Source organism: Thamnophis sirtalis, unplaced genomic scaffold (genome assembly GCF_051295495.1).
Source record: "Thamnophis sirtalis isolate CommonGarterSnake01/CBP01778 unplaced genomic scaffold, rThaSir2_p1.2 scaffold_6, whole genome shotgun sequence".
Classification (NCBI taxonomy): domain Eukaryota; kingdom Metazoa; phylum Chordata; class Lepidosauria; order Squamata; family Natricidae; genus Thamnophis; species Thamnophis sirtalis.
This window is the reverse complement of record NW_028261386.1, coordinates 71,817,176-71,889,264: the sequence shown is the minus strand read 5'-3', so window position 1 is coordinate 71,889,264 and position 72,089 is coordinate 71,817,176. Positions and strand designations below refer to the sequence as shown.

Below are 72,089 nucleotides of genomic sequence, written 5' to 3'. Positions count from 1 at the left end.
GTATGCTGGTCTTGTTGTATTCAGGTCTTTTCCCATGTAAGATTGAGATTGTCTTGGCAATGTTTTGGCCATCTTCAGGCTGGGTTTTGGGCTTAAAGTGTGGCGGAGCTGCCATCTTTCTAAAAATCTTGGTGGGGGGATGGGGAGTGCTGGCTTTGTTCCACACACCCCCACCAAGATATATAGAAAGACGGCAGCTCTACCCACGCTTTAAGTCCAAAACCCAGCCTGAAGATAGCGAGTGAGACCTCACCAAAACGTTGCCAAGACAATCTCAATCTTACATGGGAAAAGACCTGACTACAACAAGACCAGTATCCTATAAATGTTTTTGAGTCCACTCTTCCAATGTTTCATTATCCAAATATGAAAACCACAAAATCTATCTGACTCTTCTCAGCAGGAAAGTCATAATTGCAACATGTCATAATTGACTTGAAACATTCAAGATCTGCTAAAGCTGACAACCTCACCTACTAAAGTGACAGGAAAATCTTCCAGAGACATCAAGAATTCATTTAGATCCATCAATCTCATAGGTTAGATTTTCTGAATTGCACTGCCTATTCTACCTCCAGACCCCCCCCCCCCCACAAAAGGGCTTCCAAGCAATGATTCATTCATGAATTAAATGATACAAATATACTTCATATCCAGACCATCACCATTTTACTCAAGAAAAAACGCTGGTTCTACATGAATCAGGCTGACATGGAGCCATGATATTTAAAACCAATCCCAATAAGGCAGATTCAAAAGAGGAAACTGGAATATACCAATATTGTGCTAAGTGTCACCAAACAAAATATGACCAATGGTTTGTGCTATGTCAGTATAAGGGACGCGATGGGTCAGTGGCTCAAGTTATATGCTATATACTGTAGAAAATCTAAGATGTTTACATTTATGAACCATTTTCTCCTCTGGTTGAAAATAACATTGTGTCCTCTTACATAACATTTTTTTTCCTTTTCACCTACAGATTATTACTAAGTATTTCTCTACATATGTATCCATATCCATCTGCCCAACCACTTCCTAAGGGACCTGCAGAGAGAAAATGAGAGGAAAAACACTTTTGTAAACGTCTGTGCAAGTTGTTCCACATCTACTTTTCTTTGTTCACAATGAAACTAAAAACCTATTAATTTAAATCTTGTAGTAAGTATTCAAATCTGTGTTCGGTAAGCATGTCCCTTTCCCAATTGCTGACCACATGCCTGCTGGAGCTCAGAAGCTAAAGCATCAACCATCAGCATTTGGGCTTATTTCCTCCCTTCATTTAGGTTCCCTGCATATTTGGGTTCATGCGGTAAGCTCTGCAGTTTTGACAGGGATGTTTGTGGTAGACCTTCATAGCTTAGAGGTGACAACATGACTAAACATTACATTTGTTCACAAGGGTTTTTAAGGAAACTGTGAAATAATCTTTTTCCATTATTTTATTTTATTTTCTTCGAAGATTTTTTTTTTCTGGAGAAAGCTAAATTTATCTTGAGAAACCGCTTTCCCTTTTTTCCATTTTTTTGTCAAGTGGTTAACCATGCAGGCCGTTGAAGATTTTCAAGTGACTGAATTGCTTGGGTAAGTAAACATGGCTGCCTTCAATAAATTAGATTACATTAGACAGTTTTGGGGGGTGAAAACAGAGAATAAGGCTCTAAGGCTGAAGGAACACCACTTCCCTCTCAGAATGCCAGCAGCCAAGATAACTGGAACAGTTTAACTGGTGCCTTTCAGATGTGTAAAAATTGCAGCTTCCAGAATATGCTACATTTTCAAATAATTCTTAGGTATTCCTGGGCACCAATTGGAGAGGAAGATTCAAAACATGTCAGAAAGCAGCCTTTCTACATTTGGGGCAGGGCAGTGGGAGCCAGCCAATGATACCATATCAGGGGATGTGAAAACTCATCCCCAGGACAAGGGCCAAGCATTGTTGACCATACATTCCTATATTATTTCAATATCTGTTTCATAAGGAATATAGTAGAAGAGCTTGGTTGATCCAAATCTCAACTGTCTGAATTTCCTCACTTCTTAATTTTGGTTTATAGTACCTGATTTTACAAGTCCAACTTCAATGCCAGCAGTATTAATATCTGTTATTCTAAGTAGTTGACTCTTATTCCAGGCCATTCCAATAAATGAAATTGTAACACATATGCTTATAACATGGGATCAATTGCAGAGATGGGTTGCTAATCTTTTTACTACCAGTTCAGGCACACTCCTGCACACGTGCAACGCTTCTGAATACTACTGCATCCCACCAGTACTACTACTGTTTCGGCTGATCCTGGCTGAACCAGCAGCAACCTACCTATGATCAGTTGTGACACCAGTGAGATGAACAGTTGTTTTCATTTTGTTAACTAGAGCCCGCTAATAATTCTAAAAAGTCAGTGCATCCAAAACTCATTAAAAGAACTGTTTTAAGGACCAATGGGGGTCTTCCACATATATGTCTACATGCACAAGAAAACACTTTCTAGTGAAGCAGTTAGATGAAGCTGCCTATTCCAGTCTTTTGACCAGGCCTCACTCTTTTAAGCTGAGACAAATAATATTGCTCAGATTGAGTTGTTTCTTCAGTTTTACTTAAAGCAGCTCTGTGAGGTTAAGTGATTTTACATTGCACAGACCTTTTAGGAATATATGAGAAAAATGAACTATCTACCTACATCCAAAGCTTCTCTCTTTTTTACTATATAATAATAATAATAATAATAATAATAATAATAATTATTATTATTATTATTATTATTATTATTATTATTATTATTATTATTATTATTATTATTATTATTATTATCCGCCGTTGCCGGTCCCAAGCCCGGATGAGAAAGGAGGAAGGTTGGGATCAGGTTGGCATCTGGTCCCGTAAAAAAAACCCGCCAACCCATACAATATGGTGAAAAAAACAAATAAGAATTCCATACCGCATCGGTCGTCGCGCGGGTTAACAAGGGCCGCGGTGGATGTTGGGGTCCCTAGACATCCGTCGACAAGTGGGCTACAAGTGGACCAGCCAACAAAACGACAAAAATATAGTGCAGATGAAAACCGTGCCATAATGGCCTGTTACTACAACTCAGAGCCAGAAAAAAGAGGCTATTTAAAGAGAATGTATGAATTATGGAAACAACAATATCCACATTCAAATGTTAGTGAACAACGACTAGCAGATCAAAGACGATTTATTATACGGAATAAAGTGTTTAGTGAAGTTGAACATGAGGAAATTCAGGCAAATTGCAAAACCCCAAAAACAATATCACAAGCGGAAATAACTGATATTCAAGACACAACTAAAGACATTATAGTAGAACTCCCAGAAGAAGCTCTCGGGGAGGAAATAACATCACCACCACTAGAACCAGTTATCACTGAACCAACTGATGAACTAACTCAAAAACAAAAAGAATTGAAGGATAAGATCATGGAGCATTTTCTGCTTAATGAGGAAAGGCAACGTTTACCATCACTAAAAACTGTGCCTAAGAAAATTTTGGCCCCTATCATGAAAATGGTTAATGCAGTGTTTTCAACAATTGAATCGGGATCCATCTTGGAAACAAACCAGTTAATGTACAGCGCAGCTGTAATAGTCACTAATGAACTAGGCATTAAAATTAAAGTACCTAGTCACACAACAGAAAAAGCATCAAAGCCAAAGTGGAAAATCCGTTTAGAACAAAAAATCAAAAAATTAAGGGCAGATGCTAGTAACTTAAAGAACATGCATGAGCAACGGCTTAAAAACAACAAAATCATAGATCGGCTAATCAGGAGATATAGATTGGATACAAGAAACATCAATGAAGCTGTAGAGATTGTAAAACAGCAGATAACAGCAACAGCTAGAAAAATTGAAAGATATGAGGCACGAATCATCCAATATAAACAAAATCAGCAATTTCGATCAGACCAACGGCGTTTTTACCAAAGTCTTAATGTGAATCGTGACACCAAAAGTGAAAAACCAGAAAAGCAGCCACAGTTGAATTCTGGAAAGAATTGTGGGAAAATGCAAAGGACTACAACAAGGAAGCAAAGTGGATACATGACTTTGAGAAAAGCATTGGCAACAAACAAATGCAAGTATTAGAAATAACAACTGAGATGATCAAAAATCGAGTTAAAAAGGTAAAGAATTGGACATCACCTGGAAAGGACCAATTACATGGTTTCTGGCTCAAATATCTGACCAGTTTACATGCAATATTAGCCAGGCAACTGAATGAAATTTTACAAAAGGGCCAAATTGATGAATGGTTGACAACTGGAAAAACATACTTGATTCAGAAAGATCCAACTAAAGGAACAACACCTGAAAACTATAGACCAATAACATGCTTGCCAACAACCTTCAAATTACTCACAGGCATTATTGCAGATAACATGATGGATTATTTGGAAACAAACAACATCTTGCCAGTAGAGCAAAAAGGCAACAAAAGAAGGCGCAGGGGCACAAAAGATCAGCTTCTAATTGATAAAATGATATTAGAAAATTGTAAGAACAGAAAAACGAACTTGAATATGGTCTGGATTGATTACAAAAAGGCATTTGACTCACTGCCACATAGTTGGATCATAAAATGCTTAGAAACAACTGGCATTAGCAAAAATATTACATCCTTTACTGAAAAGGCAATGAAACAATGGAGAACTGAGTTGGCAGTAGGGAATGAGAGCTACGGAATGGTTAATATCAAGCGAGGAATTTTCCAGGGTGATTCACTTTCACCTCTTCTCTTCATCATCGCAATGATCCCACTATCAGTAATCTTAAAAAAAATGAAATTAGGCTACCAAACAGCCAAAAAAGCTGAAAAAATTTCGCATTTACTATATATGGATGATTTGAAACTCTATGGAAAGTCAGAAATAGAAATCCAATCATTGACAAATACAGTCCGAGTATTCAGCACCGATATTTCAATGCAGTTTGGCATGGAAAAATGCGCCACTGTATCCATAAAAAGGGGCAAAATCACTGCATCTGAGGGAATTGAAATGCCCAATGGCCAACTAATTAAATGCAAAGAAAATGAAGCCTACAAATACTTAGGCATTCTGCAGTTGGATAACATCAAGCATGGAGAAGTAAAAACTATTTTACTGTTGATCACATACTCAGCTGCTGTAAAAAAATCGCGCAGACTGATTATAAATTGCGGCACAATTCAGTAGCACAAATGATCCATTGGAATTTGTGCAAAAATTATAATATTAAAATAGCAACAAACTGGTGGGAACATCAGCCTGAAAAAGTCACTGAAAATCAGATGGTCAAGATCTTGTGGGATTTCCGTATACAAACCGACAAAATACTGGCGCATAATACACCAGACATCACACAGGTTGAGAAAAATAAGGTCACAATCATAGACATCGCAATACCAGGTGATAGCAGGGTTGCCGAGAAGGAACATGAAAAAATCGCAAGATACCAGGACTTAAAAATCGAAATTCAACGACTATGGCACAAACCAGCAGTGGTAATTCCAGTGGTAATTGGCACACTGGGTGCTATTCCAAAAGCACTGGAATTACATTTAAAACAGTTAAAAATTGACAAAATCACCATCAGTCAAATGCAAAAAGCCGCACTGCTTGGATCTGCACGCATATTACGAAAATACGTTACGACGTCCTAGGCCCCTGGGTGGGGCCCGACTAGTAACCAATGCCAAATCCGGCGAAACAACTGGCCGCTGTGATACAATTGTATAATAATAATAATAATAATAATAATAATAATAATAATAATAATAATAATAATAATAATAATAATAATAATAATAATAATTAAATAAATAAAATAAATAATTAATAATTAACAGTTAAAGCACTGGAATTACATTTAAAACAGTTAAAAATTGACAAAATCACCATCAGTCAAATGCAAAAAGCTGCACTGCTTGGATCTGCACGCATATTACGAAAATATGTTACGACGTCCTAGGCCCCTGGGTGGGGCCCGACTAGTAACCAATGCCAAATCCGGCGAAACAACTGGCCGCTGTGATACAATTGTATAATAATAATCCTCTGATGATGCCAAATGCAGACTTTGCAAAGAAGCTGATGAAACTGTTGATCACATACTCAGCTGCTGTAAAAAAATCACGCAGACTGATTATAAATTGCGGCACAATTCAGTAGCACAAATGATCCATTGGAATCTGTGCAAAAATTATAATATTAAAACAGCAACAAACTGGTGGGAACATCAGCCTGAAAAAGTCACCGAAAATCAGATGGTTAAGATCTTGTGGGATTTCTGTATACAAACCGACAAAATACTGGCGCATAATACACCAGACATCACACTGGTTGAGAAAAATAAGGTCACAATCATAGACATTGCAATACCAGGTGATAGCAGGGTCGCCGAGAAGGAACATGAAAAAATCGCAAGATACCAGGATTTAAAAATCGAAATTCAACGACTATGGCACAAACCAGCAGTGATAATTCCAGTGGTAATTGGCACACTGGGTGCTATTCCAAAAGCACTGGAATTACATTTAAAACAGTTAAAAATTGACAAAACCACCATCAGTCAAATGCAAAAAGCCGCACTGCTTGGATCTGCATGCATATTACGAAAATACGTTATGACGTCCTAGGCTCCTGGGTGGGGCCCGACTAGTAACCAATGCCAAATCCGGCGAAACAACTGGCCGCTGTGATACAATTGTATAATAATAATAATAATAATAATAATAATAATAATAATAATAATAATAATAATAATAATAATAATAATAATAATAATAATAATAATTAAATAAATAATTAATAATTAACAGTTAAAGCACTGGAATTACATTTAAAACAGTTAAAAATTGACAAAATCACCATCAGTCAAATGCAAAAAGCTGCACTGCTTGGATCTGCACGCATATTACGAAAATACGTTACGACGTCCTAGGCCCCTGGGTGGGGCCCGACTAGTAACCAATGCCAAATCCGGCGAAACAACTGGCCGCTGTGATACAATTGTATAATAATAATAATAATCCTCTGATGATGCCAAATGCAGACTTTGCAAAGAAGCTGATGAAACTGTTGATCACATACTCAGCTGCTGTAAAAAAATCACGCAGACTGATTATAAATTGCGGCACAATTCAGTAGCACAAATGATCCATTGGAATCTGTGCAAAAATTATAATATTAAAACAGCAACAAACTGGTGGGAACATCAGCCTGAAAAAGTCACCGAAAATCAGATGGTTAAGATCTTGTGGGATTTCCGTATACAAACCGACAAAATACTGGCGCATAATACATCAGACATCACACTGGTTGAGAAAAACAAGGTTACAATCATAGATATTGCAATACCAGGTGATAGCAGGGTCGCCGAGAAGGAACATGAAAAAATCGCAAAATACCAGGACTTAAAAATCGAAATTCAACGACTATGGCACAAACCAGCAGTGGTAATTCCAGTGGTAATTGGAACACTGGGTGCTATTCCAAAAGCACTGGAATTACATTTAAAACAGTTAAAAATTGACAAAATCACCATCAGTCAAATGCAAAAAGCCGCACTGCTTGGATCTGCACGCATATTACGTTACGACGTCCTAGGCCCCTGGGTGGGGCCCGACTAGTAACCAATGCCAAATCCAGCGAAACAACTGGCTGCTGTGATACAATTGTATAATAATAACAACAACAACAACAACAATAACAACAAGAAGAAGAATAATGATAATGATTTGAAAAACATTGAAGGAAAATGTGATGACAACTTGACATGGACATGGCTTAAAATGGGAACTATCAAGAAAGACATGGAAGGTTTAATATTAGCTGCTCAAGAACAAGCACTACAAACTAATGCCATGAAAGCAAAGATGCAAAAATCCACTGACAACCCAAACTGCCGACTTTGCAATAACAAAGTCGAAACTGTTTCACATTTAATATGTGAATGCAGCAAAATTGCACAAACTGATTATAAAACTAGACACGACCGAGCTACTAAATTAATCCACTGGTCATTATGTTAAAAAATATGATTTACCTGTATCCAGAAAGTCATGGGAACATAAAGTAGAAAAAGTTATCGAAAATGGGAAGGTGAAGATCTTGTGGGACTTTCGAATACAAACGGATCATCATTTGGAGCACAACATACCAGATATCACAGTTGTAGAGGACCGAAGTGCACAGTTTATTGATATCACTGTTCCTGGAGATGCCAGAGTTGAAGAAAAAGAACTAGAAAACATAATGAAATATCATAACCTGGCCATCGAAACTACATGGCTATGGATGAAGCACATAACAGTTATATCCATTGTCATTGGGGCACTTGGCACCATGTCCACGAATTTTATAAGATATATCAACAAATTACAGCTTCCTGCAATAACACCAGCGGAACTGCAAAAAACTCTGCTACTTGGAGCATCATACATCTTAAGAAGGTACTTGGTTGATTCCTAGGAATCAGGCAGCAAACCGTATCAGCCACTAGCACCAGTCAATGGTATTTGTAATCCATTTTTGAATGTTCAGTTGGCTGAGTTTCATGTTTAATGAATAAAGTATATGATAATGATAATAATAATTTTATTACCATCGTCTCTCCTTTCCATTACCAGACCCATGCTCCCTGAAAAGCTGTCATTCTGTGAAACCAGTCAAATAGTAGAAATCCACTTTTTTCAAAGCAGTTTTATTCCAGATGCCATAGAGAGTCTAATTTGGTTTACATAAGGCAGGAAGTATACATTAAACCAGGCAAGATATATATTTCTACAGTCTAATAAACTAACTGAATTTAGCTTCTTCAGAACTAAAGATCTAAGACAGAATAATTTGTGGATAATGATAATAACAGCACCATTCAGTGCCAATAGCAGATAAAATAAGCTACACAGCTACACAGAGAAAGCTTAGACACAAACAAAGAAAAATCAGGCAATGCAAGTGGAAATCTAAAATGCAAAAAAGGATTTGTAGGCCCAAGCAACAGACTTCTTTCTTTTTCAGGATAGCACATAGCTTTGGACTAATGTTACCTCAAATCTTTCCAGAACTAGAGCAGGGAGAGCAGATGAGGGGAAGGTTGAAAAAGAACAGGAGCTGTTCTGTATAAAGATATTGAATGTTGTCCAAACAACTTTATATAATTTACTGAATTAAATTCTTATGGCTTTTCTATTTTGCTTGCTAGTGCCTTTGTTCCATTTTTAGACCAGTCATTTCTTGTTGTGTATTACGCATAATGCTTCCGCCATGTTTCTTGCATTTTGGAAAATGGACATTTTCTTTTTTTTAGAATCTGATTCAAACTTTCAGACAAACATATTTTCTTTCAAAAAGTAGTTTTTATCTTTTCAACATTCATAACAAAGTAAACATAATACAGAAGAGTTCTATTCAGACATTCAACTTCTGTATTTTATTATCTCACAAGGAAGGAAGTACAAAAGCAATGCACATGTACAACACACTCACAAATGCACACCAATACTATATTAATTACCCTCTATGCAAGAGGAAAGGCACTAGAGTACTTGTTCTCACCTTCCTATTGTGTATGTTGAAGAAACTCAGACCTACAATAGAAGAACTGAATGGCAGTAGAGATTCATGTTCATATTTCTACCAATTCATGACTGGATTAATCTCTAATTTATTACTTTATATCTACAGAGTCTCTTTAGTTTATGGCAATTTATGATGATTGAAATTAATTATTCTTTTCTGTCAATCAGCTCATGTCACAAATCCTTACTGATCTTAGGGTATCACCCGGAAAGTCTTTAGGATCCGGCTGGTTTTATCAGAAAGATTCAATCACTAGCACCGTGCCACAATGTTGCATGGCAATCTCTGCTGTATGGAGCGTGTGTGTGGTGTTGCAACAGACATAGAAAAGGGTGTGGTTTGTATCATGATGAAGCAACATTGCTTACATCATTCTCACTCATCCATGACCTCCTTCCCTCCACATAGTGGGAGTAACATTAGCATTACAAAATCCATTTATTTATGTGTCTGTATTTACCACTCTATAATTCATCCAGATGATTATAGAAAATAATCATTACCTTTTCTGATTATCTAGAACACTCCCCTCTCCTATTTCATGAGTAGGTGTAGGACATGGTATAGACCCCCCCACATACACACACACTGAGGGATGCATGTATATTTCTTTAGCCTTTCATAGAAATCGGGTTTTTTTTATAAAAAAAATAAAGGCTATTTTCTTTCCTTCCTAACTTTCTCTCAATTACAGCCTGTCTACTATAAGCATGAAACAATTCTGTTTGAAGCTAGCTAAGTAATCTAACAGATTGTAAACAGCACCCAGAGAGAGGAAGAACATTCCATCAAAGAGCTGGATTGCAAATAGAAGCTTTAGATATCCAACAAGGTTTTTGTAATTGATCTCTGGAACATTTATATATATATACACTTATAGATGGATTGTGCTGGAAAGCTATGATCTTTCAAGCATTTGAAGGAATGAACTTGGTGGAGGATGGAGATGAAATGGAATGAACTTTATTGGTGCAGAGAAACTTGAAGGTAGAGAATGTAGGGATTAGGGGAATTCTAGATACTTATAGAAAGATTTCATGCCAAGACTGCTTTCTAAGATGGGAAAAGCATTGCAAATGCATGTACACTAAAATATACTGCAAATGTGGTGGGTTTCTAAGAAAAAGTTGGATTTTTATGGCCAAAAAGAAACACATAGAGATACCAGAATACTTCCTAGAATATTGACATTACCTCCTTCACGGTAGGTAAATCTTTCTTTTAAAAAATTTTTATTTTATTTTTAAACATAAAAGACAACATAAAAAAAATTCTCATCCATTACATACAGCATGTTGTTTGGTTAAAAGCGCTTGTGCATCCATATTTTCAATTACATATACATTCACAGATTTTCCGTCTAATATAACTAGATACCTCACTTTCATTGTGCAACATATATTCAATTACGATTAATATTTCTTTCTGTAGGTAAATCTTTCTGATTGGAACACATCTGAAATTTTGTGAACATACATTGGCCACTCAGAAAAATGATCACTATTGTTACTTGTCAGAAAACAGATAGTAAAATTAAAAGGTGACTTTATTTCCCTGAATGCTTTCCAGTGTTGTAACTTTAGAGAGAAAGCAAAATATAAATGAAATTATAACTGCTGCCAAGAAGATCAGAAACCACTTATTTATAACTTTTTTCTTTCTTTTCCTTTTCCATTTTTCTATTTTTTTCCCACTGTATACTATTTTCTTTATTATCTTATGATTTTTACTTTGTTAAAAATTTATTCCCATAAACATTATGGTATTTTAAAAGAAAAGAACTCCTCACACACATAAAAAGTGCTTTCCAGTGAAATATTGTGAGGCCTAAAGTCATTTCCAAAAATAAGTACAATACCCAAGGTTAATGCTGGCTAGTCAGCTTGCTAGCTTTTTTTTTTTAGTATTTTTGTTGTTGCCTTCTTTAATTTACTTAAATACAACTAGAACTAGACATTGCAGGCATCTGTGCAATAAATACAGAGAGGCCCCTTTCGTTGGTATCATAGGACAGAGGTTCTCAACCTTTTCGGCTTAGTGGCAGGGGAAGGGGGTAGAGGGAATGGTTCTGTGTAAGTGGCAGGTGCATACATGTGCATGCACACTTCCCTTGCACAACTGGAGCTGTTCTGAATGGGCCATGGCCCAATAGTGGGTTGTAGCCTGAAGGTTGGGGACCCCTGTCATAGAATGCAGGCAGGTTGTGTGGAGAGGTATACTAGTTTTAATATTGCCAGCACAAGGTTACTATCTGCTCTTCATGATTTTCTCTCAGTGCTCTAATTAATTATTATATGGAATGGTTGCAACATTTGGTGGAATTTTCTTTCCTTTTCCTTTTCCTTTTCCTTTTCCTTTTTTTTTCTTTTTCCTTTTCCTTTTCCTTTTCTTTCCATCAACACCACTCTAAATAATATAAACATTTCCTTGTTTTATTACATAGCAGAAAACCATACAGCCTCCTTTTCTCAAGACACCTACTTTCCAGACAATAGCAATAGCAATAGCAATTAGACTTATATATCGCTTCATAGGGCTTTCAGCCCTCTCTAAGCGGTTTACAGAGTCAGCATATCACCCCCACAGTCTGGGTCCTCATTTCACCCACCTCGGAAGGATGGAAGGCTGAGTCAACCTTGAGCCGGTGAGATTAGAACCGCTGACCTGCAGATAACAGTCAGCTGAAGTGGCCTGCACCCTAACCACTGCGCCACCTCGGCTCTTCAACATTCTAGCAAGCTTCTTCCTGTATCTCATTGTTCACGCTAGCTGTTGCAACTCAAGGATACCTGTAGATGCTTCACTCTGGAAGAGATGTTTTCCTTCTTATGCCATCTCCAGATGCTATTCTTGGACAATGCAGGGTAAGTTAATTAACATAGAGGAGGATATTAAGAATGACATGTTCCATGTAATTCTGACTCCAACTGATTCCTGGATGACCACCTCCTCCTAATTGATCTTGGATGTGTTCCTTTGTACTTGAATCCTCTTTTGGCAATTGGGGAAACTAAAATTCACCATTCTGCTGGTCTGGAATGGAAGGGGAACATGACACAGAAGCTGTGGACACAACCACAGATGAAGATATCTGATGCTTGTCAATGGCCATCCAGTTTAATATATGACATATAAAGCTTTATTCCTCTCTTAAAATAGTTCCTTAGTTATAAGGGGATAAACTAATGAATGGCTATATAGCCTTAACCAGCAGGAATTGCAGTAAGATTACTGAGCATGCCTCTGCACCTCTTAAAAGCTGTTCCTCCAAGATTTCCCAAGTTTAAGAGGAACAGATGGTAGGATTCTTGTGAATCCAAAATAATATAATCTACACCTTTTGCCAGAATTCTGGAATTCCATTCTAGGCACTGGACTGGAGCTTGTTTTCAGGCTGATGCAATACATTATTTTAATACTATAGCCTGAATCCATCCCATAACATATAACTTAATATCTGCCCTTATCTGCACTTCTAACAATATATGCAGAGCTTTTTTTCCCTTCAGGATATAACCCTGCACTCTTGATATTGTTGGTTTGAACTCTCCTGTTGGCCCAGATAACCTTGAGATAAAGTTGAGCAACCATTTTTGTGCTGAGGGTTATCTTCCGACCAAGTCAGTAAGTTCAGGATCAGTTGCCAAAGGTGATAAAAATGAAGCAAGTTACACTTCCTTTTTGTTGACAACTATTTTGTTTGTTTCGAACACAGTCTTTCCTTGCTTTCCACAAATTACCAAAGATGAAACAGATGTCTCTTAGCAGCGCCCTGAATTGAATACTTGGGAAAGGGAGTTGACTGCCACATGAAATTATGTCTAGGACACAAGGCAACATGTGGCCTTATAGCTTAATACATAAGGATAACTTTGTGATCAGTTGGGATTCAGAGGGTAATTCTTATGTTTTTTAGGCATATATAATTCATATGTGGAATGTATGCATATGCTCACTCTCCCAATAGATTCCTTTATAAAAATATTGGCTTTTCTGTTGAAACCGAGTTCTCTTTCTGAGAATTTTTCAGGAATGTTCCCCAGTGGTTGTATTTACTATTAAGATGGAATGTGTCCTACATTTCAGTTATATCCTGCAGTCACTTCAGTTCCTGTGGGTTTGCTTTTGAATTATGGTGTGCCTTTGAAGTTAAGCTCTGGTTTGCCACCATTTCTAAAATAAGGTTGCCATGTGTGAAGCCCATATGGTAAATGTGCAGGACTCCAGTATAGAGAAAAAGCTGAAAATAATACAAGCAGAATTGTACTGGGCTGCAGGAGAACTTTCACTGCAATGTGTGCGATTTAAGAACAAAGTTTCTGTAATTTTCCACTTATTGAAAGGGAAATGTGTGATCCTATGAGGGATGGCTATGTTTATTGGATCTAAACACCCTGCCACCTGAAATTGTGCCAGTAACTGGGGCTGTCCAGTTGCTATAGATCTTATTGCCACCTTTATCTGTGTTTACAATAAGGCCAGTACATATAACCAGATATAGCAGTGCTTTGAAACAATGCGGCTCGAATCTCGAAGACCTCAGCATCTATGATATTGCTTTTTATTTTAATCTATGCTGATTCTTAGTCATCCAGGTTATAATTGTCCCAAAGGTGCTTTTTTCAAGATGCAACTGGATTTCTGGACCAGAATATCCAGTTCCTTCTTGAAAAAAGCACCTCTGGGACAACTGTGACTTGGATATCTGAGAATCTCCATAGACATTTAGCAATACACTTTGGGATGAACACCCTTCAAATGGTGCAGGATTTCCAGAAAAAATGCAGACTACAGGAACCATTTGCACTTCAGTTTGAGATGCAGACAGGACAGACTCATCCCCAATGTTTAGTCCTTGCATCTACGACTGATAGCCAGCAACAGCCAGGCCGTACCTGATTGGCTAAGGCACGGCATGACTGAGCGCGTGCTGTCAGACGTGCGTCCATTGGCCTCCCTCCTTGACAGCTCCATATAAATAGCTGTCAAGCAGGGCGAAGTCCCGATCTACCACTAGCCTGCTACTGTTCAGATCTGTTGAAAAAAGAGCTTACCTCAGGAGCCTCCTGCCTCGTTCTTCTTCAGTCTACTTCACTGGTGCCGAGGACGGGATCCACAGACCCTGATTAACAGCCTAGGACAGAGACAGAGAATTTGTTTTTTATCTCTCTCGCACTGCCGGGAAACCTTAACCGCTTGGGCCATGGCGGCTATGCCCCCGTTCGCTCCTTTTGGAATCGCTGGCAAGTCGTGGGCCGGGTTCCTGGAGCGCTTCGAGTTTTTCCTGATAGCGAACAACAGGCAGGTTACTCACAGGCATGCAAGTACAGTTTTTTTCTTAGTGCCTGTGGTCCTGAAATGTTCGGCACGGGCTGCACTTTTGTGGCTCCAAGGCCAGTTTACGAGCTGGGCTGGGACGAGTTGATGGCCGAACCTGTGCTCAACAATGAAGGGAAACAGAGTAGCAAAACATCCTGCAGAAGGCACAGCTCCAACTCCTCAGTGAAATAATTATTTTCCAGAGAGTCCAATTGCCTCTTTAAAAAAGCACTTTTCATTTTAGGTACTTCTTCTTATGGAATCAGTGATTGTACCACATGTAGCGCTCTCAGTTTAACTCTGAACAACCAAAATCCAGAATCTATATTTATTAAGTGAGTAAATAAGAAACATGACCAAGCCTAGAATACTAGTCCTTTTCATACTGCAGGCAGCAGGCACGATTGGGCAAAAAATAAGGAAGAGAACACATTCATGTTTTCTGTATATGTTTCAATGATTTAAGACAGCCAGAGAGGAGATTAAATTGATCAGATTGGAAAATGGTAATTCACACAGAATTCTATTAGGCAAAAAATATATTTGCCTGTTTACAATAGTTCCATTCCAGAAAGTGAAATTAAGATGGTTGAACATTTGGAAGATGATGTTTGAATCAAAATATTTTCTTTAAAAAAAAGATGGTTGAACATTTATTAACAGAATAACAGACTTGAAAGGGACCTTGGAAATCTTTTAGGCTCAGGTAGAAAACCCTATACTATTTCAACAAATGGTTGTCCAATCTCTTCTTTAAAACTTCCAGTGTTGGAGAATTCACAACTTCTGGACGCAAGTCATTCTTGTTCTGATTAATTGTTCTTAGAGGTATATTCCTACAGGGTCACATTGATGTACCCACCAGATCTGCATATTCATAAACAGGCCTTGACTTTGAACAAATCTTAATCTTGCAATCTTAATTCCCTGAATATAAATTAGTGATAATACCAACCAATTTAGAAATTCGTTATTGCTGTGATACTAAAACTGGTGAGAAGAATTACTTCATTTGCTTGCTGAAGAAATTTTGTAGGCTTACTAAATTACTTTCCTTTCATACCTTGGAGTTAAATTATGAGCTGGTCTGTATTTTCCACCCACATTCCATTTGGCCTGCTGCATTACATTTCTTTTATAAATTAAAGTTTTGCACAATGAAATGAAAGCAGATGCTGTTAAAGATTTCTCTACCATTAAAATCTCTTATCAATTTCCAGTTTATAATAATAAAGAATATATTGACCAAAGTGAAATGGGCTGTGAATGGATATTCTTTTCTGTCATCAGATTTGATTTTCCTAAAAGATCTAGAATATATGTTTTCACAGTACATAATCTATGAAGCCAGGTTTGCTATCTCAAATAATCTTAATACTGTGGAAAGTAAAATAATCCATGTTCTATAATCACTGAATATGTAATCATGCTGAATATGTTATCATGCCTAACATTGATTTGATATTGAGAACAGTATGACAGCACAGAACCTGTGCAATGAAAGGTTAAAAGGTGATTCTGATCCATGGTGACACAGTGGTTAGAATGCTGTATTGCAGGATAACTCTACCTACAGCCAAGAGTTTGATACTGACCAGCTCAGTCTTTCATCCTTCTGAAATTAGTAAAATGAGTACCCAGATTGTTGGGGGCAATATGCTGACATGTTGTAAACTGCTTAGATATTGCTGTAAAGCACTATGGAACAGTATATGTAAGTCTAAGTGCTATTGTTATTGCTATTCCTTCTCTTCTGGAGTCTCTATATCCTAATGCTGACTCATATTTTGGCATATAGTTTCACTGTTCTTTAGGAAATTACCTTCCTTCCAAAGAACTACTTACCTGTTATCCTCTCCCCTAATCCAAATATATGAGAGACTGGGATCCCATACCATGTGCTACTTTCTGGCAATTTAAAAGGGGGGCGGGAAGTCAACTAAACCCTACTTTTGAATCCATCCTTTCCCAGGAAATTACATGGGAAAATCATACAGGGGGGAGGGGACACCCACTTAGGATAAGGGTTAGTGCCCATAAATTCAAAGTGGAAAACAGACATTGCCAAGAGATTTATAATGCATCTCAATGTTTAGGAAAACATTGACTTTTGGAGTCCACCATTATTATGCATCCTGGTAAAATACATGGGAAAATCCAGGGGTGGGGGGTGTTTGTCATCAAACTCACTTAAGTTAATATTAAGTCTGTATGAAGTTGGAGAGCAAAGTGGAGGTTGCCAGTGGCTTTATTGTGCATAGGTATGTGTTGTGGCCCAGCAGGAGCCGTTGGAGCTGCCACCAGACTCCGACAGCGAGGGGCCCTATGAGTCAGCTCTGGAGGATGAGGACCCTGGACAGGGTTCCGACTCCAAGTAGGGTGTGGAGAGGCTGGTTGGCCACCAGGAGGCACCTGAGCCTTGGACCAGTGGGAAGGAGACAAGGGAAAGTGAGCCGGTTACCAGTAGTGAGTTGTTCCTGGATGCACACCATCAAAGAGCTAGTAGGCGTCAGGAACAGTTGCGCAGGTATAGGAGGTAATTGTACACAGCTGATGGTCATTAGGCTCCTCTCCAGACTATAAAAAGACTCCTTGTGCACACACCCCTCTTTGCAGAAGTCAATGCAGGATTGAATGTCGGAGGACATTACTGTGAGCTTGGCAAGCTGGATTGCTGCCAAGCCTTATCTGTGTTTATTGCTGCCCAAGCTTGTCTGTGCCTGTTTGCTGCCAAGGACCTGTCTGTCTGTTAATTAAATGCCGTAACTTATATCTGGCTCAGAGTGTGTGTTGGTGTGGGATGAGGGGGGTCAGATCAGGTATGCTTAGGATGAATGTGCCTTGAGGAGACAGCCCTAACTAGTTTCCTGTTAAAATGCATGGTAAAGTCCTATTGGGGTTGGGGTTAGGTCTCCATGAATTCAGAGGGCAAAATGGAAATTACCAAGGTATGCTTAGCAGGGTTCTCACTTTTGCAGCTCATCTATACTTTTAAAATATATGGGATAATCCTATTGGGCAGCAAAACCAGTTAAGAGTTAAGGGTAGGTTTCCATGAATTCTGAGAACAAAATGGAAGTCACCTATGGATTTGTATTGCATCGGTATGCTTGAGAAAGCATTCCATTTGTACACTGCTCTATCTTTATCTTTGCTTCCTGTTAAAATACATGAGAAATTTCCAACTGGGGGCAAAGTCACATAGGGTTAAGGTTAGATGTCCAAGAAGTCATAGAGGAAAATGGAGGTTGACTATAGATTCATAGTGCATTGGTCTGCTTAGGAGGATCCTGACTTTTGAATCCTGCTCTATCTACATTTCCTAGTAAAATGCATTGGAAAACCCCATGAGGGGGGACCCACTTAGGGTTAGGGTTATGTCTCCATGAATTCAGAAAGTAAAATGGATATCTCCAACAGACTCTTGGTGCATTAATATGCTTAGGAGGATCCTGACTTTCAGAGCCGGTCCAATCTTTGTTTCCTGTGAAATTACATGGAAAAATCCCACTGGATAGCCAACCCACTTAGGGTTAGAGTTAAATGTCCATGAATTCAGACAGCAAAATGGACATTGCCAATGGATTTGTAGCACATCAGTATGTAAAGGGGAGTTCTGACTTTTGGAACCTGTCCTATCTTTGTTTCCTGAAAAAATACATGGGAATGTCACTTTGGATACCTGTTTCTGAATGGCCTACTTAGTTTAGTTGGCTGTATTATTTTCTCTTAGATTGTTCCTGACTATTGTTTTGGGTCTCCTTTATCTGTATGTTGATTACTGGTTATGTGATAAGGGACATGTGGTCTATGCCAGGGGTCTCCAACCTTAGCAACTTTAAGGAAAAGTGGCTGAGGAATTCTGGGAGTTGAAGTTCATAAGTCTTAAAGTTGCCCAGGCTGGAGACCCCTGGTCTATGCAACTATTCATGAATGCTGCCCTAAAATCTGTAAAGAAACCCAATACTTTCTATTAGTCTTGACAAGAAACAAATCTATTCTAAGCCTTGTTTAAAGGAACACAAAAAGTAGAGGCAGCCCACTATGATAATCTCTACCCCAAGTCTCATCAAAATGAGTAGAAATTACAAGAGATGACCTTGCTATATGAGCTACCCATCTAGCTTAAATAAAATATGCAAGGTCCCATTCCACTGCTAGCAATACAAATGGTACCAAACATTCAGTTTTCAACAAAATGTGAATTCCACATTCCACAAGAGGGGCCGTTTGGGACCGTTGTCATTTTTATGACTTCAGATTAAACTATGCAAAAGTAAAGAGAACACTTTCAATGAAGCCTTTGTATAGTTTATTGTCTGCTGTTAAATGTATAAAAATGAATAAATGAGGGACATTAAATGGTGAGATTATGTCTGAGCAAACAATAAATAGTTATTTACAGTTTTCAGCAAAATAAAATGTAAGTCTTATTGATCCCCTCATGCACATAGACACACACATACACACACAAACTCCCTTCCTCAGATACAAGCACACCAGACAAAAGGAAAAGACAGACCATCATAAATAATTTACATAGCATAGGCAGTTATGATACAATCAAAATATTAACATCTTAGTCCCAGCACTGATGCCTTTTTTTATTTAAAAGATACAAAAACATTATTACATTAACAAAGTTTCCCTCAATAATTCTTCTCTGGGACTTAACAGCAATACTTTCAATGCATTAAAAATATGATTTGCAAAAGACACCCTCAACAAACCTCATTAAAAACAACATTTAAATGTCTATTAATATGTCAAAACAAAGAATGTGCAATAAAACCAGAAACCCCAGATTCTTGATAAGGCATATATAAAGTCAAAATCCATTGAAAACTGTAGTCAAAGCAGAGGAATGGAATGTGGCTTACTCTATCACACTCTTCAAGCAATTCAAGAGATGATTCTTGAACAGCCATTGAGATAGGGCAGCAACAGAGACACATACCCTTCCATCCCCCAGTGGCTGCTTTACACATTTTGATAGGAAAATGTCAGATTTGCATCTACAAATTTGCTGTGACCATTCTTGGCTGCAGGCAAATTTGTGGATGATCTGAATCTTACTGTTCTTTGTTTGAAGCACTTCTCTTAGTATGCCTTTGAATGAATATCAAACTCTGAGTAATTCCCAAGCCTGATCTAGCAGGGTTGGTTAAACCTGATCTTGTAGGGTTTGGTGTGCAGAAATGAACAAGAATGTTAAACGTTTTAATTCTCAGTTAGCAGAAGTTTGTTCCTGGAGATGGCATCTGCCAGCTAAACATGCAATCCTCTAAACTCAGCACATTCACATGTCTACCAACACATTTTTGGTATACCATGATGACATTTTGGATTGAGACAGAAGTCCTTATGTTTTTCTATATGTAAACCTCATCCATGAATCAAACCATACCAATTAAGTATATCTTCCAGAGAAAGCTTGTTCAGTTTTAAAACAACAAAAAATGAGAAATATAAGAATACTAAGTCTATAGCTGAATAACTTGTATCTGGTTAGACTAAAGGGGCCGATGGGCCTTTAGTACAGTTTTCTTGAAATGATCTATATACAGCACACATACAATAAAAATTACAAGCATTGAGGGCAATGGCAAATATCAAGGTTCCATTTTCAAGGTCTCAATGGTTATTTAATTGTTTGACAGTTCAGAGCAATTAAAAATTGTACATATGAGCAAGTACATCCATATTTTCCCATTATATCATCAAAGGCATTCATTAGCCATCTTCTTTGAGATCTTTCATTGTTAATGGACTTTCCGGTGAGTTTTGAAATAAGTTATTGGAGAATGTAGCTGTACACCACAATAATAAATAACATCAGTATCCTCATAACTGGAACTAAGTTACTAGATCTTGATAATGGCTGCATTTCTATCTTATCAGCATTTTGAAATCAAAGTGCAAGCATGTAGAAGAGATGGGAAAGTGGTTTGTGAGATGTGGCCACAAACTATTTTCACAGGAGCTTCATGCACACAAGCAGTTGGCCTTCAAAAATTGCTTTCCTTCACATAAATATAGGTACGATGGCAATGCCTGCATGATGTCACTGCATGCAATTCTTGCAAAGGCATACTTACCATTTAAAGCCTAGTTGGAATATTAATGTGATCCTGTTTGCCTCCTAAAATACTGGGCTGTCTCAACTGCAACTCATGAGAACTGTGGTAAAAATTCTGAAATAACCAACATTCTTATGAATTTGTTTTGGTATAACATAAACCAAGACATTATGTGAACTATAGCTTCTTTCATGGAAACCAGCTTAAATATTAAATATTGATTATAAAAGAGGACTTGCTTTAATGCAAAACTCCAAGAAGATTGCTGATCTAAAAAGATGATAGGAAATTATTAATAATTGAATAACATCTTCATCTGTTAGATGTACCATCTTCTTTTCTTGACTTAAATTCCCATAGCTTCTCTCTGAGCAAATTTGGTAAAGATTGTCCTTCTGCTACAGTATATCTTTTGGACTTTGGGAAAGCAAAGCCTATCTCTCATCTGAACAAGTTACAAGGGTTTAAGAGGTGATCTTATATCTAGCCATTTCCTTCTGCTTGCTATATTGTCTGCTCCCCAAACCTTATTTCTGCCATATTTATATCTATATAATACATAATATAATTACACTTTTACATTTTATATGTAAACGTCATTAAAAAAAACTAAAACAAATTAACAAATATTTATGCCATGTTTTCAATCCACATGTCAATCTTTTTCTGCATCAGCAATGAGTTCAATGGTCACATTTAATCCAAACTCCTTGGAGGCACTTAGGTGTAGTGTTGGAGAGATCCCTCCTGGTAACAGGGTTGTATAAGGTCAAGGAAACATAGGGGGGAAAAAGGGATTTGAAGTACTAGGATGTATAGAGGTGTCTAGGTTGAACGGCATCTACAGTACATTGCTTTTTACAGAGCTGCAATAATTCAGGCATCTGCATCAGAAAGAAGCAATTGGTTAGTACAGTGGCCACATTTGGACTATAGTACAGATAAACTATGGGTTAAAGCTAAATTAACAGATAGGAATCTCATTTATTTCAATTGACCTAAAGTTCTACATAAATAATTGAGGGCTTAATTTCATTGAGACTATCCTAAAGAAGATAAAATTTGGGACACACATTTTAAACACAGTAGTTCAGAAATACGAAACATTTTGCAAGCTTTTTTTTGCCTCAACATCTTCCAAAGGAGACTTGGAGGACAAATAATCAGAATACAATAAAATGTGAAGAGTAAAAACAATTATATCTCAAGTATGTCAACAGATTAATATTTATCACATCTGCATCCTGACTTTGTCCAAGGCACTTAACATAGGTTTTTCCTTTCAACAATATAAATTAATCTTGTCCAAGGCTGCTTAAATAAGGTTTTCCAAATCTATTACTCTATATCAGTCTATATGACCTAATATCTTCCAGATTTGTTGGAATGCAATTTTCATAATTTTTAGGCAGCATGGTCGTCAAAACTATCACTCTTGCTGTTTATACTTTTTGAAACCTATTTCTGCAACTGATTTAGAAACACATTTGACTTTAATCAACATCTGCACAATAATGAATCACACATCTTGATGTCCTCTGAAAAACAGCCAAGCGTTATTTGCACTAGGGATAATTTTCCTGCTCTATCCATAGCCTGATACATACATCTGACCTAATCGCATTTAGTATATGGGAATACATGTTATAATACATAACTACATCTGCCAGTTATTACATGAAATCTGAGCCTAAATGTATATATTTATGTTATTCAACCATTAGAATATGTCTTTTCCAGGCCTCACAATGTACCCAGTATATACTTTATTTTCTTTCCTCTCTAAATTGTCCTTTCTAGGTGAGGTATCATTCAATTATATATCTTCACTCTAAGGTGGAGTTGAGGATCTGACTCTGCGCCTGGATATTGTAAGAGTTTGGGTGGGGAAAGACAAGCTTAAATTCAATCCAAGCAAGGCAGAGTGACTGATTGGAAGCTGACAGATTCCAATAGAATTTCATCTTTTGACTTGGATGGGGTTGTGTTACTGAATAAGTCTACAATTGGGAGGTTCTTTTGGACACTTGGTCCTCCTGTTAGAAGGAAGCATTAACAGGACAGCCTTTGCACATCTTTATGTCAGTTGCAGCCAAATCCTGGATCCATAGGTGTGATGGCCTTGTCACATCTTATTTGGATTACACCAGTTTGTTCTACCTTGGACTGATCTTTGAAGTCCATTTCAAAACTGCAGGTCATCCAGAGTGCAGCAGCCCAAATAATAACAGACTCAGAGCAGTTTGCCCATGATATACCTCTCCTATGGGAAAATCACTAGTTGCCCGTTGGTTTTCAGGTGTAACTGAAAGTGCTGGCCATCTTTTTTGTTTAGGTAAATAGGTAACTCCAAGACCTCTAAGACATAATTTAGTGAATTCTGCTTATACAGTGCGATCTAGAAAAAGAGCTTGTTGTGGCTGTCAACTCCTATGTTGTTGTGGCTGTCAACTTCTTTGTGGTGGCCTCTACTAGTTTTCCAGAAAACCTGACTCTTCACTTAAAATGGAGTTAATGGAAAGTTTTGAGGAACTGATCCCATGAAGGAGAGGGGTGGTGGTGATGCCAATTATACCCATTTTTTAAATAATTATTTAGTATAATGTCATACTGATTATTGCACTGGAGAATTCTAAGCCATTAAATAAGTTTGACTGGAATAGTATATAATACCAATTAATTAATTAATTGATGCCTACATAAATAAACCAGTCCTACGTATTTATCCCATGTAGCCTATTAAGTTCTTAGAAGGCTTTGAACAGCAAAAAAGCATCCTCTCCTCCTGCATTACTAGCAGCCAATAAGAATTAGAATCAAAATCAGAATTTATCCTCAGTTGGAAAGGTGATCCAGAAATGAATAATCATTGTTGACCACAAATTAGGCAAACGTGTCACTGCAAAAGAGTCTTGACAAATCTAGCACTAAGGAATTCACATCAACTGTGTTACTGAACATGGTGGGGACTCTCTAAATATACATTTAGAAACCAAATAATGAGGATGTATATCAGAAGCAGACAATTCAACATTCTTCCTTCATATCCCCTCTCCAAGCTGTTTTCTTTCCAGAAATTGTCTAAGGAAACCAAAATGTTTGGAAACATATAATTACGATTGCAGTAATAATCTTAAATTTCAATTTACCTTTACATTCATATTTGAGGTCAGAGAAGTATACCATCTCTTGTGAAAAGACAAAAAGACCTAATCGTCCACCAGCATAAGTTGTATCATAGATCGGTCCAGAATCTGCCATTATCTGTTTTCCTTCATAGACTACAACCCTGTAAGGAGAAAAAAACATGGTCTAAGTGAGATGCAATATTTGAGATGATAATTCATCTTTTTAGAAATGCAAAATGTTTTGAATTGAAAACATCCCATTTAAAACAGGCCCATTTCAAACTTGGAAGACTTCTAGTATGGTCAGAGTTGGAAATCCAACTTTTTCAGAAAAAGGGTGTTGAACATAGAAGACAATAATTTGAGCATGAAATATTTTGAAATCAAAATGCTTTGCACACCATTGTTATCTAGCAATTTTACTTATTTGTTTATTTAAACATTTATTTCTTCCTTGCTTTAATTATGATATCAGTTAAATTATGCAAAGATATTGTTAGTATTCTTTTATAAGAAAAAATTCTTGTGGCAAGCATTAGACACACTGTATTAATAGTTATCCAATGAATTGATTTTAATACAATGTAAGGATGACAAATGTCTTTTTTGTTTCTTTCTGGCAGATGTAATGAATGTACACTACATAATCACACATCAGACTCTATACAGTGTGTGTGCAGTATAGTATAATACACATTATAATAGATTTTGAATACTTTTTGCTTTTCAGTGGGAACAAGATTTGCAAAATTTGGGGGTGAAAAAACACAAAGCCCAGAAGGCATAGAGAAACACTAATTTACACAGGAGGTAAATTCATGTCATGATTTGCAAAGATTGAATTCTTTACATATCTGAAGACCAAAGGAATTTACACATAACTTAAACAAATACATGGGACAATAATTCCCGTGGCATAAATGTGTGAGAAATTGAATAGTGGGGACATGGGGAACAGATGGGGAAATGCAGTAACAATTCCCAAGGGAATTAGTAGTAATAATAATAAATAGAACGTTTTTATATTTATATTTTATTAAAATATTTTTTCTGAATAAATGTTCTCCAGAGGATTTGATTACTTTAAAAAGCTATCTAAGGTTTCCTTAGTTACCCTATATTCATTTTAATTTTAAGAAAAGTGGAACCATCTTTTCTTTCAATCCTTTTTTTTTACTTTTATCATTTTTTTCCTTCTTACCTTCTACCTAGAACAAGATTATTTTATGGTAAAACCATAACTTTCTAAGAGTTGGAGGAAAGTTATTTCTTTTCAACATTGTGATAATGTTTTCCTTTGTTTATATATGCCATTCAGAATAAATTGAACGTATCTGGTGAGATGGAAAAGTGAGAAAACAGGAATTCAAAATCCCCCAAAGGCTTCAACTATAAAAAGAAATAGCCTGCCCCAAATGAAGTGATAACTTTGGCATTTGCTTACAAAGGATTATAAAATGCTTTTTATGTTCAGATGGAAAAGCAATAGAATACATCAGAAGAAAATGTCATACTTTATTAATCCTGTCTTAGGTCTGTGGATCAAATGCCACCTGTAGGCAGTGTAATCTTTCCAGCCAATATTTTTGGGATCATGCCACAAGGTTTGCACCTGTAAAAAAGATAAAACACATAAAGCATACATTTGGAGAAAAAAGCTTTGCATGTATCATGCATGCTATTGTTAATTGACGACATCTTATGGTATCTAAACTTTGATTAAGATGGGTTACATCCAATAAAGAACTGCCCATGCATAAATGAAGTTGGCTTTTATCCACTCATTATTCTCTACTCATGAATAACACATTACAACTCATACCACCACACTTAAATACATGAAAGAGTTTCATGTAGAAAGTCCCCTCCTCTTTCATCCCAGAGCGCAGGATATAAAATGATTCATATAAATGATGGGAAACAGATTCCAACTGAATGTTAGAAAATAAAAAAACTTTCACAATAAGATAGTTTGGTAATAGAACCAGTCCTGCAGGAAGATGAGGGACTTCCCTACACTATATGTATTTAAGTGAAAGGTAGACAACCATTAGCTAGGGATGCTTTAATTTGAATTCCTGACCTCAGTTGGAAGTTGCATTTGATGGCCTCAATGATCCTTTCTGATTTTGTAATTCTATAGACCTATTCTATGTCTCTTGGAGTTTTTCACCTTTCTGATACTATTATAACTTAGCCAGGTGTTGCTCTGATAGAGAAAGGATGAGAGGAGGAGCTGATAGGAGGAGCTATAGGAGGAGACTAGCATAGCATATATATTCTAAAGAACTTAGTTCTATGTAGAGCAGGGGTGTCAAACTGGATTTCATTGAGGGCCACATCAGCATTGTTTTTTACCTCAGGAGATGGGGTGGAGATGGCCAGCTATATGTCACTCATGTAAGGGGTGCCTGTGGAGGCCCGAGAACTCTGCCAGCAAAAATGGGCTGTTTCCAGGGTGGCCTGCAGATCAGATCTAAGCCCCCTATGGGCCAGATTTGGCCCCCGGCCTTGAGTTTGACACCCCTGATGTAGCGCAATTGGCTGTGATTCACTGATACGAGAGGAGTAACCAGCTGTATGCAGGGACTGAGTACTGTGTAATTCTAATTGATATAAAAACTAAAACTGGGCCTAGTTTGGGTCTAGCAAACAAATACAACTTGGTTGGACAATGCATATCTTCAATACTGAATTGCCACAGCTTTAAGCGAAGCATCCCTCAGAAAGTGAAATGGAGATGTAACACTCCACTTCTGTTCAGCAGAGAAGTCACACTATTCCGACTGATAGCAAGGATTTCTTTACATGCTGTTAGCAAAACAGCTGCTCAAAGCAAATAAAGCTCACTTCAACGCTTTCTTAACTCCCCTCCCTAAAATGCCACCAATCTGCCCAGATCTAACCTCTGGAGTCCTTAATAATGAAAAATGAGCAATAAATTATAATTCAGCCTGAACCCTATTCACAGCATTTTTAGCACTTTATTGCTTAAACCTTACATGAAGAGTTAGTCTTGACATGTGTGCTACCCTGACTTTTCAGTGTGAGTTTTAAACCCTGAGGCCACTTATAATTAAAATAGACATGAGACAGGTTAGAATGATAATAAACAAGGTTAAAATAATATGGTCAATAACAGCTGCTGTAGAAGGGAAAGAAAAGTTCAATACATACCAGAATCTGTAACTCATTCTTAACATTTGTGCACTAATCATAGGATTTGAACATGGGAGGGTTCCGTTGAAATTAAATGGGGGCAGGGGAAGTACAAGATACCATAAATCCATGATAACTTTGGGCTGACAACATATTGGCAAGGGGACTTTTCAACTAGTTACCTGTCCAGGTGTATTTCCTGTGTGCCAAAGAGCATTTCTCAAATGTTCACCAGTACCAGTTGTGGAATTCACCACCTTAAGGGACACCCCTGAGTATCCATAAGCTCTGGTTGGCTTATTTTCCCAGTATGTCTGAGTGACTTGCTTCCACATCAGGACATAGAAGCGACTGCTAGACTGGTAACCAAAGACAAATCCAGCATAATCATCATCTCGGTCTGTGTTGACATAGAATGTGCCACTGAAGTCAACAGAACTGAATTCATCATAGCCTGAAGCAGGATGGAAAAGAAATTCACATTAATAACACATTATTAAATTGAATGTAAAATTTTATTTCCTAGTTCACAGAGTTTGCAATGTATATTTGCTCTAATAATAAATGACATTACTTCAGAGAAATATGTCATAAATTATGTTGGCCTATTGGGATTCTGAATTTTGATTATGTAATCAATAGTTTCCAATTCTGATGAAATAATCCAGGGGAATCTCAAAAGCGCTTCTTCTTGATATAGCAATGAGAAACAAAATCTAAAAATATCACAGGATACTTGGAAAACCTTATGAATAAATAACAGTTGCGATCAATATATTCTGAATATAGTTCACTCAGAAAGTATTCTGATACTCACCAACAGCTATGCCAGGATCTGAATTAGCGGTCTGAACCAATTCCTTGCCCTGATGGCGAATTACCCAATTTGGATCAATCTGAGCTGTTCCTTTAGGATCCAGGGGTACCATTTGAAACTTTCTGAAATCTGTTTCACTAATGGCATCATTTTCAGGACACGCATCAAAAATATCTGGGACACTATCATTGTCAAAATCATCTTTGCAGATGTCGCCTCGGCCATCACCTGAATTGTACAAATTTTTAAAAGATCACATAACAACAGCTTTTGTTTTCTATGTGTGAAGTTAGAAATGCTGATTAGTACTGAATAATACAGTGCAACAAATTCAACAGCTGTACTACTCCTAAAAAAATAAAAACAATTATTAGTGAATGTTTAACAATTACTGTTAAAATAATATCAAAATCATATTTACACTCTAATAAGTGAAAGATTGGAGTGCAGTGGCCCACAATATTAGGACACTGATTTAGAGATGTAAGAAGCCCATGTTTAAGATCTGAGAATAATTGCAATACCACAAACACATATAAACTATAATATGAGCTGGTTGGGGGTGGGGGATGAATCATTTGTACCCTAAGAAATCCTCAGTACAACAGAACTTGATATTTAAAAAGTGCTTTGAGATTTTATTTTAATTTTTTCTCTGTGTCATCAAATGCATTCAGCAATGTTTTGCTATGATTACTTAAGACTGTGGCGATGCATTTTTTGTCCCATCTGTATTAAATGAGGGAAGAAGGCAGTAAAGTAAATCATATAAAAATAGCTTTGGCCACTCTTTCTTTATGTGGGAAACTTGTTTATTTCATAAAAATAGCAGTGATAAGCTAAAAGTGAAATGGACATTCCTTAAAGCTTTGGATTATGACTATATTGAAATTGTGGTTGATGAATGGGGCATTCAAGGATAAACTCACTCAAGAGAATAGAGTCCACCACCATCCTCCCAAATCATGTATACACAAAGATTGACTAATGGCATTATGGTAAATAGTTGAAAAGCTCAGTCTCATAATGGAAAACTTGTAATGGTTTGAGTTAGTTTTTGAGGTTAAAAAACAATAAGCATTAAAATAAATGCCAAAATCCAAAACAAAAAAATATCAACAAGACTTCTGAGTTCCTGCACTGAAAAACAACTGATAAGTTGTTCATCCATTCCACAAATCTATTATTATGAATGCACACCTATAGGTAGTTTAACTTTTTGTTCCAAAGCTGTGCTAACCATGTTAGATTTATATAAAGATTCCTTAACTCTCTGACTTCTGATGTTTCACCAAGTATCTTCAATAGATTAAACGTGTTTGTTGCAATCATGGGAGCTAGTCCTCCCTGCAAGGGTGGGTTCTGGGTGCTGCTCTTGCCAGTTCGCTCAGGGACATGCTGTATGCTGCATGCACAATACTAAAAAAAATGCTTCTGCGCATATACAGAACCAAAAAACAAGATGGTAGCACCTATGGTGCCGCCGAGAGAACTGGTTCAGGGGTGTGGCAGGCTGAGTTACTACCTACTCTGCCAAACCGGGCCGAACCAGTAGGAACCCATTTCCCTCTCTCCCTCTCTACCTCTCTACCTCTCCCCCTCTCTCTAGCTATTTCTGAACTAATTATCACACATTTTTAGGAATATACATAAATATTTATCAGCAGGAACTTGGCCATGGAATATCAAAAAAGTTTTTTTTAAAGATATATATAGATAGATAGCAGGAATCAAGTTTTTCATAGTTCATTTTATGAGAAAATGGCCTCGCAGGCTGCTGTCCATGTTGAATTCCAAATACTGACCAGCTGTAAACCTGTTTATCTTAACACTTAAGGGGGTAAGTCTATGTCTCCAGTTTTATTCTCTCTGGTAACTTCAAAGAAATGACTTCTTTGTCCAAGTGAGGTTTTAATTATTTGGTTCATATGTTGCCTAAATTTTTTGCAGCACTGATTGCTGCTGACAAGACTACTAATCCTTCAGAAATTTACAAATGCATCTTATCCTGTTTTTCAACTAGGCCTGCTAGTTGAACAACAGTTCCTCGGGTGACAGAACAAACAGTTCTAACAGTAGGGGCCTTGGCAATCAAGTATTAATGATTCAGCTTACTCTGCAGGCGATCCTTGGTCATAGAACAGTTGACCACCTACCAGTTTGAATGATAGATGAAACCTGGATTTCTGGGTACTATAGCGACTTCTACGTAATGATTAGGATGGGGGTCTCCAAACTTGGCAACTTGAAGATCTGTGTGCATATCAACTTCCAGAATGGAGCTGAAGTCCACAAATCTTAAAGTGGCCAGGTTTGGAGATCCCTGGATTAAGATATCAGACTAGTATTACGGAGTACAAATTTTACCTCAGCTTCAATGGCTGGTAAATTTGAGTTGGCAAGGTAAACATTAAAAAATGTATTGTTTCTTTCTGCCTTAGTCCAGTTTGGGAACTGGCTTCATATGAATTAAAACCTTTATACAAAGATTGCCACAGTCAGAATTATCCTTCGAAAGTGAAGTATGATTCTTAGTTGCTTTTCTTTAGTGCAGACTTTGTCTCAAGATTCAGTTCTTTTCAGGTGGCAAATTCTGATTTTCTTTCTTTTTTCCCCTCAGGATAAGCAACATACGTATAAGATTCCCTATATCCACAACCCCAATAGAATACAATTATAATCTAGCAACAATAAAGCAATAATTGCAACATTATTTTTTATTGCCACTAAGTAAATGTACCAGTGTTAATGTTTTAAGCTTCAGGACATCTTTAGAAGGAGACCCCACATGAATTCTCCAAGCAGGTCAGTTGCAAAAATACTAAACAGATTCATTTCAAATATAACAACTCAACATTTGTAGAGTTTCCCTTCCTGACTAGGGGAATCTGGGAATTATAGCACAACCCATTTGGAGATCACTAGATTAAAGAAAGCCAGTGTCTAGTATTATTCAGACACCCAAAACAGAGACTCTATGTTTAAGATACTAGAAGTGACTATTATATATGTGAGGGGTGTCAAGCTCAAGGCCCGTGGGCTAGATCTGGCCTGCGGGGTGCTTAGATCTGGCCCACAAGGCTGCCCTGGAAACAACAAAGCACTGGCTCATGGTGCCTCTGCCAGCAAAAATGGAGCTCAGAAGGGCCACGTGCAACCTTCACGAGCTCCATTTTCACTGGCAAAGAGTTGCAGGAAGCCGTTGCAGCTGGCAGAGTGCTCAGGCTGCCCTGACACAAGTGACGTTGAGTTGTCCACGTTCACTCCAGCCCCCCTGAGGTCAAACACAACCCTGATGTGACCCTCAATCAAATTGAGTTTGACACCCCTGGTGTATATATATGCACATTGGTTTGTGGTGTCAGGCCTGTAGTCATATTTTCTTGTGGATCTCTGATCTCTGATTTATTTTTGGATGCTATTTGGAACCCTGATGTGTGGTTTGTTTTTTTAAATAGGTTTTGTTGCAATAATCTTACCATCAGAATCCTTCTGGTCAGGGTTGAAGGTAAGTCGACAATTGTCTCTGTCATCTGGGATACCATCATTATCATCGTCAGGATCGCAGGCATCCCCTTTGCCATCCTTGTCATGATCAGCCTGGTTAGCATTGGAAATGTAAGGGCAGTTGTCTTTATTATTCTGATGGCCATCATCATCGATGTCTTCATTGTTGTCACACTGGTCACCAACCAAATCATTGTCCACATCAGTCTAAGGAGAAAAATGGATAAGAAGTGTTTGCAATAAAAAATAAAAACAAAACAAAATCCATGGCATCAGAGAGCTAATAGCCTCCTTAAAAACATCTATTTATGGCAAGGCATACAGACAGACAGACAGACAGACATATCATGTATACATTCTAATTCGGAATACATGAGATACCACCAGATCATGAGGCAGAATGTAACAATTTGAAGTAGCTTTTCATTTACCTAATGCGGGATAGATTGATATGAACCTTCCTCATTAAAATTCTTGACCCCTGCAGAATTTGCAGAACCATAAGGTTCTTTGCTGAGAAATAACATGGATGCGTATATAACCATTAGCAATAGCACTTAAACTTATTTGCTGCTTCATGGTACTTCACCATCCTGTCTGAGGGGTTTACAGAATCAGCACATTGCTCCAGCCATCTAGGTCCTCATTTTACTGACCTTCGAAAGATGGAAGGCTGAGTCAACCTTGAGCCGGTCAGGATTGAACTCCTGGCAGTGGAAATGCAGAGTTTAGCCTGCAATACTGCATTCTAAACATTGTACCACCACATCTCCTTGACACCATTAGGAGTCAAGCTCAACTAAATATTTACCTGTAATTGTCACCCGGTCCTAATTTTGCTAGCAATGAACCTTTCTTACATCTGCTATGATTAGGTAATCATTTGACATTTCCCCAAAGTATCTACTAAGAGCACCAGGAGCTGAAAAAGCATGTCAGTGAAACTGGAAAAGACTTTGCCTTCAACCATTCTGGATCTGGGCTTCATTCCCTTTGCAAGATCTTACAAATGAGAGAAACTGTGTTGCATGCATGCTCCTGTGAACAATCTCTCTTGTCTGGGCAATGTTCTTAAGATATGAAAGGATATTGCTCTGAATAATGTTCCCTTGAAAGGAAAAATACAGGAAGCCTCGGGCAATAACTTTATACAATTAGAAATTCCAGCTCATATGCTGAAATCAAAGGTAGATATTCTGAGTCGGATCTTTGAAAACTTGAAAGCTGCTCTTTAATAATGCAGCCATTTAGCTCATCTCCAACATACCACTTGTTGATGATTATATTTGCTTTTAATATAGACCTGTGGCCTGTGATTGAAAAGAAGTTTTAATTCTATATAAAATGAGCAATTTTCCTTTCCAAATAAAATCATGAATAAGTAGAACAAAGCACCATTGAGACAAGGTGATAAAGACCATTGTGCTCTGGCACCCGTGTTACCAATTTTAAAATTCCTGGTGAGACATTTTTTTAAAAAAAAGCACATACTCACATATGGAGAAACTCTCCAGCTCCCTCCACATGCAATTCATTTCACTACTACTCATAGAAATGTCATAGTCTCCCCAGTCTTCCTTGTATTAACCCAGGTTTTGTTAAGAAGTTGCTCAAAGGAACACTGCACAGCCAAATGCTTGAGCAAATTGCCTGAACATCGTTTAAATTTGCCACCTTTTTATTTGCCACAGACATTTTATGTTCCTTGTGAACAAGCTTCTCTTCTGCCCCTAAAAGGAACAGTTGCCATCATGCAAATTAGACAGTATCACGAGCTTTCCCCACGAGTTTCTGTAGTGAGATAAAAACAGCAGATGGCAGGAGAAACTTTAGGGGTACATAAACAGAACAGGATCTGTTTAATGCTTAGGATTGTCTGGATGTCTCATATGTTGCTTCGGGGTTCACAATAGCAGAAAGAAGGCATGTACACGTATATGTGTGTGTGTGTGTGTGTGTGTGTGTAAGTATGTATGTGTGTGTGTGGTATATATGTGTGTGTGTATCAGTGGTGGGATTCAAATAATTTTACAACTGGTTCTCTGCCCTAATAGTTTCTTCCAACAACCAGTTTACCAAACTGTTCAGAAAGTTAACAACCAGTTCTTTCGAAGTGGTGTGAACTGGCTGAATCCCACCACTGGTGTGTATGTATATACATATGTCTGTGTGTGCCTGTGTATACACAAACATACTATCTATTTATCTAGATCTATCGATCTAGATCTGTCTATTGATCTAGAAATAGAGATAGAGAGATACATACATACATGTAGGGATATGGAAATACAGATAGAAATCAATATAGAGATTGAGAGATAGAGGTAAATAGATATACTGTATAGATATATTAGTGCAAGATCAGAAGATGTGGAGAGATCTGGCCCATAGAATCACCAAGATTTCGACACAACTAAATGGATAACATCATCATATAGATATATAAACAAACTTGAATTTATGATCATACCTTTATTGCCATAGAAATTAATCTCTAGTATGAAGATGGTTGTGTGGTTTTTTTTTATTACCAACAAAATTTATTAATTCCCTTCAGTTGATTATTTTTCCTATTTCCTGACAGAATTTTCTCCAGTATGTTGAAAAAGGGAAATGGGGGAATACAAGCAACTCTAAAACAACCAGCAATATTACCATGCTTTTGTCAGCAACTTGCAAATTTGGATTTAGGAAAAAATGCCAAAACAATGAAAAAGAAAGTATAATTCAAATTCCTAAAATCACGGTCACATCTTCCCTTTCTATATTGAAGAAGTACATCATTTTACCTGATCTGGATTGTGTACCAGGGGACAATTATCACAATGATCACCAACACCATCTCTATCTGTATCTCTCTGGTCTGTGTTATAGACATATGGGCAGTTATCACGATCATTGAAAACATCTGCCAGGATGAAAAAGCAATACAAATGAAGCCAGATGTTCTGATTCCAGTCAAAACAACACTTTTTTCAAGAGTTAGTACAGGAATGGAGGATTTTTTTTACCCCATTTTACCCTTTACCCTAAGTCTGAATGAAGGATGGTCAAAGGAGAGTGATTAGCCTGAGATTCTCCCATATGTTTCATAGCCCATGGGTCACTCTGGACTCAAGGCATGCAGAATATATTGAACAGATCTTGGTGCTGCATAAATAAATATGACTAGATTAAATGGTTCAGGCCAGGTCTTATCTTAGGTGTCAATTTGTTCTTCATAGTAGCCTGCAAGATGAAGATGCAGGTCCACCCTCTTGAACTGGTTTTCTGTTACAACTGGTATTTGAAGGCGTGTTGTGACTAGCCCAGATGTAACAGTGAACCTTCCAAACTTAGAGACATCTACCCCATCCAGATGTCTATGGGAGTGGTGAAATATGCACTGGGACATTGAGTTGCAAGAATGAAAAATCAGTTTTTGTCATTTTAGTCAATAGCATCTTCATATACCTCCAGTTTTAAACTCTAGTAGCCATCATCTGTCTTGTAACATTGAAATCCACAGGTCAATTCAGATTCTGAACCAAACAGTTAAATATCTATTGCAGTCTCCTTTGTCTGGCAAAGAAGATGTGTTTGCTTTGTCATGCTTTCCCTAAATTACATCCCTTTTTCAAAACAAAACATTACATTATACATATCACCTATAGGATTGTCTTTTCTGGTTCCAAGCTGATCAAATATCTTCAAGATATCACATCACTGAGTCATCTTTTGGGTTAGTCCTAAAATGTTCTATTTCTCCTACACATAATATTTGCATGTTATACTACTTAAGAACAGAGCCAAATAATTTTGTGCCAATGGCATTGATCAATTCAAGGTACCAATTTTGAAAAGACTCTCTATGTTTTCATGAGGGATCAAAACTCAGTGGTAGCAAATCATCAGGTATCTTCCCAAATTCCTACCGGGCCAGTTTTTGATGAAAACAAGATGTAAAACAGATTTGCATGACCTACATTAGGGTTTTGGGGTGGCTTTTTTGTGACAACCATCATTTGTAAACTCAGGAATCTGAACCAGAATATGAACCTGAAGATAAATCCTTTTATATACACTGTTCTATTTTTACCAGAAACATATTTTATTTCAGCAGATAATTTATAAAAGACTCATTGTAAAACTATTGAGTCTGAAATCCTTCCTGATTTACTACGAATCAGATATGCCCATTCTTGAATGTTAAAGTATTCCTTGAAAAGGGAATTATGAGATATACTTCCAGAAAAATAATGAGAGTTGATAGGTTTTTCCTGTATACTTCAATTATATTTCAATTTCTGTTTGTTTTTTCTTGCAACTCTGCCAGAACATCAACCAAGAAATAAGCCCAATCATTAAGGTAAACATTAAGCTATGGGAAGCTTTCAAATTTCTGCTGATATACATATCCAATATGCATATAAGACACGTTCACTGAATCAAATCCAAGGCTTAACAGGTTATCTCCTCTGCTCCCTAATCTTGCCCAAACTGAAAACTGAGATTCAGCTGCCAAGAAATGCTACAACAACATCCTTAGGACATTAATATTTCAGGCTGCGAGTCAGGCCAAAATGCATAAACCCGAAGGCATTGAAAAACTATCAAAGCTATTTGGGTTGGTAGATTTTTCAAGGCTGGGCTACTGTTCAGGTTATATTTGCCAGTTTAATAATGTTAAATATCACCATTGATTTTTCTCTCCCTTTCAGCCAAACATGTAATTTATGATCCTTATTATTCTAAGATTTAAAATAATTTCCTTTCTTTTCTCCAGGCATTTTGGCAAGCACTTCAGCTGAAGACATTTATTTGACTGGCACATCAAATATGGCTTTTCATGCAAGTGTATTCTGCATAAATATTTTAATTTCTTTAATTTCTTGTGAACTGCCACAGAATATTATTGGATGACCTACAAAAACATATGAAATAACTTAAAAAATAGTAATTATACTTTCTTTTCTTATTAAGTTTAGATATCAAGTGAGTGTGATAGTATTAGAAAATATACTTTTGTACATAGCTTTTGTCCACAAGGAGTTGCTTAACTGACCTATTTAGCCTATATTATTTCAGAGTATCTTGGAAAACCTGATGAAGTGTCATCAAGTATTATATAATTATTGGTCCAATAAATATCACCATTACCCATTGTTTCTGGGGATATTGCCAAAAGATCTTACCTCATCGATTCATGGAAACGTTGATCGAAAATATAGCCTTCCATAGATATACAGCCCTTCACCCCCCCATTGATAAAACCAATATGAATTTATCATGATTTTGGTTAGTTCCAGCCAAAGCATTTATTGTTGCTGGCAATATTTGTCCTTTCAGTTAGAAAAAGGATGGGCAAAAACCAAAGATAGAAGGATGTTAGCATGTGAACAGTGAATAAAATAAATGTGAATATAATTCATTTCTGGATTGCAGCCATTCATTGCACATTGACTCTACAATCAGAAATGGAGGGGTATAAGTACTTGAATTACAGATGTTTCCAGAAATATATCTTTATATGGAATGCGAGTTAATCTAGACTACTTTCTAGAAAGAAAATGGAAGAGAGTAAATAGGAGCATACCATCTCCATCAATATCTACTGCACACGCATCTCCCTCTCCATTATGATCGGTGTCAATCTGAGCAGGATTGTGCACATATGGACAGTTATCACAACGATCACCAACTTCATCCTTATCATAATCAGATTGCCGGGGATTAAACAGAAGTGGGCAATTGTCCTAAAAGAAGAAGCAAGATTATAGAATAAGCATGGGAGTTCAGATCAAGTTTGGAAGAAATATTTCATTTTTCTCTGAACCAAATAATATGCCCTAACATATTACACTCCAATGGTTTAAAAAAAAAATTGTGAAAACTCTTTTTTAGATGGCACCATCCTCCATGAAATTACAAACAGCTACTTTATTTACTTTTGTAATTAAAAGAGATACAGGACTTCTCTAAATGTCCCTGCTCCCTTCCCATCCATGAAATAGCCTTTCTTGAAAGATCTGACAATTTTTTTGCATATACCTGTTGGTTGACATGTAATACAACTTTTATACCTAGCCTTTAAGGATTTTCCACTTATAATAATTAGAAAACATTCCTAGGCCTATGTCAGTTTGGTGTATATGAAATTAATGAATGATTAATTTGCAAGAGATTTCATTCTATGCTATATTTATGACAAGAACTGTATCTATTATACTTCTTATAGAAATAAACCTATTAAATTGTCCTAGGTGACATTAGCCAACTGTCATTGTCCACCAAGAATCACTTTGATAGTGAGATAGGTGTCATATAAATTTAACAAATAAATAAATAAATTATTTTAATAGTCCCAGATGTAATATGCATGAAATAATCAAAAAATGGCAGAAATTGATTATGAATTAGGACAATTGTATTACATATGGAATATGTAAATTCATTAATATCAATAAAGAAAAAAACATCATAGAAAACTCAGAGAAACTAAACATGTATTGATAGTTTCCACATTTATTTTTCCTGAAAGAAAAATGAAGTTTAATGTAGCTTACTTTATCATCCTCTACACCATCATTGTCATCATCTTCATCACAAGCATCACCTTTTCCATCCTTGTCAAAATCTTCTTGTCCAGAATTTGGCAGGAAAGGACAATTATCCTGTATAAACAAAGATCTTGGATTAGAACATATTTTAATTTCAGAGACAGATAATAATCCCACACTGTGGACAATAAAAGACTTGGATGTTCAACCAGAAGTTCTGAACACATTTCTAAAGTTATAACAGTTAAAGAGATATAAGTATTTAGTCTTTTTGTAAACTTTCAAGCACTAAGAAAAAACAGCCATGGTTGCGTTAAATAATATTGCTAAATTGTCATATCAAATGACGTCTACCACCTGATGTTTCTGCTAGATTGTCAAAGGGAAGCCATTTAAATTTTGGTTAAATCTAGTTATGGACTGAGCTGTTCGGAAGGATATCTTCTTAAATAATTTAGACATTACATTTATGTCTTCCAAATAGACTATCCTAATTAGCTAAACTATGCTAATGAAAAGAACTGCTCCCCCAACCTGCAGCCAAGAAGGCTCCACACCCAACTGCACTATGTGACACTGATAAATCTCCAAATGTTTTAACAGCTCTCTAAGAGGATACAAATGACCAGCTGTCTGCAAGGAATATAAATCCTTCCATTCCCCACCATTCAATCAAAGAAGCTTCTTGGATGAGAAGTAAAACATCTTCAAAGAAAAAACAAGACAGTCCAGTTACCTCCTGAAAAAGCACCTTTGGGACAACCATGACCTGAATGACTGAGAGTCTCCATACACATTAGAGAAATATATCATTTATGTACTTTCTATCCATGGTGGCCTAACAAATAGTAAAAGAGTAATAATTCCAAATTCAGAACTGGAGTGAAATGATAACTGAAGCTTTAATAAAGCTTGATAAAGTCACCGTGATAAAGCCAGGTGTCTGGAAGACCAGTTAAAAATATAACATCCCATTTTCAGCTTAGACATTGAGAACCTCTCTACTTCATATGTTTTACCTTCATGCAGTGATAAGTAGCATTGGCAGCACAGACCAGGTTACTGTTGGGCCATCCATCCAAGTCAGAGTCCTCCCCACAGATGAATCCATCACCAGCATAGCCTGTCCTACATTCACACTTGTACACAGGGTCGGTGAAATGTCCCAGGTAGATGCACTCAGCTGAACTGTGGCAGCTGTGTGTCTTATCTTTGCAAGGGTTGGAGGGCTCACATACCTGAAAAGCATATCATTATGCAAATAGGTCACCCAAAGCTCCTGATTAACAGAACAGCAAAGAAACAGACGCTTTAATTTCCCACCAGTTGTTGAGCCCTGAGCACATGTTTTGTAGCTGGATCCAGATATAATCATCTTTCATTAAAAACTTGGGAAAGACCCAAGCAACATTTGATTGTGGAGTTAGTAAGCTAAGTGCTGCTGTCAATGTAGCAATTAAGAATAAGCCTTTCTTTAAGTAAAGCATAGCCTTAAGTCGAATGACATTCTTTCACAAGATTATCTCTCACATCTGCAGACTTCTGGATGTAATTAAACAATATAAAATTTACTGTGAGGCAAGAACATTCAGCCCTATCTATTTCCTTTGTAATTTCAGGAAGATAAAGAAAAAGAAAGAAATTCTGGAAGGGGGAATGGCAAGCTCTTTCCAAGCCATTGCCAAAAGCGTTGCTTAGGCATGTCCATGAAGTCACCAGAACTGATGGTGACATTCACTTTTTTTTAGCAGGCAACGAACAAATAAATTCCTTTTTAAAGATCCCATAGACACAGCTAATAGACAGCAATTTCCTTTGAATGAGTCACAGCTGCTGTTTCTACTTTGTTATTGGCTTTCAATATAACTTTGATATCATACTTTTAATTTTACTTTTACATTTAGACTCCATAAACTATATAAGTCAGAAAATGGAAAATGACTGAATAAAATCCAAGGTAACAAAAATCTTTAAAAAGTCTGGCTTTTTAGAAAATGGAGAGATCTTTCAGAAAAGTATCTGGCTATGTCAAACAGCTTCACAAAATGGGCCTTAGAAGACAGGATAATTATTGACAAAAATATATAATGTATACTCTAATGGCGAGAAACCAGAGCTTTTACTTTTTTCTTTAGTCAATTTGGCATATTGCTACTTTTGGATATGTTTGTGCAGGCACCAGGAACCAAACTCGGCCGAATGGAAACTATTTTCTTTAATTCAGTATTTCTCAACTTTAGCAAATTTAAGTTGTAATGGCTTCAACTCTCAGAATTCTTTAAAAAGTGGCTAAGGTAGAGAAACATTGCTTTAATCTACTTCTAAGAGCCAATATTTTAATCCATCCTTTCTATATGAATGCTTGTGGGAACTGGGTAAATTTAATTGAACAAAGAGAGGGACTGTGTGTGTGTGTGACATGATAGGAGCCTTCCAACATATTGGGTCTTGGGAAGGCTGTCACAAAGAAGAGAAGGTTGACTTATTCTCTAGAGGACAGGAGAAGTAACAAATGGAAGCTTATCAAAGAGAAAGCCAAACTAAAATTAAGAAGAAAGAATGGAAAAGGTGATGCTTGTCAATTAACCTGTGGGAGAGCTTGCCTCCAGAAGTGCTCCACTCTCCACCACTGGAGATTTTTAAGAACAGATTTGTCAGCCATTCTTTTAATTCTTTTCTAGAACAAGAAGACTTCTAGAATGAATACCTGTTCCCTATCTTCTAACACTTACTTGTTTTTCTGTTCTGGCAGCCTCTAGGCCCACCCCGTAGGGTTGAGTTCCTCTGTAGCGGGGAGGGCACGGTAAGCAGTGGAATCCTGGATTGGTGTTTACACATCGATGGTTCTGATTGAACTTAAAGCAAACATCTGGCACTACAGCACACTGCCCCAGGGGGAGAAAAGTGCAAAAAGAAGTGGTAAGTTTTTTTGAACAGACAAATAACAATAATGAAAATCTGTGTTTCCTAGGTGGAATCCAAGTAATTCACACACACACTGAAACTCATGTACCTCATCAAGGTCCTCACAGAATGTTCCATTTCCCAGATAACCAGCCGGACATGCACCGCAGGACCATGAGCCATCTGGATAGCTGTTGCATTCTGCTCCAGGAAAGCAAGGATTGGATAAACAGCCATCTGTCAAAAAAAACAATAAAAAGCATTGCTATGACAGAAGTAAAAGGGAATTCAAAAATAATGCTTCTGAAGAAGTAGCTTCCCCTCCTCTCTGCAATATCTGAGGTAACCTCAAAGCCTCAGAATAGCCTCTAAATCTCTTTTGCGTTCTATATTAGCCGCAGCATTGATTCCTACTGGTATGTGAAAAAAGTTTTACATTTTAAATGTTTTGAGTTCAACAAAAAGGTTGATCTGACCTTGTGAGAAGTATGTGGACATTAATAACTATATTCCAAACATTATTGAAGTCAAAACAGATGTTTTAAAGCTGGAAAATAGGCTGATTCAAGCTTAGAACATTTCTGGGGTGGTCAAGATAGTCATGGAACACTTCCACTAAAGTCAGAACAGCTGCTACAAGCTCAAATATTTTGAATCTGGAAATTGAATTAGATTAGATTCTATTCTAAATTTGCCTGGATGAAGCAGAAAAAAAATTGGGAGAAAAATAACAGTTTGGCCTTTTCTTTTATTTCCCTTTAGGTTTCATAATTACAAATAGTAGGTTGCCTTAAAAAGAAAATCAAAATACCTACTAAGTTCAAATGAATCAATGTCATTATAAATCTCAAGATTTGATTGTTTATTTAAAAACAAATTGTTCAGTCATTTAAAAATTGATATTATGTACTTGCTGTGGTCTACAAATATGCCAAACTTCAGCCAATATGATAAAATTTAAATATGCTGAAAATGTTAATATTTTTACTCTAATTTTTTTATAATTTTCCACTGATGTACTCTTACTTGTCAAAGAAAATATTTCTTTGTTAATCCAATAAAGCTATATGAACAGTTCATAGATTACTTGGTTTTTCTTTTTCTACTAAGATCCAGGGCAGCAATGCTAAACACTGCATATACTGTACAATGTAAAAGGAATCATTTAGATTCAGGTCAGGGGTGGGTTTTGGCCGGCTTTACTGCTGGTTCGCTGGATGCATGCTTCGTGTGCATGCGCAGTTCAACAAGATGGCAGCAATGATGACAGCAACCAGAATCACTTTGGAGGCATGGCAGGCCTGGGTCGCTGCCAATTCCCGTGACCCAGCCCACCATACCACTACCAGTTTGGCCGAACCGGGCCGAACTGGTAGGAATCCACCTCTGATTCACGTGCCTTCTACATTTAAATCAGCTAAGGTATCAACGAGCTACAGCTCCTCCTACACATCTCACATGGATACAGTATATTGGTTTAGAACTCATGTGACATTCCAGTGCATTCCATATTCACCTATCGGACAATCCTGTTTATTGCACATATCACGTTGAATGACATCGCCTGCGCATGACTTTCCACCATACTGAGGTTCTGGACTATTGCAGAGACGAGATCGCTCACGAATGCCTCCACCACAGGAAACTGTGCATATAGACCAAGGAGACCAAGGACCCCATCGACCATTGACTGGAAGAAGTTAGACAACAACATTTTAGCATAAGGAACCAAAATCTCAATCGATAAGTGATTGCAGTAACCACACCTATTTTAACTGGTCATTTCATTAGTGTGATTAATATAAAACTTCTTTGTTTTTGGTCTTATCAATATTCCAAAACACAATTTGCATACTCAAAGCAACTCACTAATATTATACCCTAATTCACCTATCCCAATGGATAAAGTGAGTTTGGGCTGCATTTGATGCAGGTCTCTGCAAACAATGTAGCTGTAGTTAAAACACCTACAGTTTAATGGTATGACAGAAGATAAATGTAATGAAGGAAAAAATGCACATTTTCTATTAAATTAAATGAGCCGTACTAGATGACACTGAATTGTATTCAAAATTTATCCTTAATTATTGTTGTTACTGGGATATGTTTCTATAACACTGTACACTAGGACTATGCACACTTCAATAGTGATGCAAAAATATGCTCAGCACCTCACATAAACACAGTATCGCACTGCTATTCATTAGGCAACTCTTTTTCAGACTTCCATGTGAACCTAAAAAAAGCAAGGCTGGTGCACAAGAATGAGTTTATTAGCTCTGATGCCATGGGCCACCTTAAAAAAAAGACTATTTTATCTGTGGAAGCATTCTATGCATTTTGAGACTCTGGTAAATCTATACTCTAATGCAGAGCTTCTATGATAAGAAGATGCTGTTCTGACTTAGGCTTCCCAAGAGCATGAAGCAAATTCCTTGTCCCAACAAAAAACCCTTTTATTAATTTACTGTGAATTCTGCTCATTCACATCCAGCAAATCCAGCAAAGTCTTTCAAGGGAGGATTTACAGTCAGAGACCTTATCTGGCTTGGAGAGCTGACAGACGATGTCTGCAAAACTTGGCAAGCAGTCTTGGAGAGTCACGAACCAATTAAGCAAACCAATTGTCTACTGCAAACTCCACTCTCCTTTCGCTCCTCTTTTATTTCCTCTGGGAGGGGCCATTCATCATCCACCTGTGGTCTTACTCCGAAGTCGACCCCTTTTCTTTAGCTGTTCCCGTCATCTGGCAACTCTGCACATGTGCACACTGGGAAAAGGCTCCATCTGTTCATCTGCTTCACTGATGTCTGACTGTGAAGGCAGCTGATAACTGGCATATGGCTCTGGCCCACTCTCTGCCTCCGACACAGAGCCCTCATCAGAGCCTTCCCCAGACTCCAGGACTGGCCTATGTTCCTCCCAACCTCCTCACTGTCCAAATCTGCTGCCAGCTCTGCTGGCCACTGGTGGGCCACAGCAGATGCTTTCTACTATAGAAGATGTAGACTTTGAACTCTTTCATTATACACATGGAAGGCTTTTCGTGCATATTCATATGGTCCTATTACAAGACAGAGATTCCAGTCAACAAACTCACTTGGACATGGCTCCCTTTCGCATTCTTCAGTTTCACGTCCACCTCCTTTGCAGCTTTTCCCACCCATTTGTGGCATTGGGGAATTGCAGAGTCGTATGCGAGTGATATTGCCTACTCCACATGTTACGGAACAGGAAGACCAAGGAGACCAGTGACTCCAACCACCATCTTGACGTACTGAACAAGAGAAAGAAAAAATAATGATGATTTTGCTTCTTCAGTCTCAAAGACTCTAAAGGAAATTCCAGTTTATCTCTAGGGATACTGTATAAATCTCTCTTGGATTATAATTCAAAATATAATTATATCTCTGATGGTTCCTGCTACCTCTTCATCACACCTTCAGTCATGTCAACAAATTGCACACATAGTTATATAAACACCCATCTGGGTCAGACAGAGCAGTATCTTCACCAATCAATTGTTACTTGAGCAATTCCCTCTTGGGGAAAAATAAAAGTAAAGATAAAGGTTTCCCCTGTCCAGTCATATCCAGCCTTAGGAGACAGTACTCACTTCCATTTCTTAGCTGAGTGAGCCAGCATTGTCTGCAGAGATTTCCATGGTCATGAAGCCAGCATGATTATATGCGGAGGTACATGGAACGCTGTTACCTTCCCACCAAAGTGGTATCTAATTATCTACTCGCATTTTCATGCTTTAGAACTGCTAGGTGGGCAGGAGATGGGGCAAGTAATGGGAGTTCACCCACTGCATGGAGGTCAGGTCTTGAACCCAAGCTTTCCAGCTGACAAGCACAGTGTCTTTAACAGCTGAGCTATTGTACCCCTAAAAATACTGCAAAAAATAAGATAACTATAAAGGTGTTTAGAAAAGACCATGTCTTAAAAAGCGATTAATCTCATGGTACCTCATTTTTATCCTTCTTTTAAGATTAATCCTAGATTTACTGTCCTTTTACTGGATGCAAAGTAAAATAATGTGATATAACACTCACTGCGATTGTCACATTTGCCAAGAGAGCAAGTCCTGGTCTGAATGGATGGGCCTCGGCAAGTATTGCTGGTGACATCACATGATCTTCCTCGCTGCTGGGTTCCAGCTCCACATGTGACTGAGCATTCTGTCCACTCTGACCAGGGAGACCAGCCTTCCTCCTGATCATCAGCTGCAAATCAGGAGACACAAATATTATGTGATGGTCCAGTTATTTACAAATATTAGCTTGTCATCATTTAGGAGCCAAGGTGGCGCAGTGGTTAAATGCAGCACTGCAGGCTACTGCTAGATCAGCAGGTCAGCGGTTCAAATCTCACCGGCTCAGGGTTGACTCAGCCTTCCATCCTTCCGAGGTGGGTAAAATGAGGACCCAGATTGTTGGGGGCAATATGCTGACTCTCTGTAAACCGCTTAGAGAGGCCTGAAGGCCTATGAAGCGGTATATAAGTCTACTGCTATTGCTATTTACAGATAAGTTAGGAATCAGAAGGACAGAAGATCCAAACAATCAGAAGGACAGGAGATGCAAACAAAGCTCTGTAAAGTGCTAACTTTCCAAAATGATATGCAGCTCGAAATCCAATGAATATGGTTATTTTAGTACAGCAAGTTGGGTGATTTCGTTTATCTCATCTCTATTTAGTGTTAGGTTCATAGAGAATGCTGTTATTTTTTTAATGGTGGCCTTTGTAAGTTTCCAAAACATCCCTTTGTTTTGGTTTTGAATTAGAGTATGAATCTCACATGGAGGAATTTTCAAATAAACAACACCCCTACTAAAAAGTGAAATAGAAAATCCCAGTATGAAATTCCTGTTTAAAGGGCTATACCATTTCAAATTGCAGGATTTAATTGAACCAAGAATATTAGCAAAGATCCTTGTTCTTCATATGGGAAATTGTCATTTTATTTCAATCTGTGCTCAATTTCCCTGTGCAACCACATTTTTTTCTTTGGTTACTGAATAGGTGTTTTTGGCTTACCTTAAATACAGTGGTATTTAATATGATGGGAGGCCGCATCATACAAATTGGGAAAATGTAGTATACTTACTGTGAGAACAGATAGGACAGCACTCGCCATCAATAAAAGTTGGACGGACACAATGCACGAACGGGCATGTGATTTTATTGCACACGGTTTTAGAGTTCTACATGCAAAAAAACAACAACAACCAATCCCAGGGTCAGAGTACAGAATACAGAAATGAAGTCAACTAAAGACATCTCTTAAAAAAATTAGAAACATGCAAATCACTGGAACTTAATTGGATAAGCTGATTTTCTTTTTGATAAAAAAGATATACCAAGTGATAAAAAGTAGAATTTTCTATTGCTTTTTGTGCAATAGCATCCATATCTCCAATGAGATACCACTCAAAACTCATGGGTAAATAACCTTGATCAAGAGGATAATAATATGTATAATATCTCCAATCCTGTCCTTCTGTTATACTTAATTTCTCAGTCACAATCTTGGTTGCTTGGTTTCTATATCCAGAATATCCAGGGGGTGTGAAGGTATGGGTTAATAAAAATAGCCAAGTTGGCAAGATACACCCATCATGATGCAAACCTTCTGTTCATGTATGACTAAACAACAGATGTCTAAAAGAGGTAGGACTACAATTGCATCTACCATCTTGCTTTTTTTACATTCTCCTCATTCATGTTGGATACGTTTGACAGGGAACAGAGAAAGAGATTCAGGATAGCCATACCCTGGAATCTCTCAGGATGTATATAGTAGGTTATAAGATTATAGCTTTAATTTGGCAAGATTCTGTTCATTAGGTGCAAGCAAATAAAGGGTGAAACTTGATTGGATCTCATTGTCTCATCTCTGGGCTTGGGACTGACATATATACAATCTTCTTCATATCAGCTTTCAAAGTACCATTTTCCCTAGTGGATGTTCTACAAATGAAGATCCTGTTGCACATTAGGTCATTGAAGATGGCAAACAAAAATTCACTGCCTGCCCACTAGAAGCTTAGAAGACAAAATGTTTCATTTTATCTCAACTTTGGAGCTTCTGAGCAATGGAATCTACTTCATGTCTACTACCGTAGTATGGGGACATAAAATTATAATGCTATGTAATTCCAGTGGCTAAGACTGGAATCTATTGCAATTATTCTTCAAAGAATTTCACATGGTCTGGATTATAAACTCATCACCATTTTAAAATTAAACATTTTCGTCCCTGTGACAAATTCTACTTTTTGTTTGCTGAGTTCAATTTATATGACTGATTATCTCACCGTAGTGACTCTGGATGACTAATAAATTAAAAACACAACCAACAATGAAAATAAAATACATGACCAGCAATCACAGTTTTAAAAAGACAATCAGACTATGATTTGCATAGCCATCTCATGAGTCATGACAACCGAACCTCTAAATCCATGAACACAGCTACTGTTGGGGCCAACCTGAGTTACAGGTGGATGGTGTTCCGTATGGCAGGTGCAATAAAAGGAAAGGTTCTCTATGGGCCCCATAACATGCCCCTTCTGCTTAATTTAATAAAATGGGTAGGAATAATTGGGAGAGGTATTCCCATAAATAAATTCCTATTCATGATACCTTAGTGTTTGGTTAAGGTTTGAAAGGACAATGTATCACACGATCAGCTAAATATCAAATTTAGAATTGGCTACATTTGATGCAATGGGATTTAGAGCATGGTTAACATATTTAGGATTACAGACTATCTTTACCCAATTAACAATTGTTGTTCAAAATCCAACATAGCACAGTGGAATGGTTTTTTTTTTTTTTTAAATACTCCCTTATCATTCCTTCTACATTCCTTTGCCTGTGCATGGAAATAACAGTCTAAATCAGGGGTGTCAAACTTAAAGCCCCGGAGCCAGATCCAGCCCATGGGATGCTTAGATCTGGCTGGTGGACCACTCTGGAAACAGCGAAGGATTGTCCTGCAGTGTCTCTGCCAGTGAAAACAAAGCTCAGGAAGGCTACATGTCGCCCTCCTGAGCTCCATTTCCACTGGCAGAGGGTTGCAAGAGGCCGTCACAGCCAAAAACAGAGCTTATAAGCTGACAGAGCGCTCAGACCACTAAAGATGCCCCCGACATGGATGACATTGAGCTGGCCATGCCCACCCCAGCCATACCCACCATGACCTCCTGAGGTTAAACACAACCTTGATGCTGCCCTCAATAAAATTGTTTTTGACACCCCACTCTAGACCAAAATCCAATCTTACAAGCAACAGAAACGGAAGTTTATTGTCCATTGGTGTTTTTTTCACTCATCCTGGACATCAATGCAGACTTTAAAAACATATCCTGACTGAGATAAGGAAACAGTCTATAGTATGAAGAGAGTCTTAAAAGGCTCACCTGGCAGCTACATTTTGTACAGCTGTCCACCACCCAGTGTGAATTATTTGCAAATTCACGGCCATCTTGCCAGCAAGCAGTCTGGTTCTTGAGTGTTTTGTTGGGACCAAGCAACTCTGATACAATTTTGTTATTCTCCTCTGACTGTACAATAAAGGAATGAGCCATTACAAGTGAATACATCATGAACAAATAAATATGAAACTTGATCTGCAGATAGTTTAGAAATGCAGAATACTTAGAAAGGACATTATTTGTACCCAGTTAATGTGTCAGTCAAAAAAGAAGCAAATAATTCAATTGCCATATTTTTGGGGTACAGATATCAACTCATATTGCAATTCATGTCTGTCAAGCTTATGCAGATAGCAATACATTCTGTGGAAAAACTATTCCTCCAACAGAATTTTATTTAATATTGGATTCCACTCATCTAACACACATTAGACCACTTCAGACTAAGGTGGTATTCAGCAGGTTCTGACCAGTTCTGGAGAATCAGTAGTGGAAATTTTGAGTAGTTCGGAGAACCAGTAAATACCACCTCTGACTGGCCCCACCCCTATCTATTCTCTGTCCCCTGAGTCCCAGCTGATCAGGAGGAAATGGAGATTTTTCAATAACCTTCCCTTGGAGTGGGGAGGGAATGGAGATTTTACAGTATCCTTTCCCTGCCATGCCCACAAAGCCAAGCCCATCAAGTCATGCCACTATCAAGTCTATTTCAAGTGTGTGGTGAGAGTCAGTGTGGTGTTGTTCTTCAGGTCCTGGAAGATGACTAGGGAGGTTCAAATGGAAGTCCTCTTTCAGCCACAGAAAGTAACAGGATAACCTGAGTCATTTTCTCTCAACCCCATCTACTTCAAAGAGCTACTATTAGAGGAATATGAAAAGAGAGAGCCCCATGCAAGACAGTTTCTGATATGAAAGGATAAGAAGAAAGAAGTCAATGAGCAAGGAAATAAAAAATATGCAGATTTGATTCATACTGCAGAGTTGGCTATAATCTTAACTAGAAAGATTGAAGCATTTTGGGACTGGTATACATTTGCCAGATGAAATACCTTCCTATCAACTGTTTCCAAAGTATATGCCAAATGAATAGAGAAATAGGCCAGCAGAAGAGCCAAAAAAAAAGAACAGATAAGAATCAAGGCAGAGAGGGACTAAACCACCTCTCACCAAATTCTAACTCCAATGAGAATCCCTCTTCCATTCATCTTTCTTTCTTACCCCATAACCCCATTACAGACACACACAAACTCACATTCAATTGAGCCACCCTAATGTTAGCTTGAAAGCCAATTAGGTGTAGTGGTTAAGGCATCAGGCTAGAAACTAGAAGTCTGTGAGCTCTACTTCTGCCTCGGGCATGAAAGCAGCTAGATGACCTTGGTCAATCACTTTCTCTCAGCCCTAAGAATTAAGTAAAGGCAAACCACTTCTGAAAAAATCTTGCCAAGGAAACTGCAGAGATTAGGCAAGACAGCTTCTTAGACTTGGACATGGTTGAATGAAAGACAGGGGAAAAATGGTACTTCAGTCTGGGTATTTGGGCTATTTAATTTACATGCTGCTAAACTCATAGAAAATTATGGAGTAAATTATTCTGTTGATTTCAGGGAATTGAATTCAAGTATGACCAAGTCTGGAACCAGCCTACATTGAAAAGCACGATGTATTCATTATACAATATGTTACATAGTCTACTGCTTAGAATCAGCAAAGAGCGACCTCTTAGGCATTATGCATTTTGGCTTAAGAATAGGAAAGAAACTGCTTTGGAATTCTAATCACGAATGCTAGTTGAATATCAAGCACAAAAGTCAGGATCTTCCCAGTGATCCTTATCAGTGTTTTAAATAAATAAGTGCAAATGTATGAGAGAGAAAGAGAGACAGACAGAACCAGGGGTGGGCTGCTGGGGGTTCGCAGAGTTCAGGTGATCATCTAGCTAGGATTCTGCCCAGTTCGGCGAACCCCCAAATGCCGTTGCTGGCTGGCCACAACCACCCCTCCTTATCCATCCCACCCCTCCTCACCTTTACCTTGAGTCTCCATGCAGCCCAGGTAAGTGCAAGGCCCACACGGAGGCTCGCAAAGGACAAAAAATGGGCCCACCAGAAGTTCTGGAAGTCTGGAAATGGGCCTGTTTTCAACCTCCAGAGGGCCTCCAGAACCCGGGGGAAGCAGGTTTCGCCCTCCCAGGGGCTCGAGGAAAGCCTCTGGAGCCTGGGGGGGGCAGAAAATGGGCCTACTGGAAGTTCTGGAAGGATGGAAATGGGCCCATTTCTGGCCTGCAGGGGGGCCTCCAGAGCCCGGGGGAAGAGGAGCCCTCCCAGACTCAAGGAAAGCCTCCAAAGCCTGGGGAGGATGAAAAACGCTCCCACCACTATAGTGAAGGAGGCCAACTGGGCCATGCCCACCATGGCCCCATCCACCCAGTAATAGGCAGCGAACCCATTGCTGCAATTTTTGTAGCCCACCCCTGGACAGAACCCTCATAATTACTGAAAGTTTTTAGTCATGTGAACCCAGAAGGTAGACTAGAATTTCCATCACCCATTGCTGGAAACAATGGTCAATGTAATCCAACTATATCCTGGGAACTCAAGGCTGAAAACCAGTTTAACTGTTTAACTGTTTATTAAATTTATAGGCCGCCCAATCCCGGAGGACTCCGGGCGGCTTACAGCAACAGAAATTAAAAGAAATTAAAACAGATAAAACACGACAAATTTAAAAAGACACAACATGCACCCAATCTAAGCGGGGCTGGACCTCAATCCAGAGGTCAACAGCCCCAGGCCTGCCGGAATAGCCAGGTCTTAATAGCTTTTCGGAAGGCTCCAGTTAGAGCAGGAATGACTGGAGTTACCTACCACACTTTTCAATTTGTCAGACAAGCCGTTGATAACAACTCGTAATCCATGGAGCTCAGCAAACATAGATCCAAGCTCTTCACAAGAGCGATCACAGAATTCTGCTTTCTTCTCTGTGTTTTCTCCAACATACTCTGTCATGATTGAAGGACTGAGATGCAGGATCTCTGTGTTCTCATTAATAGTGTTCACTTCAGCTGCAAAGAAAGAAAACCAAATGAGAATGCACACATACACCAAACTATGTTCCACTAGTTGTACCCTTTGATTAAAATTATACATTGACGCATTAGAATGATTTCAAAAGGATCTGTTCTGGAACAGGTTCAATTCAAATTATATGAAGGGGAGAAAAGAGGTTGGATCCCAACTCTTTTCAATTATTGCTTTCCACAGTTTAAATCCCAAATCTAAAAAAGTATCCTTATCTCAGAAGGCAATGGAAAAGTTCTTTAGAAATGCTGTAGAAAGCTGTTAAACCTGTCCAATTCAGTTACAATCATAACATGCATCCTATACAACATTGTCCTTCTGAAATAACTCCTGACGTCTTTTCAACATTCTAGTTCCTGCAGAATTTGACTTTTAAAAAGGGAGCAAAATATAATGTAGTTAAAATAAATGTTTGAGTCTTAATTATTTCCCTTCAGAAATGACTGCACAGGAGGAATGCAAAGGTACAGACATTAAAGATACCATAATCATTCTTTTTAAGGACTTTTAAAAGTCCAAACAGAGGACACAGTGGCTCAGTGGCTAAGATGTTGAGCTTGTCAATCAGAAAGGTCAGCAGTTCAGTGGTTTGAATCCCTAGCACCACATAACAGAGTGAGCTCCCAACCTAGCAGTTCGAAAGCATGTAAAAATGCAAGTAGAAAAATAAGAACCACCTTTGGTGGGAAGGTAACAGCGCTTCATGCGCCTTCGGTGTTTAGTCATGCCAGCCACATGACAATGGAGACATCTTCAGACAGCGCTGGCTCTTTGGCTTTGAAACAGTGATGAGCACCGCCCCCCTAGAGTCGGGAACGTCTAACACGTGTGTGTGAGGGGAACCTTTACCTTTACTTTAAAAGTCCAAGCAACTTGCTTGAACAAACTTAGAAATTTGTTAAATATTGGAGACACTTCTTAGCACCACTGAACAAAGATGAGCAGCGGGCATGTGGCTTTAGAAAAATAATTCTGCATTGGCCAATTGTACCCCCTTTTGTAGTGAAAAGAAAGGAGCCAGGTGTCCACAGGGTGTGGTCAAAGCCATCATCTTGTCTTTGATTATATCCTGCAGACACGGTTGGAAAGGGGATAGAGAAATTATGATACCATCAATGAGATTAATGTGATATGGAAAGTTGGCCCCAATTTTGAACTTGGCATTATTACCAAGGAAGTGCAATCATTTGAATTGGATTCCAAAATCTTTTGATGTTCCAGCCAGGAACATCAAATACAGCTTTGAGCTATGGAGAAGAGCAGACTCTCCATAGCCCAAAACTGTATTCAATAATCAAATCCAAAGCACTGTGCAGCCCTAATAATAATTTTGCTGTTTCAGAAGGAGAACAGGATTATATGGAAATCAGGATCTTCATTCACTCTTGGCATTGATTTTCTTCTGGGATACTGCTGTGATGGCATTACATGTGCCACAATTAGTTGGTCTGGTTAGGAGAATGGAAGATAAATGGGATGGACAGTGGGGCTCCCCATTCTCTTCCTGCAGTTTACTAGGCATTCTGAAAATCAAATGGATGGGAGACAGGATGAAGAGCCTGCTGAAACATATTTTGAGGGCTTGAAAGAGTACCTTCCATCATGAGAAAAGAAATCTGTTCCCACATTTTGCCCTAAGTGATCTTTGCCTTCTTTGGCTCTTTCGAGGCACCAAAAATAAGATTAAGGGTAGGGAGTGTTAAGTGTACTGAAAACCCCACTAACAAAAGGAGGGGGTAATCTTGACAGAACAGGTCTAGGATGGCATTGTATGGATTTTCCGCCTTTCTTTTATCCTATAAACCCTATTTTCCACTCCACAAAATTGAAGAAATGAAGATTCCCTAAGTGTTACTATTTCAATGTATGTTTCACTCCATTTGGATAGACAACAGTCTTTCTAAACTGAGTTGGCAGAAAACTGCACATTTCTGTCAGAGCATGCCTAATGCTGGTACAATGCTTCTTGGCAGCCCTTTTGCTGAAAGAACAAATCCACTTTTTTAAAAAAAGATAAATTCAGAGACCCAAGTCCTAAACTCCAGATTCTTGGCATAAGTTTGAGAACTACAAGGGAAGAGGCTTGCTCTCAATATGACTAAGATTCAAGAATTTGAGACTTGGGAACAGCCTTTGTGGTCACCTAGCCAATCTCCTGCTCCATGCAGATTGTTGCAACCACAGTATTCCTAACTTTAGTATGGCCCATACCAGGTTCTTAGCATAAAAACGTAAGCAGTGACCTGGCCCATTTTGTCTAGCTACCTGTTCTCACAGTGGTCAACTAACTCCATAAGGAAGCCCATTAGTCTCTCAGCAGATCAACTTCAGAGCAGTGGTGAAATTCAAAGTTTTTAACTACTAGTTCTGTAGGTGTGGCTTCATGGGCATTGCAGGAGAAGGATACTTTAAAATCTCCATTCCCACCCCTCTCTAGTGCCAGCCAGCATTGATATTTGCTGGTTCTCCGAACTACTCAAAATTTTCACTACCAGTTTTCCAGAACCTTTCAGAACCTGCTGAATTTCGCCTCTGCTTCAGAGGTAGCCACCCTGCCATCAAGGCTAACAGACATTGATCCCCATGTCTTCCTTGAATTGGTCAAACCTAGTAAAGAACAATCCACTGTGCAATCCATTCTTCAGATGATCCTCTCTTCCTACAGAATTTTTTTTCAAACATTTAGTTGAAAACTGTTTCCTTGCCATTGTATCCCGTTCTAAAAAAAATTCTATACTCTGCAAAATCACTTCTTATCAAAACAATTTGGAAGCCCATCGTTTGTCTTGTATAAATTTAATTCTTGGAATGGTCTGAAAAATTGAACACTTATGAAACATGTACATTCCATTAGATTTTAGCATTACATATCAATAAATGGTTTTCCCAGTTGCAATATATGGCTGTGAAAGTTGGGCCATAAGAAAGGCTGAGCATCAAAGAATTGAGATCTTTGAACTATGGTGCTGGAGAAGACTCCTGTGAGTCCCTTGGACTACAAGGGGATCAAACCAGTCAGTCCTAGAGGAGATCAATCCTGACTGCTCTTTAGAAGGCCAGATCCTGAAGATAAAACTCAAATACTTTGACCACTTAATGAGAAGAAAGGACTCCCTGGAGAAGAGCCTAATGCTGGGAACAATTGAGGGCAAAAGAAGAAGAGGGGCGACAGAAAATGAGATGGCTGGATGGAGTCACTGAAGCAGTAGGCATGAGCTTAAATGGACTCCAGAGGATGGTAGAGGACAGTAAGGCCTGGAGGAACAGTGCCTTCCATCGGGTACAATGGGTCTGACTTTACAACTAACAACAACCAATAAAGAGAAATTAAAATAGCATTCCTAGAATTCTTGTTTTAGAATATTTTAACTAATTATTTTTTATTTCATAAACTTTTAAGCCATGTCACATATCCAGACATTTAGTGGTACCTTTCTTAAGCAAAGTGCAAATTATAAAAAACAAGGCAGTAACAAAAGTTATTGCTATTGTCCTCTAGAAATTGTTATTTTAAATGTTCAGAAACCCTCTGGTATTACTTCAATTGCCTTACTAGTGACTGTAGAGAAAGGGCAACAGACTGACATCACCATGTTATGCTTAGTTATACTAGTGAAAATCAGTAGGTATATCAGAATGGAAATATAATGATAGCATAGTGTCAATGTAGCGAAATAGGAGGAAAGTGGATATTTGATCTGTGACTAATCCAAAATACAACTTTCATCAAAGAAAGTCTGTTTGGCAGGGGGAAAGCTTACTGCTAATGATACTAATCAATTTAATTGTGGTGTCAACAGCTAACTAAATCCTTTCCCAAAGTCTATAATTAATTCTTTCCAGCACTGAGAAATTTGAATGACTTGGCTGTTTTAAGACATCAGAGTAGAAACCCTAAATATGCACCACTGCATGGAAAATTGATCATGAAGTGGAATATCAACTTAAGTGTCAATTTGCTGGAATAAAATGACGTCTTCCTATCTGGACACAAAAGTATAATAGGCTGCCCATATGCAACGTAATTAATGTGAGATTGTAACATCAACCTCAACCGGGTTTTGACCCAGCATATTAAGATTGCAATCATCATAATGGATCTAGAGGCAGTCCAAACAGTAACAAAAAAAAAAAAAACCCTGTTGCCAATTGACATCCAGCAAAAAACAGTAGCGAGGCCTCCTTCTGGTCATTTACATAAAATAATTCTAAACAGTCCTTTTAATAAGATTTTTATATGTACTTAGATAAGGCTGTTTCATCTTTCTTTGTCTTTGGCTCTTAATGCAAAAATATATCCCAAATAAATGACATCTTTGTGAAATGTCATATCTATTCAATTTTGTTTTAATGATACTAAACACAAAATCTAAACTTTTAACGATGTCAGATGCACCCTAGATCTCATGCCAATTTATTGCCTTGTGAATGGACGTACACTGATTTTAAAGTACATTTTAATATTTAGGCAATTGTCTTGTCAGTTCTATTATAAATGGGATAATAGCTTATGTCTTTTCAAGTATTTTCATCCCCGATTTCTTGACATGCTAGCTTTGGCGGATAGGAATTATAATCCAACAACATTTAGAAAGGCATAGATTACCCAATCCCACTTACCTCTTTGGAAAAAATAACATTTGGGAGATAGGATTGACTAAAATAAACCAATCAATGAAATACCAAGTTGGAAAACAAGGTTTCTAAAACCTGCAGTTCATTCTTCATGAGGTATGTGATATTATACTTAGGAGGTATAAATTTTAATTTTTGTGACGCTCCACTTTACAATTTTCATAATTATAACCCAAAAGAAAGGAAGTAGTTCTCCTTTTTCATAAAACTATTGAAAAGTTTTTAAAGTCCTTCCTTCCTTCCTTCCTTCATTCATTCATTCATTCATTCATTCATTCATTCATTTATTCATTCATTCTTCTTTATAGGTGTGAAATCTGACTGGGAGACTTTGGACCAGTCAAACTCAGCCAGGTATTTATTGGGGAAAACTGGAAGGAGGAAGGTGTAATAGTCTTGAGTTATTAATTGTCTTGAGTTATTTATAAAAATAATAAAGGTAAGATAATAAATAAATTTGGTAGGAGTTGTATTGAGAAGTACAGCAAACAGAACAACTCATGCTTAATTTTATTATCAATTATACTAAACTTTTCATTCTATTCATTCACACTTCCATTATTTTCTTTCCCCCTTTCCCACTCATTACATTCCCTTTTGGATTCAGCCTAACAGAGAAGGAACATGTGCATAAATTCTGGATTAACAATGCCACAGCTTCTTCTTACCTGATTGACTTCTCTGGCATCCTTTATTGCGCAAAATATCCTCTACTGTAGTTCCAAAAACCAGATAAAGATTTTGTATGAGACCCTGAAAACAGACAGAAGTATTTTTTTCATTTTTCTCATATATTTTAGGGATATCTTGTTGTTGCCTGTTTTTTTAAACTGAATTTAACAATGAATAGATTAACAAATGCAACTTTTATTATGATAAAAATGTTTCTCCAATATATTGCTTCATGTGTAAAGAGGCATTTCTTTGACACAGAGTTAATATTCCACCAGCTGTCTTTGTAACACATTTTCAAAAGTTATAATATTCAATGTGATGATACATAAACACAATAATAAAAGAGAAATAAACAATTAGAAAACTATAATTTAAAACTTTCTTAGTATGGACTTCATCAGATGATTTTGGTCAAATGATTATTTCTCAGTGTAATCTATATCACTGGATCGCAAACAAATCATGATAAGATGATGGAATCCCATGGAGGAAAGATGATAAAAAGTACAATAACTCTATACTATAGAGTAATATGACAATGTTCATAATATATTAACTGGCTCATATTGGCTTCTAACACCCAAATCCTGGGATGATGCAGAATATTTTCTAATAACAATCTGATAACAGTCTTTACCAACCTTATGAAATTATAGTTTCCAGAATTACTTGGGAAGAGGTTAGTAAGAAGTTAATTTTTGATGGTTTTAGTCATACTTTCTTCTAGATGGATTTGCAATCTAAATTGTAAATTAATAATGTGTGTTTACCCAATTACATTCTATTATTGGTGAATAGTTGAGATCTAAGACCGTTAACTACTTTTCAATCAGTTTATAGAGCTAAAAAAAGACAGGAAAAATAGAAATGGAAAATTCACTCCGATCTACACTCTTCATTAGTGCAATAAAGTATTTACAGACCAATCAGTGGTCTGCATATTAAAAGTTTAAATCTGAGGACATCTGGAAGGCTACAGATTCCTTACTCATGTTCTAGACAGTAGGAAAGAAATTTCTAATTTTCCTTTCCCCCTTTCAGATGCAGACTAAAAAAAAAGATATACATGTTTCCTCCACAGTGTGACTAACATGGAATGAATGTGTAATTCAACATCTTTTGAAAGCTTGGATAAATCTACTGTTGTTGTGAAAAAATACAGCTGTTAGCATCTGTATTCAACAATTGTTGCTAATCCATCAATTAGTACATCCCAAGGGGAGATATTCTATAGACCAATTCCCACACTCTAGAAATGCTATGAATGACTAAGATTACAATCCTTTAGGTAAACTTGTTTGCGTTCTATTCAACTCATTGGGACTTGCTTCTGAAAAATGTGACCCACTGGACTGTTATTTAGATTTTTTTAGATTTAGATTTAAAGTTTATTTATATGCCGCCCTTTTCCCTGGGGGGACTCAGGGTGGCTTACAACTTAAAAAGGGGGGGGGGAGACAAACTTTTAACATATAAGACAAATACATAATTAAAACACAACATTCATACTATTCGGGCGGGTTGTAGTGTTAACCCCAGGCCTGACAGGATAGCCAGGTTCTGAGGGCTGTGCGGAAGGTCTGGAGGGTGGTGAGGGTACGAATTTCCACGGGGAGATCGTTCCACAGGGTCGGAGTTGCCACCGAGAAGGCTCTCCTCCGCGTAGTTGCCAGTCGACATTGACCGGCAGATGGGACTCGGAGGAGGCCTAACCGGTGAGATCTAATAGGTCGTGTGGAGGTAATTGGCAGTAGGCGGTCTCTCAAGTTATTAGGTGCCCAGAATCATGTGTATGAGAAGGATGGCCTATAAATTTATTAAATAAATATTATTATTCCGCCCCCTCACTTTTAGAGTCCAACTAACTGTTTCTTATTTAAAATCAAATTAATATGCTCAATTAGTTACAAGTAAATCCTGGTCCCCCCAAAAATGCCATGGATTGAAAGGCAGAATAAGATTTCAATTTTTCACTAGATTGCAACCTCTCAATCTGGAGCAGCATCTGCCTCCACAAAAAATTCCTACTAGGTCCTTTAACTGCTCTTTTCAGCACAGGTAGTTTTGTCTTGTTTTTTTAAAAAAATAATAATAATAGTGTCTTGACCAGTGGTGGGATTCAAATAATTTAACAACCAGTTCTCTGCCCTAATGACCATCTGGGTAGGTGGGGCTCGGTGGTCATGTGACTGGGTGGTCGTGGCCAACTCAAGGTCACTCAGGTCGATGGACGCTTCACCTTAGCTGTTACAATGTAATAAGAGTTAACCGGAGAGGCAGTTTCTGTAAGCAGGGCAATAAAGATTAGGCTAGAAACAACACTACAATGTTTCCTTCCTGCCTTCCTTACAGGATTAGCCCTGTAAAGTGGGAAAAAAATAAAGTAAGATTTCTACCAACAACTGGTTCTCCGAACTACTTAGAAAGTTACCAACCGGTTCTGCTGAATAGGCACAAACTGGCTGAATCCCACCACTGGTCTTGATTATGGATATGTGCTGTTAAATCCTATGTATGTATGACTTAATTTCTTTGTTTATATTGCCCCAAGTTCTTGATAAGCAAAGTTATTAAATCAGAAATAGACAAATTACAAATGGGTATACTGCACTCATGTTTTTCAAAAGAGAATCCCTAGTTGAGCAGCCCTTATTTTATAATTGATTGATTAAATGTATATGCCACCCATTGCCCCAGTAAGAAGACTCTGTCTTAAGTGCTTTCTTAAGATGATACCTGGGGTGAAATCCACTTACCTGTGCTACCAGTTTGGTAGCAATGTGAGGACCTTCCATGCATGTGCAGAGCATCAACATGACGTCTGAGCGGGTGGGCGGAGCCCGCTAATGAGCGCGCCCGGCAAGCAAGTAAGTGAACAGCCAGGTAACCAAACAGCGAGAGGGGGGAATCTGCTGTGTCACGCGGTTTAGATTAGCTAGAAAGCAGGAAATCCTGCTTTCTAACTAATATAAATTGCGTGGCACAGCTGATCGTCAGAAAAACCTGTTCGTCCAAACTGTTAGCATTTTTTTTACTACTGGTTCAGGCAAACAGCTGGCATCTTTACTACTGGTTTGGGTGAACTGGTTCGAACTAGTAATGTTTCATCCCTGGATGATATCATAATTCAAAGAAAAAAAGCAATCCTCGCAAGGTGTTGCTCTAATAGCTCCTACTTAGGCATCCGAATTCTATAATTGCCTTTTTCACCCTTCCTGATGTCATGCAACACGTGATCAGCAACCTCAAGGGTTTTTAAATAGCTATTTTATGTTCACTAAAGACATTCTATACATCCTAATGGATTTTCAGAAATTCATCTGGTTGACATTTTAGTTAATTACATGAGGAGTATTTCAAAATATTGTGCAGTTAAAGTGTAAGCTTGCAGGAAATGGAGCTCATTAAGTTCTCAGTGCTGGAGAAACTGCCTAATTTAGGTTTAATTAAGGAATTTAAGACCTTTGAGATGGGAATATATTAAGTCTCCTTAGCATGAATCAGCATCAGACTATAAGAATGGAAGTCTAGTTATATTTGGACAGCCATTATGTCTCTGATGCTGGTACAGAGAAAGAAAGACAACTCTAGAACTTTCTGAACAAGTAGTTCTTGCTGATCAACTGACTTGTTTAGCAACCATTTCAATTTGTGATGGTTGAAAAAAATAGCTTTGCGAAAAATCCTCACATAGTTCATTGCAGCATCCTGCAGTCACATGATTGATATTTGCAAGCTTCACAACCAGTTCCAACAAGTAGAATTCATAGAGAACACAGAACTAAAATTGCAAGTCGTGTTTATGTAATGTCTTGTTTTATGACCACAGTGATTTATTTAAGTACGGAAATGTAAATGACATTCAGGCACAGTCAGGTTTTGTTTTGTTTTACTTAGCAATAGAGTTGCTGATCCCAATTGTGGTAGGTGAGGACTACCTGGAAATGGTGAACTTACACCTGATGGTGCTTCAAAAGATCAGACATGGAGGACTAGAAGAAGAAATCATACAGACAGGAAACTGTTGGCCAAAATGGTCTCTCTTACCTTATTTCCTTGCTCACCTGATAAGGTACAGTTTAGAAATACTGGACATGTCATTTTCTATTTTATATGCTACTTCAGAAAATGTAACAGTTTTCCCCCGTTATGCAAACTGTGAATTCTGGAAGTTTAGTCCAGGACACTAGTTTGGAGAAGGTTGAACTGAAGCAATGAACAATGGAGATGCTCCTTCTTCCTTCTCTTCTAGCCTTTCCTCCCCAAAGTGCTAGCTCACTAGTAACCTTGAGACAGTTGCTGTGGCTTCCCTACCAGTTCGAAAATTTGAGTGCGCGCCTCCGTGCATGCGCTATGCCTTCTGCACATGTGCTTTTTGCTTTAAAAAGGATCTAAATGGGATGCCATAGAGCTGGGGCAGGTAGGTAGGGCCACCGATGATTTCCACTACTGGTTTGGGCAAACCGGTCGAAACCGGTAGAATACCATTTCTGGTTTTGCTCATGGGAGGAGGAGGAGGAGGAGGAGGAGGAGGAGGAGGAGGAGGAGGAGGAGGAGGAGGAGGAGGAGGAGGAGGAGGAGGAGGAGGAGATGATTGCAGCTTTCAGTGGACACTATGTCATGAACTGATTTAAATAATTACAACCTCCAGCGTACTTACCATACTTTTCAGATTCCAAGTAAACTTTCTATACCACCTCCCCTGGGAGAAAGACTTGATGGATTCAGTAGTAGTTGACATAAATAACATTCAACTGCAAGCCTTTTATTTTGTAGACCATCTGGCTTGTAGGATACCTACCCGAAAGTGGCTCTCTCGTGTAGCTCCCCTGACCACATACATGTTACTTTTCTCTGCTTTCAGGTATTCATAGAAAGGTTCTTCCAGGGTCAAACTGTCAACGAGGTCGCAACCAACGTAGATACTGAAGTTTTCTCCTGTGACTTGTACCGTGATATTCTTCCACTGCACATCAGCTAATTCCACGTCTTCCAAAGAATGCCGTTTCCAGGCTCCATCAATCCAATAGGAAAGGTCAAGCATGTTTTCTTGACCATTGGAGACAATCTCAAACTGCCGTTGAAAGATGCCAGGGCCTTCCAATGCAAGGATGGTCCCTTTGGAACTCCTATCCTGCCTCATGGTGAGGGTAAGTATGAAGCCCTCATTTTGCTGCATCAGTTTAATAATCTGCCTTAATTTCTCTGAATTAACTGGAGGAATGCGATCGAACCGGATGAAGCGATACGCTGGGACATTAGAAATGTTGCCCCGAAATAGTTTGGCTCCGATCGTCTTTCGGTTTATGTTGCTGATTTTCAGTAAGTCAAAAGAGGTCCCATCCTCACTCTCGCCATCTGCAAAGCCACCGCCAAACAGTGACAAAGGTTACAACAAAGGAATGACCAATGGAATCGACTATCATCTGCCCAATACGTCTTTCATGCTCATACAGTTTTAGCATGGCTACTTATCATTGCACTTAAAAGTTACACAGGCCTTGACTCACGGCCACAATTGAGCTGTGATGGCACAGTGGTTACAGTGCAGTACTGCAGGCTACTTCTGCTGCCTGCTGGCTACCTGCAATTTGGCAGTTCAAATCTCACCATGCTCAAGGTTGACTCAGCCTTCCATCCTTCCAAGGTCAGTAAAAGGAGGACCCAGTTTGTTGGGGGCAATAGGCTGACTCTGTAAGCAGCTTAGAGGGGCTATAAAGTACTGTACATTGGTATATAAGACTAAGTGCTATTGCTATTAAGCCCTAAATTTCCATTGCTTGAGCAAGAGAGTTGTTAACTGAGTTTTGCCTCATTTTACGATCTTTTGCCACAGTTGTTAAGTGAATCTTAACAGTTATTAATTTGCTAAATTAGTAACACAGTTGTTAAGCGAATCTGGCTTCTCCATTGACTTTGCATGTCGGAAGGTCACAAAAGGTGATCAGATGACCCTGAAACCATCCTAAATATGAACCTGTTTCCAAGCATCCAAATTTTGATGATGCGACTCTGGGGATGCTGCAGTGGTTATAAGTGTGAAAAACAATCACGAGTCACCTTTTTTCAGTGCTGTTGTAACTTTGAATGGTCACTGAAGGGATGGTTGTAAGTCAAGGACTACCTCTAGTGCAATTTCTAGCCATTTTCTCACTCATTCATGCACAAAAACCTAGAAGGTAGGACATAGGTATCTCAGAGGTGGGTTCCGGCAGTCACTACTGCTGCTTTGCTTGTAGGCATGTCACACGCATGTACGCGCATGCACAGAGCAATAAAAATTGCTCTGCACATGCACAGAAGCAAAAAAACAAGATGGGCATCGCCAGGAGAACTGGTTCAGGGGTGTGGCAGGCCTGGGTCGCTGCAGGTTCCAGCGACCAGGCCGCCAAACTACTACCGGTTTGGCCAAACCAGTCCGAACCTGTAAGAACCCACCACTCAACATTATAGACTGGATATAGACTGGCCCATATTGGATAAATACTTAGTGAATTAATCAGTGGATATAATTTAAATTAATCTCATGCTCAAATATACTGCATTGCAAGCTCTAGGCTTTAAAACACATTAAAACACACACTAAACTATAGTTTGTCTACTGAATAGTCCAGAAGTAGATGGTTCAACATATGGTTAAGATACTGTGTGAACCTTCCCAGTATGTTAAAAAGCAACTTTGCATCCACGCCCAAGTTGGCTGAGGCTGCTGGGAGTTGTAGTTCGGCAAGCTGTTTATAAAAATCCTCCCCCCTTCATCATGAGCTTTAGGTGATCTTGTAAATAATCTCAGCTGGAATTAGTAGATTCAAATGCATAATAATATTGCCGTCATAAAGACACTGTTGATGAGAAATTTCAAGTGGAATTTTACCTACAGGCTATTTCCATGGAAATGACAATTCTTACATGATTATGTTCTCCTGTGAATCGAGTGATTTAAATGTCTCATTCATGTCATGATATCATCATATCATTTCTCCCATCTGTATGGTAACCATCAAGACATGTGTGACATCATTGCATTGAATGCTTACATATTTAGTATGAATAATTACATACTTAGGGTGAATAATTGCTGCTCTTTGGCATGAAATTGTTTTGTCTAGCTGCTACTGTCTCTCGCTAAAATACACGAAAGAGATGTGCTTATTGAAACTGAATAAAAATGCAAGCCAAATCTACTGGCCTGCCAGGAAAGATGCAACACTGCAGCATCTGTTGAAGCCAAGGACATCCCTGGGAGCTTCTCAAAGAAGAGCAGCACATCAGCAAAGCCTAATAACCCCAGTAGATTTAGAGGTTTTTTTTAAAAAAACAATTGGCTGAGTCTTAATTCTCAGAGAGAATCAAATTATAGATGTACATGTACTAGCCAAATAATCCAAGAGAAAGAAGAGGTGCTTTTAGTAACAAATTAATGGGATGTCCAAAGCCTCACATGGACCTAAGTTTGTTTCCTGTTTTAAACATTTTGGCCTTTGCTCACTGCTGAGTTGAAGTGCCCTCTGCCAGTTTTTCAGCGGGCAGAAAATGCATCCGCCTGACATCAATCAGTCTCTATTTTGCCTCTATGGACTCTTTTCAAGCCAGTGCAGCAACCTGATTTCCCTCCAAAGTTAGGAAGATAAGTTAAGCAGGTTTTATAGACTTTGAGGCTGGTCTTGGAAGAAGAAGAAAAACCCAAATTAGACACCAGATTAGTTAAGGCAGCATGTCCGATTACAAGTCTAGTGAATTATAGGTCATCCTCGATTTATAACCATTCATTTAAGTAACCATTTGAAGTTGCAGTGGCCCTGAAAAAAGTGACTTATGACCATTTTTTTTTACAATTGGGACCATTGCATCATCACCAGGAACAAAATTCAGGCGCTTGGCAACTGGCATGTATCTATGACAGTTGCAGTGTCCTGTGGTCATGTGATCATCTTTTGCGACCTTCTGACAAGCAAAGTCAACGGAGAAGCCAGATTCACTTAACAACCATGTTACTAACTGAACAGCTGCTGCGATTCTCTTAATAACTGGGGCGAGAGAGGTCATAAAATGGGGCAAAATTTGCTTCACAACTTAGCAACAGAAAGTTTGGGCTCAAACATGGTCATAAATTGAGGACTGTGTTGTTATTATTATTATTATGGCCAGCCAGTTGTTTAGGACTGGATTTGGCATTTTTTGTCCTCCTATCAAATCTTTCCCCAAGGACCTGGAATAAGCAGATATTATTATTATTATTATTATTATTATTATTATTATTATTATTATTATTATTATTATTATTATTATGCAATTGTATCACAGCGGCCAGTTGTTTCACCGGATTTGGCATTGGTTACTAGTCGGGCCCCACCCAGGGGCCTAGGACGTCGTAACGTATTTTCGTAATATGCGTGCAGATCCAAGCAGTGCGGCTTTTTGCATTTGACTGATGGTGATTTTGTCAATTTTTAACTGTTTTAAATGTAATTCCAGTGCTTTTGGAATAGCACCCAGTGTGCCAATTACCACTGGAATTACCACTGCTGGTTTGTGCCATAGTCGTTGAATTTCGATTTTTAAGTCCTGGTATTTTGCGATTTTTTCATGTTCCTTCTCGGCGACCCTGCTATCACCTGGTATTGCGATGTCTATGATTGTGACCTTATTTTTCTCAACCAGTGTGATGTCTGGTTGTTGTTATTATTATTATTATTATTATTATTATTATTATTATTATTATTATTATTATATACACAAACATGTGCTATGGTTTATAGATATAATTACTCTGCTTTGTTTATCAGCTGGTTATCAGATGAAGGCATTGTCATGGAGACATGGCAGATTTTCCTTTGGATTACATCGTGCCTGTACTTTGGTTAGGTAAGAGTGAGTCTCCATCTCTTTGACCCCACCCCTCCTCTGGCTCCACAGTTTTTGAGACAGACCTATTCCAATTTCATATTTTAGGCACGCAGTGGAAAAACATACTTGAGTAAGTCTTCTTAAGGGCAAGCCAAAGTCACATGCACACAACTGCAGCTTCTGTTTCATTAGACATCCTTATAATTACTAAAGTTTCTAAAGCCACTTTTAAATTGTTCAGACAATGGAGAAATTCCATACAGAATACGGAAATTCAAAGACCTACCTTGAGCCTGCGATGAAAGCCACAAAGCTAGACAGGCCATTAGCCCCAGTAACCAACTCCTCTGTAACTTCATGCCTAGGAATAAACCAAGATGCATCCATTATTGAGGCTTCTTTACCCACTTTGATTTTAACCACTTAACTCATCTCCCCCCCTCCCCCCAAAAAATACTCAGCTAAGAAAATTCCTCTGTGTGGCAGACTATTACATTTCTCATTTTTGTATATAGAGAATATACAATACTATGCTACTGCGTGGGATCAATATGTTTACTTTGGCCATGCATGCACAATTAATCACTTGATCTGGGGTTGATTATGACATTAGTCAAAAGGCTCATTTGAAATGCAGGGAAAGTAGTCAGGAAAAAAACCCTCCCTAATATATTCAAGGAAGCAGATATATGATATGGGCAGAATTCCTTCAAAGGTTTTCTGTGAGACGTCTGGGTGCTGGATTGTCTATTAGGGATTGAATCTCTGAAAGCCATTATTGGCCAGCTGCAGAGTTACATTCTTAGAAGATAATGATATTTCCAGCAGGGTTCCATATATAGCATGTGCTAATGCTTCAGCAACAAATCCTCATTTCTCTCACCTACACCAAACAGTTATGTGTACACACACACACACACACACACACACACACACACACACACCACTGGAGAAATAGCAGACAGCTTATTTCTCTGTATCTATTGTTGTATCAGCATAAAAACAACACTTCATTTCGATCTTATTCTATGTCAACAGCCTTTTTTATTCATAAAAATATTTAGATTTCATGTTCTAACCATAAATATAAGTTTTCAACCGCAGTTCCTGTATGGACTTCGTGGAAGTCCCATTGAATAATTAATTGCTAACAGAATGTTTCACTACTGAACTGTTAACTCCAGTGTTGAAAATTTAATATGATCTGCAGTTTTCTTTTCTTTTTTTAAAGTATAACATAAATTGACTACTTCTATTTAAATTGTACTATAGATCTCACAACTGGGCATTTATTCTATATCAAAGCAGGAAAATGCATAGCCTGTTTAAAAAAAAAAAATTCCCAAGTCAACCATGTTAATAGGACAAAACATGCAAAGCTACACAAAGTAGTCATTGACAGAGAAAACTGCATATTAACACACACACACACACACGCACACACACACACACACTACAAGGACAATCCCCATACAAGATAAAGTTAAGCACTATTCCAACCCACCAAGAAGATTTAATGTTTTTATATCTATATGCAGTACAGCACAGATACATGTTCTTGCAAAGGCTACACTTTACATTGTAGCCAGATTATACACTTTGAGAGGAAGGTTTGTGGACTATGGATCTGTCCTTAGGAACCCAGCAGTTAAGTAGAAAGGTTGTGCTGAATATCCATCTGAATGCTATCAACTTTGCTAATGTTTCAGCAGCAATTCCTGAAAAGTCCATCGGAAAAGTATCAAGCCCTCTTCCCAGATAGAAATGACAGACTCCCCAGCTCTAAACTCAATCCAGTAAATGGAAACTCTTGAACCGAACTTGTGCAGGGGAATTTTGTGTGTGTGTGTGTGTGTGTGTGTGTGTGTGTGTGTGTGTGTGTGTGTGTGTGTGTGTGTGTGTGTGTGTGAGAGAGAGAGAGAGAGAGAGAGAGAGAGGATATGACCCGAAGATGCTCTTGTGGCTTGTGTTGGGCGGAGAACTCCGCTTTCTTCCCTTCATAAACACTCTTCGGACTGGAGAGAAAGACACGTATAGCCTTGCCTACTTGCCTTGCGTACTTCTTCTGCACACACAGCACTAGACAACTGGACAGTTCTGACCAAAGATTTAGTGCGTCAGTTTTGGGGTAGGAGACCTCCCCTCCCCCTGCATACAGCTCCCATTTCCTCCCATTTAACAATAACAGAGTTGGAAGGGATCTTGGAGGTCATCTAGTCCAACCCCTTGCACACTCAGGAGACCTGCACTAGGGATTCGAAAGGCCAAAACGCCTCAGCGCTGGGTTGTGCTTTTTATGACTTCTAAAGATAAGGTTTTCTTTAAAAAAAAAAAAAAGAAGACAGTTTTTTTTTAAAAATCTCCATTGAAAACCTCGCTCGTTTTTACAAGAGAGTGTTAGGGAATGCATGAATTCTTACTCACAAGCCAAGTGTCTGCGCTAATAGCATTAGAAAGTCGGCGCACTAGGTGTGGGAGGGAGAAAAGGGATCTGAACGCAGACTGAAACTTTTAATTCTGGCCCAATATCCCTGGGACAGGTCCCGCAGAATTGCATCGGAATAGTCAGGAAAACAGTTGCCCCGGGAATTAGATGCAGGAGATGCCTATCGGAACTCGAGCTCTCTTTGTCCTCCTACCACCGCGTTAGTACCTCAATTCCGCTCCCGGAGTTTCGTTGGGGGCAGAGGAAGGAAGAGGCTCCTCTCAGCCACGTGTCAGCGTTTCCCGACGACTAGGAAAACTTTCTGAAGTTTTTTTTTTCCCTCCTCCCTCCTGTGCGCCTCTCCGAGAAGCAAATGGACTTCAAAGTCCTACCTGCCAGGAGCCTTCCCGCGAACCTGCGGGGTGAATTGCTGCCAAATCCAAGACCAGGAGGAGACCCAAGTGTCCGGCCGTTGCACGGAAGCGCGAAGCCCGGTTCCCTCCAAGCGCTGTCCTTCGGGCCGGGTGCGCTGGAACAAGCGCCCGCTGGGATGCTTTTTGAAGCGACTCCCCAGTCTTTCGCTCGCCCGCTTTATATAGCCCGGCGCGGGCTGTCAATCAGCCAACAGAGGAAACGCGGCCGCGACCTACAATTCCAAGCAGACAATTTGTAGCCGTCTACCTGGAAGGCGATCCCCAGTCCAGCCACACGCTCAACCGCAAGCACTCCTCCTCCCAGCCCCCCCTCCCCGCGCATTGGCAGCCTTTCCTTCGGGGGGAGGGGTGGAGCCAGGCGGGAAAAGGAGAGACCCGTTCCCAGCCGTTGCTCCTGTCGCGCACGGCTTGCATTAAAGTCCCCATTCCTTAATTCTGGGAAAGCCCGGGAGCCGGTCAGCTGTTCTGCTAGATCAGGCCGAAGCTACCCCAATAGGGATGGAAAGGATTGGAATAGGGCATTCAACTTGTGGTTGCCATGTGGAGACTCTAGAAAGAGTGCAGAGTGCAGAGAAGAGCAACAAAGGTTATTAGGGGACTGGAGGCTAAGAATGGTTGTTGGAATTAGGTATGTCTAGTTTAATTTTCATTAGGACTAGGGGTGGCATGATGGCATTGTTCCGATATTTGAAAGGCTGCCACAAAAAAAGGTGGGGGTCAACTTATTCTCCAAAGCACCAGAAGGCAGGACAAGATGCTATGGATGGAAACTATCAAGGAGAGAACCAATCTAGAACTAAGGATAAAATTCCTGACCAAACAATCAGGGGAATAACTTGCCTCCAGAAGTTGTGAATGCTCCAACACTGGAAGTTTTTAAGAAGAGATTGGATAACCTTTTCTAGATATAGGAGTTTCCCGCCTGAGCAGGGGGTTGGACTAGAAGACCTCCAAGGTCCCTCTTATTCTGTTCTGTCCTGAAGGTAGAGAAAGGGGCAGTTTACTGGGCCTTGGATTCCATGACTTTGGGGAGCAATGGTGTTGTGTACTGAATCCTGCATTAAAAGATAATCTCTCCAGCCAAATTCCGGCTGTCAGTTTTCTTGTCACTGTTCCACAGAGGTTCCAGAATTTCATTCAACTTCCCAGTTTAATCTACAGACCATGGATTTCCAAATAGTCTCCCATCCAAGTATGAGTTAGATTGAACTGACCATGCTTAGTTTATCACAAAAAAAGCTGATACTAAGCCTTTCAGAGGCTGTGTGCCTCACCCCAGTAACCACATTGATGGGACTATAGGAAAGCACTGTCCCATGGCTGCTTTCAAGATGTTGATTCTAATTTCTCATTTTATCTACAGCCCTTGGATTTCTTGGTGTCTGCTCTCCAACTATTAACCAGGTTTATCTCTACTTAGCTTTGAGCTAGGTGCTATCACTTGCTGAGAAACTATGGTCCCTAGAGAAAAAAGTTCCCAGAAAAAATGAGGAATTTCAGCATAGTCTCTTGGCTTATGCAGCATTTCCACAAACCCTTCTACAAATGAAAAGGAGAAAAATAGAGGAGGCATTATTTTCATCACTGTTTTCTGCTTTCTATTGGAAAAAAAGTCTAAAGAGCTCCACAAGATAGATAGATAGACAGATATCAGTTGTGGGTAAGAATTAAACATTTCCTAGAAAGCTAAAAGTGGAAAGGGTGCCAACAACCACTGACAGCTATATTCCAACAAAAACCTACACACCATTGTGAAAGCCCTACAAAACAGACATGTTTTAATGTGAGAAGTGTCCCGTGTTCAAAGTAAGATCTCATGAATCTCCTCAAAAGCATAGCTCAGGTGTATTGGAGGAAACTCATGTAAACATTTTGGCTGGAATTATTTTAAAGGTAAAGGTAAATGATTCCCCTGTCTGTCATGTCTGACTCTAGGGGGGCGATGCTCATCTCCGTTCGTAGCTGAGGGAGCCAGTGCTATCTAAAGACATTTCCATGATCATGTGGCCAGCACAACCATATACTGAGGCTCACAGAATGCTGTTACTGTACCTTCTCATCAAATGGCACCTATTTATCTACTTACATTTGCATGCTTTTGAACTGCTAGGTGGACAAGAGCTGAGGCAAGTAACGAGAGCTCACTCATGCCACACTCTTGAACCAGGCTGTCAGCCTTCCAGCTGACAAAAGCTTAGTGTGCCCCCTGTGGAACTCTTTTAGGACACCAATGTTATGAATACCTTGAAATAAGCCCAGTAACACATCATGGTTTATATTTATATGCTATTCTTTTTCAAAGAAACACTTGCTGAATAACCTCACTTTGTTTGCCCATTAATCTTCCCAGCAATCTCTTAGGCTAAGTTAGTTAGTCTAAGAAGCATTAAATGAATAAAGTCAATTGGTTCCACAAGGCATTCCTAACTCTTTTCATACCAAGGAAACACGACAATATAATCAAGGAAGTATGAAAGAAACTGATATCTGACCAATATTTATTCCAGAGAAGGAACCCAAGTAAAAAGTTCAAAGGCCCACAATCTCTTACTTCCCAGTTCCTTCCAACTGCATCTCTTGGGTTGGAATTGGAGCAGCTGCTGCTTCTTAACAGAAGCAGCTTAGGGACTAGCCATTGGAAGTTTGCTAAGGAAAATAGAAACAAAATCACCTGCTCAATCATCCTGGAAAAAATTAGGGGGAGAAAGATATGTGTGTGTGTGTGTGTGTGTGTGTGTGTGTATGTATGTATGTTTTTGTTTGTTTGTATCCCACTTTTATTATTCTTACAAATAAGGCAGTGAATATATCCAAAACAATTTACTACTACTAGTAGTAGTACTTCGTTCACAATAACAATGCTGAGAGGTGGGTTAGACTCAGTGGTGGTACTCAGCAGGTTCTGACCAGTTCTGGAGAACCGGTAGCAGAAATTTTGAGTAGTTCGGACAACCGGTAAATACCACCTCTGGCTGGCCCCGCCCCCATCTGTTCTCTGCCTTCCGAGTCTCAGCTGATCAGGAGGAAATGGGGAGGGAATGGAGATTTTACAGTATCCTTCCCCTACAGTGCCCACCAAGCCATGCTCACCAAATCATATCACGCCTACCAAGCCATGCCCACAGAACCGGTAGTAAACATTTTTGAATCCCACCACTAGTTAGTCTGGCTCAAAATCACCCAGCTGGCTTTCATGGCTAAGGTGACACTTGAACTCGCAGACTTCCACTTTGCAGCCTTGTCCCTTAACCACTAGACCAAATTGGATTCCCTCATATGGCAACACATTGGAGTTGCTCATATTATGTCTGGAATTATTCTCATTTGGCCTTGGAGAATAACTCCATGAGGGAAAGTAGTGCTGGGGATTGGTGAGCTGCAAAGGCCACTGAGCAGAAATTCCTTAAACCTGGGTCACTAAGTTTTCTAAAGCCCGACAACAACTCCCTATTGGCTCACAGAATTGGCTCATCTGTTATCTCTGACCTCTGCTGAGCAGTTTCCTTCTCT

The 72,089-nt window shown here is 38.5% G+C and overlaps 1 protein-coding gene across 1 annotated transcript; it reads right to left on the bottom strand.

Moving 5' to 3' along the window:
- Positions 1 to 19,199: 19,199 nt before the first annotated feature.
- Positions 19,200 to 68,606, bottom strand: THBS2 (thrombospondin 2). Its single transcript, XM_087718139.1, has 22 exons — positions 68,538 to 68,606; positions 66,007 to 66,081; positions 61,675 to 62,231; positions 56,867 to 56,951; positions 51,351 to 51,547; positions 48,469 to 48,612; positions 46,152 to 46,248; positions 45,097 to 45,267; positions 44,139 to 44,315; positions 42,555 to 42,728; positions 41,148 to 41,275; positions 40,867 to 41,019; positions 39,154 to 39,372; positions 38,141 to 38,248; positions 37,171 to 37,330; positions 34,385 to 34,503; positions 31,568 to 31,802; positions 28,089 to 28,316; positions 27,454 to 27,725; positions 25,627 to 25,724; positions 24,134 to 24,273; positions 19,200 to 21,868 (listed from the first exon to the last, which is right to left on the bottom strand). The coding sequence occupies exons 2-22, from the start codon at positions 66,077 to 66,079 to the stop codon at positions 21,861 to 21,863; spliced, it is 3,543 nt and encodes a 1,180-aa protein (XP_087574265.1). The 5' UTR covers positions 66,080 to 66,081; positions 68,538 to 68,606; the 3' UTR covers positions 19,200 to 21,860.
- Positions 68,607 to 72,089: the final 3,483 nt, after the last annotated feature.

Excerpts from the sequence above, each read along its gene's own strand:
- THBS2 (XM_087718139.1), bottom strand. The coding sequence starts at position 66,079 with ATGAAGTTACAGAGGAGTTGGTTACTGGGGCTAATGGCCTGTCTAGCT. Across the intron at positions 56,952-61,674 it reads CACGAGAGAGCCACTTTCGG|GGTCTCATACAAAATCTTTA; the intron begins GTAGGTATCCTA and ends GTCTGTTTTCAG. Across the intron at positions 39,373-40,866 it reads CTGCCAGAACAGAAAAACAA|GTATGTGAGCCCTCCAACCC; the intron begins GTAAGTGTTAGA and ends TATGCTTTTCAG.